This window comes from Scardinius erythrophthalmus, assembly GCF_964197995.2.
Source record: "Scardinius erythrophthalmus genome assembly, chromosome: 5".
NCBI classification, from domain to species: Eukaryota; Metazoa; Chordata; class Actinopteri; order Cypriniformes; family Leuciscidae; genus Scardinius; species Scardinius erythrophthalmus.
The window spans coordinates 25,566,033-25,626,980 of NC_138225.1; the positions used below are offsets into that span (position 1 = coordinate 25,566,033).

At 39.8% G+C, this 60,948-nt stretch overlaps 3 protein-coding genes across 5 annotated transcripts; 2 read left to right on the forward strand and 1 right to left on the reverse strand.

The window, feature by feature from the left end:
- The first annotated feature begins 12,255 nt into the window (after nucleotides 1-12,255).
- mark4a (MAP/microtubule affinity-regulating kinase 4a) lies at nucleotides 12,256-30,579 on the forward strand. Of its 2 annotated transcripts, XM_081366538.1 has the most exons (18): nucleotides 12,256-12,933; nucleotides 16,569-16,766; nucleotides 18,345-18,398; nucleotides 21,529-21,577; nucleotides 21,708-21,773; nucleotides 22,018-22,088; nucleotides 22,236-22,292; nucleotides 22,678-22,914; nucleotides 25,352-25,471; nucleotides 25,664-25,763; nucleotides 25,902-26,011; nucleotides 26,101-26,275; nucleotides 26,360-26,571; nucleotides 27,186-27,289; nucleotides 27,394-27,678; nucleotides 28,816-28,898; nucleotides 29,325-29,369; nucleotides 29,726-30,579. In XM_081366538.1, the coding sequence occupies exons 1-18, from the start codon at nucleotides 12,883-12,885 to the stop codon at nucleotides 29,788-29,790; spliced, it is 2,082 nt and encodes a 693-aa protein (XP_081222664.1). In that variant the 5' UTR covers nucleotides 12,256-12,882; the 3' UTR covers nucleotides 29,791-30,579. The 2 variants fall into 2 exon arrangements, with proteins under 2 accessions (XP_081222664.1, XP_081222663.1); XM_081366537.1 differs by lacking the exon at nucleotides 28,816-28,898 and having other exon boundaries at nucleotides 29,726-30,208.
- A 4,046-nt stretch (nucleotides 30,580-34,625) lies between these two features.
- Nucleotides 34,626-39,000, reverse strand: ckma (creatine kinase, muscle a). Of its 2 annotated transcripts, none has more exons than XM_081366539.1 (8): nucleotides 38,860-39,000; nucleotides 37,319-37,527; nucleotides 37,045-37,199; nucleotides 36,690-36,822; nucleotides 36,236-36,407; nucleotides 35,529-35,652; nucleotides 35,250-35,439; nucleotides 34,626-35,124 (listed from the first exon to the last, which is right to left on the reverse strand). In XM_081366539.1, exons 2-8 carry the CDS (start codon nucleotides 37,509-37,511, stop codon nucleotides 34,946-34,948), a joined length of 1,146 nt encoding a protein of 381 aa, XP_081222665.1. In that variant the 5' UTR covers nucleotides 37,512-37,527; nucleotides 38,860-39,000; the 3' UTR covers nucleotides 34,626-34,945. The 2 variants fall into 2 exon arrangements, with proteins under 2 accessions (XP_081222665.1, XP_081222666.1); XM_081366540.1 differs by lacking the exon at nucleotides 38,860-39,000 and adding an exon at nucleotides 38,752-38,771.
- An 18,127-nt stretch (nucleotides 39,001-57,127) lies between these two features.
- nccrp1 (P1, F-box associated domain containing) lies at nucleotides 57,128-60,386 on the forward strand. The gene is made up of 6 exons (XM_081366541.1): nucleotides 57,128-57,691; nucleotides 58,595-58,681; nucleotides 58,914-59,010; nucleotides 59,352-59,447; nucleotides 59,839-59,977; nucleotides 60,062-60,386. The coding sequence occupies exons 1-6, from the start codon at nucleotides 57,547-57,549 to the stop codon at nucleotides 60,209-60,211; spliced, it is 714 nt and encodes a 237-aa protein (XP_081222667.1). The 5' UTR covers nucleotides 57,128-57,546; the 3' UTR covers nucleotides 60,212-60,386.
- Nucleotides 60,387-60,948: the final 562 nt, after the last annotated feature.

The following is a 60,948-nucleotide window of genomic DNA, read 5'->3' on the forward strand; positions in this document are numbered from 1 at the left end:
CGCTTGAGCCTGACACCCACAACACTAAAGACATCCTGGTCATCACAGACCACTTTACAAAGTACGCAGTAGCCATACCTACTAAAGACCAAAAGGCTACTACTGTTGCAAAGTGCCTGTGGGAGCAATTCCTGGTGCATTATGGGTTTCCTGAACGCCTGCATAGTGATCAGGGCAGGGACTTTGAGTCTCATACTATTAAAGAGCTCTGTGCCATAGCTGGCATCAAGAAAGTGCGGACAAGTCCCTATCACCCGCGAGGAAATCCGGTTGAGCGGTTCAATCGCACCCTTCTTGGCATGTTGGGTACCCTAAAGGATAAGGAGAAGAGTCACTGGCGGGACTTTGTAAAACCACTCACACATGCCTACAACTGTACCAGAAATGAGGTTACAGGGTTTAGCCCCTATGAGCTGATGTTTGGGAGACAACCCAGGTTGCCTATAGATATTGCATTCAGTTTACCTGTCAGAGAGGGGAAACCAGCATCTCACTCACAATATGTGCGGAATCTCAGGTCTAGGCTAGAGGAGAGTTATCAAACAGCCATTGAAAACTCACAGAAAGTTGCTGACAGGAACAAACGCCGTTTTGATAAGAGGGTCCGAGAATCTACCCTTGAAGTGGGGGATAGAGTCCTGGTCAGGAACGTCCGGCTGCGGAACAAGCACAAACTTGCTGACAAATGGGAGTCTGCTGTGTACTGTGTCCTAAAACAGATGGGAGATTTACCTGTGTACATGGTTCAGTCAGTAAACCAAGATGGTCCAATCCGCACTCTGCACAGGGATCTTCTGTTACCATGTGGGCAGTTGTATGAAGCTGAAGAAGATGAACCAGATGAGCCAAGGGCCACACATCGTCCCAGGACACGACAAAATTCTCCTCAGCAGCAAGAAAAGGAAGATTGTGAGTCTGAAGATGACTACACCGTCTTTCCTGTGAAATCCTCAGTCTTTACCGAGGAAAGGTTCACAAATCTATACGACATCCAAAGAAAGCTGGATACATCGGCCCATTTTCCCGGAAAGAGTGATTTGAGAAAGACATTACCACCCCAGTCTCCAGGGGAGCTCTTGGCAGGTAATGAGATGGCATTGCCAGCAAAAGAAGCAGAGGCATGTCTTGAAGAGGCTGGAGAATTCCAGCCAGAGACTACTGTTGAACAACCTTCTACTGAGGATGTGGAGATCTTGCCTGAGCCAGGCAATGTGATGCCAGCTATCACTCTGGAAGATGATGATGTTCCCTTGTTGGATTTTGGTGATCCAGAAGATGGAAATAATAAAATAGGAGTACAGAAAACTGACATTGAAATCCCTGACGGTTGTGATCAACAAGATGAAGAAGTACTTGGAGAAGTTGTGGACGACACATCCGTACGTCGATCTGAAAGGTCAAGGCGAGCACCGGGCCGATTCCACTATCCACAGTTGGGAAAACCCCTCATCTCATTTGCTCAAAACCTTTTAGATAGTTTCAATCATACACTCAGTATATTTAGTGAATATGAAAATAAAGAACTTATAAGTGTTTGAGCCAGAATATTATAGCACATGAAGGGACTCATGCTGATTTAGGAGGGGAGTGTGTAACCCATATAGAATATGCTGTCACTAAAGGGTTAACTAGTCGAGTGTCAAATCACATGATGCCAGTAGAGGGCGCGCTAGCACTGTTTTTCACATTCGTCATTGGGAATTCTCTTTTGTATCAAGCTGCATTAGAAAGCTCGAGTTCACGTGGCGAAAATAGATCGAAAAACTGTAATATTTGGTCAATTCTAATCAGGAGTTGTGTGGATAAGATGATCTTTTACTAGTAACCCGAGGATTGCATTGTGAGAGACGGTTTTCTGTGTTCTTCATCGTGTTTTCTGCCGAAATCTCCGATTGGTTTTTATCCTGGATTCAGTTTGGTTCCAAACCATACCGACTTCGATGGCGAGCCTGTCCCAGTGAGTGACATTCTACAGAAGGACCGTTTGGACGCAGTGTGGCCAGCTGTGTCGGATTCTCTTCTGTGGAGTGACTGAACTGATTCGTATCCAAACCTCGGATATTGGATTCCATGGATTCCAGATAAGGAAACTTGAATGTGTTTTGGTTTACTACCCGGGTAGATTGACTTTCTATTTTCCCAAGGACAATTTATTTTGTTTTCCTATTTTTTTTTCTAAATGAAAGAGCTCTATTTTATTTGGGGTATTTTCTAAAATAATTATGTGAATAGTGTGTTGCACAGTGATTGTGTAATAAACCTGCCAGCTGTTCTGTTTAAAAAAAAAAGTTACTTCTCCTTGTGAGTCTTGTCAATTACTGCTCAGAGCCTAGGTAATAGATATATAGCTATCATTCTAATTCAGGTTAGAGGTGCTACACATACATGGTTGATCCATGGTCAAGTCAAGTCAAGTCAGCGCATTTATATAGTGCTTATAACAATATAGATTGTTTCAAAGCAGATTTACAGTGATAATAGGAAATTAAAGTAACAGAGATTGTTTTGGCTTTACAGCAGCTCTAGAATAAAGTTATTGTCCAGCTAAATTTAGTTTTGATTGATTCACTTCTGTTGCAAAGATCATTAGTTATTAACTAAGGGGCCGATTACACGACACCGTTCTAACAGAAAACCCTTAATGCGCTCGGCCAGCTCGGGCCTGCTCATTTGCACAACAACAGTGCCTGGTGGCTCGAGAACGCAAATCTTGAAATAAGTTCCAAGGTGCAAGCGGTGAAATTTTTTGAAAAACGTTATCATCTCCACGTAAACTTCAAAAACACAAATCTGTGAAAACGATGATGGCGTGCACATGCGTATTTCGTGTTTAGTCTATAGGTATGTGCGTTTTAATGTATATGTGCACAGGCATGTAGTCTTTCTTTACAAATTGGATGACCTCACCAAATTACTTGTCTGGCGTTAAAAATTCATAATATATATATATTTTTTTTCGATTCCGCATATCAATGTGAACTAGAATCATTTTGACAACATTTTATCTGTACAGAAGTAAAGGGAAGGGAAGGAGGCCTTCACAGGGGAGAAACTACTTGACACTTCAGGACTGCGTTGTCGTCGTAGGACGGCGCAGGTCCTTCATTAGATCTGGATACGGCCTGGATCCGGCGAACTGCAGTAATGATGCCATTCTTCTGATTTATGTGAAGTGTTCCCGGTTCCGGCTGATCTAATCTATGTAGCCTAACATTGAATTATAAAAATTGATAATGTGTTATGTGTATGCTAGGTCAAAGAGATGTGTTTTTAGTCTAGATTTAAACTGACAGAGTGTCTGCTTCCCAGACAATGTTAGGAAGACTGTTCCAAAGGTTAGGTGCTAAATAGGAAAAGGATCTACTGCCAGCAGTCCAGTGGCAGTGAATGGCCATTTCTGTTTTGAAGTCCATAAAAGTGCATCTATCTATCATAAAAGTGCTCCACACGGCTCTGGGTGGGGGGGGGGGGGGGGGGGGGGTTGTTAATACAGGCCTTCTGAAGTGAAGCGATGCGTTTGTGTAAGAAAAATATTAATATTTAACACGTTACAAAGTAAAATTCTAGCTATACACAGTCTACTTGCGTATAAAGCGCAACTTACGCAACTTATGACGTCAGAAGTAGCGTAGTGCGTCATGGCGTAGCAGAAATATCAGCAGTACGTCGCATTACTCGCATAAGTTGCGCTTAGACATATATTTTATACTTTATAGTCGAATATGTATGTTTGTTTGGCCGGAAGCTAGTTATTTTACTTCATAAAGTTTTAAATATGAATATTTTTCTTACACAAACTCATCGCTGTGCTTCAGAAGGCCTTTATTAACCCCCCCGGAGCCGTGTGGAGTTTGTTTATGATGGATGGATGCACTTTTATGGACTTCAAAACAGAAACGGCCATTTACTGCAATTATAAAGCTCGGAAGCATCAGGGTGTCATATACATCTAGGATGACTTGAGGGTGAGTAAATCATGGGCTAATTTTCATTTTTGGGTGAACTATCCCATGTATCCCATTAGCATAACAATACAATAAATAAATGCAATTTAAAAGCTAAGGAAACAGAATCATCATACAAATTATTCAAAGTTGCTCAGAATATTGTCAAAATGCCATATACAGTGTTAATGCACTAATAACCAACACAATTATTATCTTATAAGCGTATAAGAGCATGAATTTTTATTGCACGTATTGTTGACTGGTGAAGTCAAACATCATTAGTGCCGACATGAATAATTAGCATTAGCCAGCATTTTTAAAATTGCTTTGATGTCAGGCGCTCTGGTTCCCGGGCAAACATGTGACTATGGTGGCTGGTGTCTCTATGTACACGTTTCGTGTAATAAAATCACCAATAACTAGGGCACATTTAACAGGATTCTCAGTGGGTGTTTCATGGAGTGGGGAGAACCTGTTTGATATTGTAATCGGAACGGAAGAGTGGTGTTTTGTCCCACGACTATAGCGCCTCACGGTCACCCAATTGCCCTGCTGCATGGGCTCTACAGCCAGAACCGAACAATGTACAGAGATCACTAAGCTAGTCGCATACAAAGCAGTATCTAAACCCCTTGTATTCTTACTATCCTCAATTAAAGTTTGGATGCATGTCTCTAGTTCTTAAATCTTCTCCGTCAGCCTGACTATGTCCCTGCATTTATCACATGTGAAGCCCTCAGTGCTGACAGAAGTGCTATACTATACATGTGGCATGAAGTGCAAGTGACAAGTGACAGGAAGCTATAGGGACAAAAAGTTCCAAAGTTTTAAAAGGTTTTGTTTCATCACTCCACAGAATAGAATCCAAAAACTAATGTGGTTTATCTATATGATTTTGAGCAATTGGAGCCGACTTTTCTTGTGCTTTTGGGTCAGTAGTGGTGTACGTCTTGGAGTTCTGGCATGCATTTTTTACACACCTTACTGTGCAAGCTGAAACCTCATTGTGTGTTGCCAAGTCTTTCTGTAGGTCTTTTGCAGTCACTTGAGGGTTTTTCTGAACCTGCCTTCTCAGAAATCTGGTTGCAGCCATTATAGCTTCCTTTTTCTCCCCCGTCCCGGTAGTGTAACCACTGTTCCTTTAACTGTGAACTTGCAAACTATGCTTCCAACAGTGTCTCTAGGAACATTTGGTGCATTCACTATCTTTTTGTATCCTGTTCCTTGTTTGTGAAGGGCGATGATATCTTCTCTTAACTTTTTGGACCATTATTTTGACTTATATTTTGACCATATTTCTAACATGCAGTCAAACCTAGCCAGTTCAGATATTTCATGTGTTCTAGCTCAAGCACACCTGGTGCAACTAATGAAGGCCTTGATTAGTTGCATCAGGTGTACTTGAGACAAAACCTGTTTTGCAAATGTGTGCTGTTGTGAGGGATTCTCTTCAGGGGGGTGAATAATTCTGAGGCTGCAGAAGTCATTAAAAGTTGCATTTTCAGTTGAATTTGGGGAAACCACTTGAAACATTTGTTGTGTTGTTGAGTTATTTCAATTACTTTTGTTTGATTTGTTCATTGCAAACACCTGAAAGTGTGTATATATATATATATTTAAATATATAAAAATATATAAATAAATAATATAGGCTATATGTATGTGTGTGCGTGTGTAACATTTTCATATATGCACCATACTTGCCTCAAACAACTCTGTTGTTATTACTATTATTATTATTATTATTGTTGTTGTTGTTGTTGTTACATTGAATTTACTTCAATATGTGAATTATATTTTCAGAAACTGAACACATTTAGCGTTATCAGGCTTTTATTTGTGCTTAATAGATAAAACAACGGAGCTGCACTCGGGTTTATGGTTGCTATAAATTTGACATGCCAAAATATGGCACTGTTTTCAACACTTCTAATGCTTAGAAAATAAATCTTTTCCCGAAACAATGAGAGAAAAGATGCAAAGATCTAAGAGGCTTAATTCCTCCATCCCTACCTCGTGAAGTTCACTGGGCAGGACACTATCACTATTAGGACGCCCTTGACGTCTCCGTTCAGGTTCTACTGGTACACCTAAAAGAAAAAGGATCTCTGGGACCATCTGGTGGGGTAACTCTGTCTTCAGTGAAGAGAGAACAAGTTTCAAGAGTCTTTATCTCTGATTTATCTATGAACGTAAACCATGATGATACTTCCAAGGACAAAAATCACCTTGGTGGGATTCGGCTATAGTTTTAATAACATGATGTTAGGACTCCATCTAGTGGTGTTTTGATGGTCTAAACACCTACTATTAATACTAATGGAACATTCAGTTACATAACCTGTCATTTTTTTCCCTTCCTGGTGGTCTATAATATATTATATGAGCCATATCTCTAACTGGACCAAGCTAATAAAAAAAAAATCTTTGTATTCATGGCGATAGGTGTTAGTTTAAAAGACCACTGCCATATTGGTTTTTCAGTAAAACAATGTGAAAGTAAAAAGCATAAATGATAAGTGCAGCAGCACATCATGCAAAAACACGTGGTTCAATCTTTTTCCTCAGTTATTTTACTTATTTATGGTTATCTTTGTGTCATAACAACTTATTGTGGTTATTTAGGGAAAACTCAATATGTCAGTTGTAAACTGGGAAGGATTCGAGTGTCCGTCCTATGCAAGGCAAGTATAGTGCACATGCAGAACATTTTAGGGTTGAGAGTTCTCTTTATATTTCAATGGGGACAAGAAAGTGCAATTTAAAAAATTCAAATCATGTTGATTATCTCTGGTGTTAGGAACCAATTGAGAAGCTGAATTTTTTACAGATATAAATCCTCTACGGCTCCATTCTAATGTAAAAACTATGGTTACAGACACAGGGATAGTGGAAACCTGGGGAAAAGACTACTTAATTCATGCATTTTGAGAAATGTAAAGATATACAACTGTATTATGAACCTAACAAATAATAAAGATGAAGTGTATTTTATTGCAAGTTTATCAATTAGGTCTATTTTAGGTCTTTTTTTAGACGGATGGTTCCCAGACTAAACTGCATTATTGAGCTGTTTTTAACTGAAAACAACTTGCACTGACGTATCTTACAATATATCAGTGGCATTGTTTTGTCTCGAGATGCACACCAGTGTCCTTTTCTAAGGCACGTTTATAAAAGCTACTTAATTGAACTAAGGCCTCCTCCTGGCTCAATCTAAGAACCTGTGTCTGTGAAACCAGGCCATAATGTCTTAAAACTCTTGCAATGTAAGTAAGCTTTAAATGTCCCTAGACATAAATGTGCAAAAACTGCATGAATTAGCATTTAAATTTGTTAAGAAGATATTGTGTATTGTGTTAAATATATGAACACATTGGATTGTATATGTGCTTATATAGGGTAAATTTTGTTGCCATCAGATGATAGACAGTCCTTGAGCAGCATCCTCATTAAACTCCTGGGCCACTCTGAGTTGATTTACAGCTGCAATAGCATTTACCTGCGTGCAGCAGTGAAGAGAGACCATTGTTTGGATGGTTAGGGTCCTTAATGATTTTCCTGGACCTCTTGAATTAAATGTTCTGTAAGGTGGAGAGAGCATGATAATGCATTCAGCGGAGCGTTTCGATCTCTGCAGAGCCTTGCAGTCCAGAGATGTGCTCTTTCTAAATACTGTGTAAGAGAATGCTTGTGGTGTATGAATGAACTTAATATCTCACAGAGGTGGTCAGTAACAAAGTACATTTACTTGAGTACTGTACTTAAGTACACTTTCTGAGTATCTATACTTAACTTTTCTTTTTCATTTTTTTTTGGAAACTTTTTACTTTAACTTCACTACTTTTGAAAGACAAATATCGTACTTTTTACTTCACTACATTTCTGTCAAGGTCCTTGAGTAGAAGTAAGTAACGTCAGTCAGGGGATGATTTCGGTCGCAGGGGTTGCATTTTGGTTGGAAATGAAAGTCGGGTTGATGTCAACACCCAACATCGGACAGACGTTGGATTTTGGTTGGAAATGAAAGTCGTGTTGACGTCAGAACCCGACTGATGTTGGTTTCTGACGTCAACCCGATTTTCATTTTCAACCACAATACAACATTTGTCCATCGTTGGAGATTAACATCAATCTGACGTTGGATTCTGACATCAACCTGATTTTAATTTTCAACGTTGAGTTTGGTCTTCTAAATGTGAATATTGTCATTGTTTTGGAGCACACTAGCTTATAGATGGAACTGGATAAATATTCTGAATGTTCTGATCCAATCTGACTTCTGACCTATAATGCAGCCTGGATCATAATCATACACTGTTCGTTCATTGGTCAGAAGAGAACTGGCCCCCGACTGAGCCTGGGTTCTCCCAAGGGTTTTTTCTCCATTCTGTCACCTGATGGAGTTTTGGTTCCTTGCCACTGTTGCCTTGGCTTTTGGCTTGCTTAGTTGGGGACATTTAATATTCAACAATATTATTGATCTGCCTTACTTAAGGTGGAAGATAACACAATTTTATTCTAGAAACAAACTTTGTTGTATTATTTTCATGTTATCACTGTGAAGCTGCTTTGATGCAATCTGTATTGTAAAAAGTGCTATACTGTATAAATAAAGATGACTTGACTTGACTTGATAGATAACAGTAAGGCTATTCATACTAAAAGCCAAAAAAAAAAAAATTAAATAGGGCACTAAACAGCCATTTGGGTGTCCGAAACCATTGTGGATGTCATTGAGTGCACTTGACATCCACTACTGTTCCAGAGTCTACTACTGGAACTGTGTTCTAGAAATAAATTTGATCTTGATATGAGGGTAGGCAGGCATAAATTCAGAGGCATAAGGTACTGTAGGCTAAGTATTACATACAACAATGCAACAATAATAAAACAATGCATTGACATTTACTTTTTACTTTTGATATTAAGTACTTTTAAAAACGAGTACTTCTGTACTTTACAACTTTTACAGTACAAGTAAAATTTGACCAGTATCTGTACTTTCACTCAAGTAAGGAAGCTGTGTAGTTTGTCCACCTCTGGTATCTCAAGGGGAATCCTGAACTTCCTCAAAAGTCTGAGGTGTGGAGGTGGTGGATAAGATGCAGGGCTGTGATGTGAATAGTGGTCAGGATGGGGTGTGTGTCTTGAAGCCTTCAGGGTATGAAGGATAAGGCTTTTGGCAGCTGTGTAAACAGTGTCTTGAACTTAATTCTGGCAGAAATTGCAGCAAGTGGCCAAAACTGGAGCAATAAGAGATTGTATTTAAAAATCTTTAAAAAGGCTATTCTTCATAAGGAGGCTTTGCTCCTTCTGTGTTTGTTGTAATGCTCAAAATGTATGTTCTTGTCTGTCGTACCTTTGTTTGCCTTGTAATGGCTGTGGCCTGCTCTTTGCTCTCCATACTGTCCTGTAAAAATAAACAAACTATATGTTAAAAATAGACATTAGACATTATTAGCACATATTACTAGTCTTGAGGTGAACAATTCATCAGAATGTTTACCACCCAACCGCCAGTCTGCTGTGAGCTAGAGATGCTGAGGAGGTGCATTAAAATCAAGCTGCGCCCTCATAATACTCAAGTAAGGTAAGTCATAACTTTTGTTTAATATGGACATAATGGCTTAACAGGAAATATATTATTTCACGGAAAAAGACACTGGCTGTGTCCGAAATCGCATACTCTCTTGAGTAGGGACTTATTTTGAATAAGTAATTACTCCACGACCGCTAATAAAAAGTATGTTCTAGTATTAGTGTGTGTAGTATGAATTTAACTATAGAATTATCATGTGACCTATACCATAGTCAGTTATGTCGCTTCACTGCCATTAACAAATCCTCTCCCGTGGCCTCATGGGACAGTAAAGTGTCAATCGTTTGCTAACCTAAGATTCTAGCTGGAAATAGGTCATCCGGGTACTTTTTTGCCTATTTGAGTACTGTGAATTCAGACATACTATACTGTTCTTCGCCTACTATATAGAAGTATGCAATTTTGGATGCAGCCAAGGTGTCTTTCTGCCATTCCACCTCAGGATAGCTGATAAGATTTCAGACATAGTACCCACAAACCAGCTCACACAGTGTTTGGTGTATATTGCACACAAAAATGGCTTTTCTAAAAGTTTTCTAAATCACCAGGCCCTACAATATATGATTAGATTTACGCAATCTCCAGGTGCACAGGTTTTGTGCTGGGGAAAGTCATTGTTTAAGCTGCTACAGTGAGGGCTTCTGAAAAATTCATTGGACTTGACAAAAGTTGGCTATGATTGCATCATCGGATTTAAATGAAATCCATGCTTAATAGCAAGTTAATGTAATATCCTGTGCACAGCTGTGGATTCCTCTTTGTTATGTCTGTGACATAATCACTACTTTTAACTTTTGGATGGACTGTAATTCTGTCCACAAAATTTACAAACATTTTCTACTCATTTCTTTACTGTTTTTTTTTTTTTTTTTTTTTTTTTTTTTTGTAGTAGTAGTAGTTCCCTGGACCTGTTACATTATTTGAGTTATCACTGAAATTTTTGATATTACAGTAAATTAATTTTATACAGTTAGCCGGTAACACTTTATAATAACTTGAATTAATAAATCATTAACAAACATTATATAATGCTTATGTAACAGGTACAGAAAGTGTTCTGTTAAATGTATGTATTGTTTATTATAATTCACACATAATTGTTAATTTATATCTGGTATACCTGCCTGAAGAATGAGCGTTTTCCCCTTTAATTGTTGTGATGTCATAATGAGTCTACATAATTTCCTGTTTTGTCTCCTCCTTTTCCTCTTGGCATTGTTAATGCACTAAAGAGGTGAGGATTTTTCTGGCTCCTGATAATCTTAATTGTTATTATTTCTTTTATGCCAAATATTCACTGCAATTTGTGTGTATTGTGTTATTTTACTTATCTGTGTGGTTATTTTCGTCATTTTACCCTATTTAAGTTATATTTTTGTCTTTTGTCTATATGATGAATGCTCATGGTGATTAAATGTACATCACATTTGTTTATAGAAGCATTATAAGGGCGATTCACTCAGAGTCAGAGGCTGCTGTTATTTGTTTTATATATAAGGTATGTTATCTCTGTATTTTCCTCTTTTTAAACATTACATGATGATTAACAGATAATTTAATGTAAATTGAAATGCTTACAAATGGCATTTAACTTTCCATTTATATGATTAAGCACTTTAAAAAAATCTAAATGATTTCAACAAATGGTTTACAATGATTAAAAGCTTAATAAATTGCCCCCTGTTCACTGTTGACCCCTTGGCAAGCCTTAACCTACCCATACCACCAAACCCTTCCCTAACCTTATATCACACCTCAATGTTTGCTATAGAACATGAACACAATAATGTCAGGGAACACAAGGAAATGGTGAGTAACTTTAGTAGAAATGGTTAATTGACAACAGATGAATGAAATGGAGAAATGACTGAGAAGGATGACAACCTGTAATGGTACGTGGCACCACACACACCTTTAGATAGCAGATTTGCATTAGGTAATATATGAACTGAACTGAAGTTTAATGACATTTGTAAGCATTTTAATTGACATTAAATAATGATCTGTTAAGCATTATGATGTTTGTTAATAATTTATTAATGAAAGTTATGTTAAAGTGTTACTAGTTATCCTTAAAAGTTTGACAAAATAGCTAATTGTGCATGTACCCATACTGTTCAATAGTTTGGGCCAGTATGTTTTTTTTTTTTGTTTTTTTTTTTTTTTTAATAAAGTAATACTTTTATTCAGCGAGGACATTGGTGACAATAAAGACTTTTTGCAATGTTTTAGTTTCAAATGCTGTTCTTTTGAGCCTTCTATTCCTCGAAGAATCCTGAAAAAAATGATCACGATTTCCACAAAAATATTAAGTAGCACAACTGTTTTTAACATTGATAATAATAAAATGTCACATTGTTTACATTCAGTCAAATGCTCAGCTATACAGACACAGTCATCTGAAGTCAGTTGCACCCTTTAGTGTTTATAATCCTGTCCTTTGCCACTAGCCTGTAAATATAGTAAGTTCTACGGTTCTCTCGGTCATTCATTTTTATTACAATTTGACTGTTTATAAGAAGATTGACAGCTGCAACACCTTGAGCTATTCTCCTTGAGCTCAATATACACTTTTTAATAAGTAGCTATAAAATGAAAACGAACAACGATTGAGATTGAAAGACCTCTACAGTCACGGATAAGTTTTCTATCAGATTGTGTGGAGCTCTTTAAATTGTCCATCAGTGCGCGCGCGCGTGCGTCCGCGCGCTCGAGTCAGTACCGAGACGAGCGAGCGCTAGCGGAGGCAGCAGTGGCGCATCTCACATATCTGCCGCTGGATTATAACGGCTGCTTTAGGATGTGAACGGGTTTCGGCCTCGGCACCGGCCAAAGCTTCTGTTTTCCCATGACAAACAGATGCGACAAGAGAGCGAGCGAGCGCGCGAGTGAACGGTACAGGGGAGCGGAGAGATCATCAGTATTATTATGAGAAAAGAGGACGGGGTTTTCGGAGCCGTATTTGTTTTGCTCGCGGAGATGAGGCGGGGGGTAGTGAGTCGCTACAAAATCGTTGGGCTCCGGCCAAGCATTAATCTGTTTTAGCACACATATACCGCCGCGCTTGCGTTTACATCGTCAACAGACGCGTTTGATCGCTACGGTTTGCATCGCAGAAAAATAATGCAGCTGTCTCGAGGACATCTGTGAGATTTGCGGACTGCTGTTGCCGCTGCCATGACAGACGCAGGCTTTACCGAGCAGGCGGTGTGAGACGAGCACGGCCCCAGCTGCAGCAGCACGGCCGATGTGGGCTGCGTTTACCGGGGGAGATTAAATCTGTAAATACTGCTCGCGCTATTCCTCTTTAACCGTTTGCAATCTCAGGGAAAAATGTCCTCTCGGTCTGCTTTACCGTCTGCGAACGACCGGAGCACAGATCATGTAAGTATCATCATTTCAAATGAATTATTATTGTTGTATCATCTAGGCGCTCCGTTTCCACACAACGCCCAGTATTTAACGTCAGATGCACGGTCATTTTTACAACCGGGATTGAATATCAGGAATTCATTGCCTGGTATCGTTCATTCATGGGAGGATGGAGAGGCAGGATACAGTGGCCCATGTACGCGTAGCAGGTTCTTTGGAAAAACGGGCCGCATCCTTGAATGTGCAAAGCAGCAAAAGAGGCGCTGCGAAACGCGCAGGCAGTAGAGCGCCATCCGCATAGTGTACACATCAGCGCATCATCTGCGCACGAGCGCGCGCTCTTCTCCCAGAGAGGGGTTTTGCTTCATTGGCAGAATTTGCGGGAGAATAGCAAGAAGCTCTGAGCACCCTGTCTCTGCAAATTATAAAATGAATATGACCTTTTGGGGCTCCAGAGTCATATAGGGAGGATGAGCTTTTAGCGTTAGCTGTGATCTGCCGTCTCTACAGTTGCGTGCTCCGTACTCAGACGCACTGGCTGGTGTAGTGGCCTAGCAGTCATGCGCCAGCACATTACAGTGTGTTTTATGACCTGACCTAGACTTCTCTGTTGGTTAATGTATTTAGTGTTGCTCCAGTATCTTAGTAAACAATCTAAAACAACTATGGTTTTACTTAGCCTAATTCATTTAGGCCTACTTAATAAAAGAGAGTGCTGTTGATGCAAAATCAGTAGGGATTCAATTTACCTGATGTTTGACTGCTTGATTGAAACTGTCTGAAAGCTTATTAAAAAATTATAATACAACAAAATCTCAGCTGATGGTAACGCTTAATGAATATAATTAGACTTGCTGTATATTTTAAAGCAAGCACCAAGGTAAACGTTTTAAGTAATTCATTAAAGTGTGCACAACTAATTACATTTTATGTGAAGGATCAGGTTGTTGATGTCTTAGAAACGAAAAAAAAAACGTTTTGCATTTGGACTGTCTGCCTCTTTTTACACTACCATTCAAAAGTTTGGGATTTGTCAGATATTTTTCAATGTTTTTTTATATAGCCTAAGTCTCTGATGCTCACCAAGCCTGCATTTATTTCATCAAAAATACAGTAAAACAGTAATATTGTTACAATTTAAAAGAACTGTTTTCTATTTGAATGTATTTTTAAAATGTAATTTATTCCTGTGATGTCAAAGCTGGATTTTCAGCATCATTAGTCTTCAGTGTCACATGATCCTTCAGAAATCATTCTGTCGATTTGCTGCTTAAAACATGTCTTATTATTATCAATGTTGAAAACAGTTTTTCTGCTTAATATTTTTCAGTGCTACATTTTTTCAGGATTTTTTTATGAAAGTTCAACAACATTTATTTGAAATGGAAATCAAACATTATAAATGTCTTAAAGGTCACTGTTTGATCATCCTTTTGCTAAATTAATATTATTTTTTAAGAAGTCTTACTGACCCCAAATGTTTTGAACGGTAGTGAACGGTAAAAAATTACTCCTTTTCTTTCAAATTCAGCATTGTTATTCTTTAGACCAACTGCCGAAACATGCACAGGATTCTGGGATGTCATAGACAACAAATGATATATTTGTCATCAAAAAACAACCAGATGAAGACATCTTAATAAATAGTATGTGACACATATGGATGTTGACTTCTTACCTTTGTGTATAAACTGTGCAAAGGCAGCATTTTTCAGCTTTCAGACAGAACACTAATATGGTGGTTATTAAATGTAACTCTGTAGCACATGATGTTTCCTTATATGGGACAGAGACAGAGTTTTAGGATACAGAGGTAAGATAATGTGCATGGCACATTTTATTGAGCAAACATGTTCTGATCATAATATACCATATATTATGGAAAGTTGGGGCATTTAAAGGTCTTTGCACAGGATGCATAAGATAAAACAACCTGATCATTAATATAAAGAAAATGTGAGCCAGATCTGGACTAAGCTTACTTAACACCCACACATGCTCTCTCACATTTGGGATTCTCCCAATAAACCCTTTTCAAATAGGAGCAGTCTATGAAATATTCTTTATTTATTTGGTTATAATTTTTCAAAAATAAGAGTGAGACCTGGTTCACAGTGTGTGCAGTTTGGCATATTGTGTATGTAGCGTAGGATGCTGTGTGTGAGGTAGAGTCCAGTAAGAGTATGGCAGGGCATCGTTAGTAATTTATTCAATCCCTGAGCTGTAATCCCGTGGTCAGCGGTGCAGATGTGGACCTGCATGGGCATGTTTTGATTTCTGTGTGAGCTCCTTCCTCTCCCCTCTTAAGGGGGGCAGTTGGAGCCATTCAGTAAACTTCACCAGATGTTAGTTTGAGTGTTCGGGGTTTAGGTTTAAATGTGCTAATCTAAATAGTTTAGTTTTAGCAGCGACAGACTAAAACCTCCATGGCAAAGTAAATTAATCCTGTATTATAGGGCAGAATTACTCACACACCAGTGCTTACGCTCTCCTATACCATCATCACATCAGCCATCTAAATGATAATTCATATGATTTCAGTCACCATTTATAAAGGTTGTGCATGTGTTTGTGTTTCGCTGTGAGTTTTTAAAATTAGATTTCATGTTCATTACAAGAAAGCTGAATTATCTTAATTTACTTCCCCTCAGATGTGCATATTCCTAATAATTTTAGACCCTGAAAAACACACATAGGAAGGCACAGAAAGTTACGTATTTCTTTATTAAATTCTGTATTATATTATTGTAGCACAAACTGTTTGTTTCATCGTTTGTATAACCAAAGCTGAGGACTCATTTAAAAGCAGTTACAAACCCTTTGTAAATGCGTGAACTAGTGATGCACTGTTTTTACCAAAACATTGAAACCAAAATTAAAGTTTGATTTAGCCTAAAAACTACACCTGAAAATAAAGGTTGAGTAATTAAATTTAGCAAATTAGGCACAGTAATTTGTGCAGTTGTGTGCACGAAACAGACCCTGACATGGTTGAAACGCATCAATGGAGAAACACTAATTAAATGCCACTGTTTCAGTCAATGGTGTCGGCCCACCAAAACTATTTCGGACGAATATAGGTTGCCGAAATTCCGGTGCATCATTGCCTAATCCCAGATTTGAGCAACACAACTGTGACCTTGTTCTTTTTTTTTTGAATTGTTCACACTATAGTAGTTAAATTAAGTGATGCAGTGGCCAAAGATAGCAAAACATTGGTATAAATAAATAAAATACTAATTACTAGCCACTACAACAGTTGTGTGGCCCATCTGCATTAGTGTAGACTGATTTTTGTGTGTGTAGTAAGAGGCTTAATCATTAAATGAGGATTTAATTCAGAAATCTGGTGCAGTCAATCAGCGCTGTAGCATTAGTCTGTTTCACTAATGATTCCTTTCTTAAAACTTTCCTATTCCTCAATTAAATTCTGCTTTAATTAATTCAATTAATAAATCTATATGCAATTTCTGTGATCTAAGCTAACTACTTGTCTTTTTTACTGGCTAGACGCACAGGCAGGCCATTTTCTTATTTCTGTTTGCTTCAACAACAGCTCATGTTCCCCAGTTTAATCCAAACTATTTGTTAAAACTTTAATTAGAATAATCTTAATATATTTTCGATGTGTCTGTCTCTTCGTCCAGCATGCGTCTCTGGGAGCGAGTCGTTCAGAGAAGGGGACGAATGTGTCGAGTCGTTCACTGGGTGCCAGATGTCGTAACTCCATGGCCTCCAGCTCAGACGAGTTGCCCCACATCGGAAACTATCGGCTCCTTAAAACCATCGGCAAGGGCAACTTTGCTAAAGTCAAGCTAGCCCGCCACATCCTCACAGGCAAAGAGGTGAGAGAGAAAGAGAGAGTTTACATAGGTAAAACCAGAAGGGTGTGATAAGATGTAGCTACAGGAGCTTCTGTATTAGGTCTCATTCTCATTAGAACACTTGTGAGCATTAATTCTTTGGGTGGTATATTTTTAAAGTGGTCCAACTTAAGTGTGAAAATTTCCACGCCCACCCTTACTTTTTATAAACCAAAGCTGATATAGTGTGATTTAAGATAGACTTGTTAGTGGGCACCAGAGAGCTTTAATAATCTTGGACAATAATAGAATGTGATATTTAAAGAGTATTTTTTATTTTTTTTAGAAATGTACATATTTTAACACTGCATCAGTGTTAAAATATGTACATTTCTAAAAAAAAAAAAAATAAATAAAAAGTTTAAATACCATTATAGAAAGTCTGCATAATTAACAGTGAACTTATGTGTGGCAGTCTGGAGCCATGTATACACTTTTGGGAGTGACAGCCGCATTTAAATGCAGATGGGAATCCCTTAAATTATGGTTGTGTGTGTGCATGGAATACAATCGTCATTCCCAGACTTAAAATGGTTGATATAACCATAACACTATTGTAACTATAAATTTGGTAGCATGGATGCTAAAAGTTTTGTGCTCTTTTTGATCGAAGTAATGTTAGTGATCAGATACAAGTTTTAATAAAATACCCATCAATGTGCTTTGTTTATACGCCTTAAGTTGTTACTAACAGCATGTGCTCTGTCTGAAGTGTACAGTATGAGTTACTTCTAGACCACATGGCTGGTGGGAGCAGCTACAGGAGAGACTGACAGACTGGCATGAGTATTTGCGAATGAGTCAAGACACATGGCTCTGTCTCTGATTTGCGCCACGCGAGAAGAAAAGAGACATAGACACACTTCTAATTACATCACTGCATTAACAACTCGTTTTACAGTTGGGTGCTGTACACATTTAGCTCTACCTGCATTTTTTTATTTATTCAATATGGATGTCACTCCTGAAAATGACCAAAACTCTGAAGCAAGGAGCAGTTTTAAATATTGACACAGATTTCTCTTCATATACTATATTATTTTTTATATTTGATATTTTTCTTATCTATCTTCTGTAGTATTTTAATAATAGAGTCAAATATATACAGTACTGTTCAAAAGTTTGGGTGTAGTAAGATATTTCTTTAAAAGTAATTAATGCTTTTATTCAGCAAAGATGCATTCAGATGATCAAAGGTGGCAGTAAAGACATTTATAATGTTACAATACAAATAAATCAAATAAATGCTTTCTATTCATCAAAGAATTAAGAAAAAATGCATCACGGTTTCCACCAAAGAGACTTATTTTAAGTATAAAAAATTCTTACCAACCCCAAACTTTTGAACGGTAGTGTACATATTGTCATTTTTCATAACCAAGAATTGTTTAAACTGGTTTCCAGTTACTCTAGCAAGTTGCTTTTGATAAAAGTATCAACTAATGAAAATCAAATGACACTATAACGGTTTGATTGAGTTTTTCTGGAGGCTATCTACCTGGCTTAAGGAAAAATAAATGTTTTGGAGCTCAAATCACTAATTGTGAATTGTACATTTAGGTTGCAATAAAGATTATCGACAAGACTCAGTTGAACCCAACCAGCCTACAAAAGGTAAGACCAATAAGTATATATTTAGTATTTATGTTTTCAAGACATTTTCTTCTTTATTAAGACAAATGCCACACAATGATGTAATTTTAACACATTTAGTACAGAAACGGGAAAAAATATCCATGCACACTCTATATAAAGTGTCCAGAAAATCACATATTGAGTGCCACAAGTGAATAGTGCATATATAACTATAGATGCCTATCTAGAAAAGTGTGAAGCTCTTGGAAGTATTGCAGTAAAGTGTGTGTGTGTGTGTGTGTGTGTGTGTGTGTGTGTGTGTGTGTGTGTGTGTGTGTGTGTGTGTGTGTGTGTGTGTGGTGTTTAGTGTCTCTGTTGAGTCTGCGCTCTCGCCTGTATGCCAGTGACTCATCTGTCTCGTAATAGATTATCTCCGGCCTTCATTCCTCCTATTGAAGCCCAACACTCCACATTGCTCTGTGTTTGAGCATACATCAAGATTTGTTTTTTATTATTGACAAACCTATGGTTGATAGGCCTCTGTCTTTGAACACACTTGTGAAAACAGTAGTTTTCAGTAATCTGGATGGATGTTACATTAAATTTCAGCACAGACAACTGTGTTTAATTCAAGAGCTCCCCTTTGAAATGTAGTAACTTAAGCATCAGACATCAGTGATACTGTATGAACTGTCTTTTTTATGGGGAGAATTGGCGTGTGAGTACTGTAATTATTTTTCTGTAAATATCTACTGTATTTCCATGCACTGTTTAGTTATGTCCATTTTATACCAAAGTCTTCTGACTTATCTCTTTAAATCTGGCCATGGGCAGTCTTGTTTTCAAAATGCATCATTTGTTTGTGTGCTTAGTGTGTGTGTTGGAGAGGAGAGGTCGACAGCTGCGGTTCTCCACAGGCCCAGAATGCCCCACTGTGATTCAGTATTGGCTCTGTAACACACACACCGTTAACTGTACACAAACTGTAAACCACCCTTATTGAACATAAGTCACGTTTGGCTTTTTGATCACTCATATAGCTGATATAGGAATCACTGTTCAGTGGAGCATTTGCCAGTTGTCAGAGTAAGTGTTTGTCCCATCCCTCTTTTCTTGCCCTTTAGTGTTGCACATAAAGGAAAGCTTAGAGATTTGTCCTGTGTCATGTTGGGTCATGATTTGTCTGGTTTGCTAGATGATATCTCCTATTTGATCTAACATAAAATAAGTATAAAAAGTATGTTTACATGTGGCATGGCTCACTACAGCATTCATTCACAGTTTGTTGGTCTGTCAGCAATGCTTCTTTCTAATCTTCTTCTGGTCTTCTGATTTGCATATTTTTTTGCAGTTAATTCAAACATCTCTGAACTTTTATGTCAACAACACAGTTTTAAACATGTTTATTTTACTGTTACATGTTTATTAGGAGCATCTAAAAGAAAAAAAAAAATAGGGCTAGGACTTTGCTCTATCCTCTGGTTGTTGATTGGATGATTGGATTGAGGCAGATCTAATATGAGCTTGCAGTTGATTGTAAGAACGGGGTGGGTTTAAGTTGACCAAATGACTGGAGAAGTCCAGCATAAGACACTTGAGAGGAATCTGTCGTTTCAGTCGTTTTTGATTGAAAAAAAATTACTAGGTCAAAAAAAAAAAAAAAAACCTGCACAGACATTCAACTCAATTCAATTCACAGTTATTTGTATAGCGCTTTTCACAATACACATCATTTCAAAGCATCTTTACAGAAAATGCATGAGTCCACATTACAATTTAGAGTGATCTGTTATCAGAGGTTCTGTCTAAGTTATGTATTTCAGAAATGTACATATACAAAATCACAATACGCGAAAAAGGTATTAATTATTTAAACAATGTATTAATTTAATGCAGAAACAATGAGCTCATAGAAGTAATGAATAATTGTTTGTTAACAAGTGATTATGAAATTTAGAAAAATGTAGCATTGGTGCATGTTGATTGTTGAGTTTGCGTCTTCTGAAGTCTTCGCGGGAGTTGGTGCCGTCTCTTCATAGGTGTCGGGCATCTGAAGTCTTCATGATAGGCTGGATCCAAACTGGAACTGACAAACTCTCTAGTTACCTCAGGATGCGCATCCCAAGATAAAACAGAGAAGCAAATAGAAAATAATTAGCGTAGCTACTGTTCATAACATTAAGCAAGAATAATCATGTGCTTTTGATCTGATATAACTGTATGAGGTTAGGAGATGCATTATATGAATGCTTGGCTAAAGAGATGCTTCTTTAATCTAGTTTTAAACTGGGAAAGTGTGCCTGAGCCCCGGACATCATCAGGAAGGCTATTCCAGAGTTTAGGAGCCAAATGTGATAACGCTCTCCCTTCTTTAGTGGACTTAGATATTCTAGGTACTATCAAAAGCCCAGAGTTTTGTGACCTTAAAGAGCATGATGGATTGTAAGGCGATAGAAGATTAGTTAAATATACAGGAGCTAAATCATTTAGGGCCTTATAGGTCAGTAGCAATACTATTTAATTGATACAGAACTTAATAGGTAACCAGTGTAGAGATAATTGGTAATTATCGATAATTAAATAATTAGTTATATGATCTTATTTTCTTGACCTAGTAAGAACTCTAGCAGCTGCATTCTGGACTAAAGGTAGCTTGTTTATTGAAGATGCTGTAAGATCAATAACAAACATTAAGAAAATATTGGTGAATTTCCATTGCATGCCAACTTTAAACTGACAGTAACAGTTTTGAAATAGATTTAGTGGATTTTTGTTTTTGTTTAACACAATATTGCGCTTAGTCATAATGAAAGAATGAGGCCATGTGATAAAAAAGAGAAGAGTATTGGGATTGGCTACTAAGTCGACAACCCTCAGTAACCCACAGAGTTGAGGAAAACAGCTGATACAGAATGGTTCAGGTGCATCACAGTGTTTCCACAGCTACTGGAATGGTATATTGGTTACTCCCTTCAGACTGAGAGACAACAAAATACAGAAGTATATATTCTATCTGGATTTTATTGTCCTACCTTGAGGCTGACGTTGATGATAATAAGAATATCAGTATATTCTGGGAACATAATTTAAACGGCATTGTTTTTCTTGATAATCCCTGAAGAATCACACCACTCTTTCTTTCTTACTTTCTTTCTCTTTTCTCTTGCAGCTGTTCAGAGAAGTGCGGATCATGAAGACCCTCCATCACCCCAACATTGGTAAGATGCACTAAAATGCAACAAATGCATGCATGAATGCTGCTTTTATAATACTGACTATGCAAAATAATTAGCTAATGCTGTTTAAACTTTAACTTTCCAAAAATATTTGATCTCTTATATATTACAGTGCAACTTTTTGAGGTTATTGAAACAGAGAAGACGCTTTATCTTGTGATGGAATATGCAAGTGGAGGTGAGCTCTGAAGTTCATACTGAAGTATGGAGTATAAAACATTGTGTAACTGCATACTAGTACATACTTGTGTGTCCATGAAAGTACTTCATGAGCTGTGTGTTCACTATAGGGTATTTATTTGTGTAATGTGGTTTTTCCCCAGAGCTGAAACATAATGCAAAAAGACCTTTGATACTCATAACATTTATAGGTGCCTCTGTGATATTTTGGGACATTATACGTGTGGGATTTGGTTTTCCAGGTGAGGTGTTTGATTACCTGGTGTCTCATGGGAGAATGAAAGAAATAGAGGCTAGAGCCAAATTCAGACAGGTGAGACATTTACCTAATGAATACAGCACATACAGTTTAAGATCAAGGTGTTGTGTCACATTAAGCTTCTGGTTTACAGTTTCATCTCCAGTTACATGTGTACCCAGTTTTACCTGGGTCATATTAGTTTTTTCTATTTCGTTTCAGATTGTGTCAGCTGTTCATTACTGTCATCAGAAGAATATAGTTCACAGAGATCTGAAGGTACGAGTTTGAATCTTTACACTGCAAATCTGCATTTTTGTCTTGTTTTCACTTAAAATATCTGAAACATCTCTAACACTTTTCATTTTACTTGAGAAGCAAAATTGTGTGAGGATATATCTTGAATTATGCAGATTTTTCAAACCCCATTAAATCTTATTCAGGTTTGATAATAATTAATCATTTTAAAGATACAAAAATATTTTTTTTTAGCACTGTACAAGCACTATGCTGTAAAAGTATGATGTAGTATTACTGTGTGTAGTATGTGTTTGTATCACTTTCTGTCCTGTTTATTTCTCTTTGTTTTTCTCTCACAGTTAATCTGTACAACTTAATTATTTTTCTGCCTCCTTCACACGCTCATGACTTTCTGTATTTGTAGGCAGAGAATTTGCTGTTGGATGCAGATGCTAACATAAAGATAGCAGACTTTGGCTTTAGTAATGAGTTTACGTTGGGGAATAAGTTGGACACCTTCTGCGGTTCCCCGCCTTACGCAGCTCCAGAGTTGTTTCAAGGAAAAAAGTATGACGGGCCTGAGGTGGACATCTGGAGCCTGGGTGTCATCCTCTACACGCTGGTCAGCGGGTCTCTTCCTTTTGATGGACAGAACCTCAAGGTACAGTTATTTTGTTCCTACACTCACAATGATAATTTCCTGCCATTTTACACCCTGCAAGGAAAGAATTGATACAGTCTCTTATTGCAATATTCCATGATTTTGTGATATTGATAAACTGACACCAGTTATATTTCTATTTACAACAAAAAATGCACTACCATTCCTTAGTTTTAGTTTTGGTAAGATTCTTTGTTTTTTGAAAGACATCTCTTTTACTCACCAAGGCTGCATTTATTCGATCAAAAATACAGCAAACATTGTAATGTTGTGAAATATTGTTACAGTTTAAAATTATTTAATTCTTTGATCAATAGAAAGTAATAAAACCACATTTATTTAAAACATATTTTTGTAACAATGTAATTAATTATTTACTGTCGCTTTTTAATTAATTTAATGCACCCTTTCTGAAAAAAAGTATTAATTATAATAAAAAAAATTGGTAGAGTACATCAAGGGAAATGTTTTTTTTTTTTTACGGTACTTTGAATGTGTCTTAACTTTGGTTTTAAACATTTCTTTGAACAAGTTTTAAACAAGACACACCAAGCCGACGTCAAAGTCAGAGTCGCCATTGGGTAGTGCATTTTTTTATTTTACTCACCAGACTTTACATGGAATGCAAGAACAGAGCAAATAAAAAAATTCTACATAAATGTAATATAAAATTAGATACAGGTTAGGTAGATAGGTACAGAAAACTGAATAAAGTAATCAAATGTAAAATAACACGGCATAGTCTTCGCTGTATAAGTTAAATATAGATTAATCCTTATTAAAGTTACAAAAGTTATTCATTCAAGAGCAACAAGTGATTTTTTACAGTGATTCTTTTGTTGTTTGATTAACATTAAAACACTGACAGCAGCAGGAATATTAGGCTGCTGTCACTTTAAGACATAATGCACGGATCTGATACTGTTAAGGCCCGTACACACCGGGACGAATATCGGCGCGCGTTATTCGCCAGCGTTTTTCAACGCGTTTTTTGTGTTCACACCCAAGCTATTTTCGCTGACGATGAGCCGAGTGAACATGCAAATTCATTCCCTGACATTAGATGGCGCTTAATACCACTCCATAACAGTTCTCTTTTATCAAGATTTTTGTAGTCGCTGTCGCGTTTGTCATATAGTTCTTTATGTTCCGACTCCAACGAGACCAGCAGCTCTACATTCATCTTGCCTTGCATCTTCCTCGTCTTATTTCTTCCCTGCAGTGTTTAGACGCTACTCGGCATATATCTTCTTCGCCGTTACGTATGTGTGCTCGGCAAGAACGTTTTGTGTTTGAGCGCCCCCAAGTTGTGTTTTACTGTAACTTCAGAAGCTCCAGACACTGAGCAAAAGCGCCAATCTCATTGGTCGGATAGTTTTTGACGCGGTGCGTCAAACCAAAAAAACGAACCCGAGGCGTTTTTTAAAAAATGACGCTTTTACGCGTGGCGTTTTTCGCGTCGGTGTGCACACTCACATTGGCGCCCTTTGTTTAGTCACGAAATTCGTCCCAGTGTGAACAGGCCTTTACACATGCGTTTTCTTTCTCCGCTGTTTACATTCACTTAAGACATAACTGTATATGTTTAGGATACTCGCCAAGACTGTTTTTTTCACATCATTTTGTGTGAAATTGTCCATTCAAGCGCAAGAAGATATGAAAGAGAGCTCAAATTCAGTATTTGCATGCTGTCAGATGCAGCTTATTGGGCACACAGCTCATGCGAGTTGTTGTTCGCATCTTCTTGCGCTTGAATGTTTAAATTGGCAAGGCTTAAAAACACGTAAACTTTCATGACGATGCAGAGAGTTCTGTCAACTCTTGGCCATCGAGCATTTAGATCTAGCGCGTCAATTCTCTTTACGTGGCATGTGCAAGCCCCTCTTTTTCTCTCACGTTAAGTGCGCATGTGTGAGAGAAAGCGACAGAGGGTGCTCTCAGCCAAGTGACGGTACACAAAGCTCACCAGGCAATGGAATTATATCTGCGCTAAACTTATTTTTTTGCCTCTATCTCAATCACAAGCGACTGAAATCGTACAATTTAATAGCCATTAGCTAATTAAAGATGTTTTTTTAGTCGCCTAGCATGAAATTTTGCTCTTAATTCCATGTGGCTCATGTTATATGTTATGAAAATATTTGCACACTGGAATGCTCAGGTAAGATGATGTAAAATTAGAACAGCCTTTTATCTCTGCTGTCTAGACTCGCTTTCATCACTTTCACTTTTATTCTTGAGCACCGACACGTTCTCTAGACTGAACAGTCAATCAGAGCGATTTCTCTCACCAACGGCCACGATACAGATTCAATATGCTGAATGAGCCGAAAACTAGCCTGACAGAAGCTCACCGATGGCCATCCGTTGGCTTGGTGTGTCAAGACCACACTGATATCTGTTTGTCACTCTGTTTGCTGGTGCATGTGTTTTCCAGGAGCTGCGTGAGCGAGTGTTGAGGGGGAAGTACCGTGTACCCTTCTACATGTCCACAGACTGTGAGGGGATTCTGCGCAGGTTTCTTGTGCTCAATCCCAGCAAACGTTGCACTCTAGAGGTGCCTACTTGCACATTCATTGATACACACTACCATACCAGATACTAATGTGCCTATTTGTGTGATGTACAGCATGCATTTGCTGAAATTCGCTAAATGCTATTATTAGTATAATTCGTGTTAAGTCAAAGCAGATAAATGACTGAGCTAAGAAGTTTCTGTGTAGTCAGGATGCTGGTATTTCCTCCACAGCAAGTGATGAAGGATAAGTGGATGAATTCAGGGTTTGAGGGCGACGAGCTGAAGCCCCACATTGAGCCAGCAGAGGACTACAGTGACGCCAACCGCATTGGTGAGGGTGTAGACCAGTAAGAAACTGGTTAAAGTATTTTACTACTGTTACTAATTGTTCTGTGATGCATAGAATAAAGAGAATGATTGTGTCTGGAAATATTTCTTTCTGTTCTCACTTATTTCTTTGTCTTTTCAGAGATTATGGTCGGGATGGGATTTACTACTGAAGAAATTAAGGACTCTTTACTCACTCAGAAATATAATGAAGTCACGGCTACATATCTACTGTTGGGCCTGAAGACTGAGGTAATACATAATACATGAGATAAACAAAGACCTGAAATCTGAGTTTATTTTTCATTTTTACATTTTTTTTCATTGCTTTTTGGTCATAGGATGGCGCTGAGTCACGAGTTAGCGGCAGTATGACGTTGCCACGTGTGCGTCCAAGCCCAATGACCAATGGAACCAACAAACAGTCCTCTTCTTCATCATCTTCCTCATCCTCACACAGCAAGACTCAGCGCAGCGCCTCTACCTACCACCGCCAGCGACGGCACAGTGACTTCTGTATGAGACACTTGAGCTTCAACTCTAAACACAAACGTACTTCTAATTGTTTATGATTATAATCATTATCAGTTTGTTCTGCAGGTGGTCCTAGCATGCCTGTGATGCACCCTAAGCGTAGCCCGACCAGCGGTGGAGATCGTGAGCTGCGTGAGAGCCGCATGCCGCCGAGGAAGGCCAGCTGTAGTGTAATGGGCAGTCGAACCTTACCACCATCTAGTCCAATGGTCAGCACCGCCAACAACCCCAACAAGGCAGAGATACCTGATCGTCGCAAGGAGATGACCGCCACCACAGTGAGAGAAATTTCTCTAATTGAATCATTATTTTATTATATAAACACTATTGTTGAAATGGTTGGGGTCAGAAGGTTTTTTTTAAAGAAATTAATACTTTTATTCAGAAATGACGCATTAAATTGATCAAAAGTGAGGGTAAACATTTATAATGTTACAAAAGCTTTCTATTTCAAATAAATGCTGTTTCTATTCATTAAAGAATCCTGAAAAAATGTGTCATGGTTTCCAGAAAAATATTAAGCAGCACAACTGTTTTCGACATTGATAAAGATAAGAAATGTTTCTTGAGCACCAATAATAATAATATAGTAAAATTTTAAATTGTAATAATATTTCACAATTTTGTATTGTATTTTTGAGCAAATAAATGGCACCTTGATGAGCATAAGTGACTGAATTCTAAATATTAAAAATAATAATTATTTTTTCATTTTAATTTTTAATACTAAAACTTTCTGTTTATTTTAATTACATTTTGAATCCTAGGTTTTCAATATGGTCTCAGAATGTTGGATCCCATTTTATGAGTGTACGTGTAGCGTTGCGTTTTGTAATGATATTCTTTATTTTGTGGGAGGTTAATGAAATGTTGTCTGCCATCTTCCTTGCAGAACAATATCCCAGGAAGTACTATGACCCGTAGAAACACGTACGTATGTACAGATCGTTCCAGCACTGACCGACACTCGCTGCTGCAGAACGGCAAAGACAACAGGTGACAAACACACATTCACAAACACAGTTACACTCTGTCACCGTGCTGCATATTGCAGTGCCCTGTCGGCTTCTCATTCACTATTTGTGTCTATCTCTCCTCAGCTCTCTGGCTCACCGCCTCCCTCCCACCTCTCCCTCCACTCTCAGTATTGTTGGAGCGGGAGCATCCTCCTCTTCTTCCTCAGGTGAGCGCTGTCGGTTAACACGTGGATCCACCATCCGGAGCACCTTCCATGGGGGTCAGCTCCGTGACCGTGTTCCGCCCACCTATGGACCTCCGCCCACATCGCCCACCCTCAGTCATGACGCTGGAGCCCTGCCGGCCAATGCCCGCAGCCGGGCCACCTCTAACCTGTTCAGCAAACTCACCTCCAAACTCACACGCAGGTAAGAGGAGAAGTTCTATATGCATAGTTATGCATTAAAAAGTATCGCACATCACATGACAGAAAACAGGTTTAAGCATCATTTAGAATGGAAAGCTGTCTCTCTCTTTTTGCTGGAGGTTTGTTGGTCACTGTACTTTTAGTCACTACCTGGCATTTGTGCTGCTGGATGCAGTAGTGTATAATCCATTATATCATATGGGCTTCACATTAAAACCATCCAAGGTGTGGGTGGATTTCAGCAGTGGCGTGTAACGCATTCATGCATGAATTTTATATATAATATATACATTTTTCTATAGTAGTCTTTTAAAAATACATCTGAAATAAACTAAGTGCAATCTAGTGTTGTCAAAAATATAGATTTTTTTTATACATATCGATACTTCCAATACTCATTTTCCGCAGAAAAGATACACGATACCAGCTTCACTTTCTCGCTTTCTCATCTCTCCGACAGCGAGTTGACACACTAACCCGCCTCCGATCACTCACTCGTTTAATTTGCTCCGGATGAATGTTGTTGTTACAGGGCTTGAATTTTGACGTGGGATTGCGCTTTTTGCACAAAATTTTATTCATTCCCATGTATTTTGTGCTCAGACACAAAGTATGTGCACATAAAGCCGCCTCTCAGTACTTTTGAGTTATTTTCGCTGCTTATTGCACTTAAACATTCAAATACACACAAAATAATGTTAAAATGCCAGGCTTGGTGAGTATTCATGTAAACAGTCAGTTTCGTTTTAAGTGAATGGTGAAAAGAGTGAACAGTATAATGGATCCGTGCATCAGGTCTTAAAAGTCACCTGTATTATTATCTCATAATTTGGCTGCAGGTATATTAGGGATTCCTTTTTTTGTTTTAAAGAGCTAGAGTACGACCTGTCGAATAACACTGGGTAATTCTTTCAGATTAAAAATGAGTTGTACACTCATGCTTCACACCTTCATCATTCCTTGGCGTATTGCCTCTCTTTTTCAGGCTTTCCAAGCTTACAAATGTGTACCTTTCGTAATCTTTCCCTCTTTGTTCTTATTTCTGTTACCTTTCTTTCTCTCCATTTTCTCTCGCTATCACTCAATCCTTCTGTCTTTGTCTTTCTCTCGCTCTCCTCATTTTGTTTCTCTCTCCTAGGGTCAATCTTGACCCCTCTAAACGCCAGGGCTCTAATAAATCAGTGTCGGGTTGCACTCTTCCACAGGGATCCAAAACAGTTAGTAAGTTCCCCTGTCTGCCTCTGCTTGCCTGTCTGTTGCCGCTGCACGTCCGTCTGTCTCTGCACATGGCACGCCTATCTGCATGCAATGTCCTTTGCAGAATTGTGCAAGTCTGACAAATAGGTTGTGAGGGTGAGGAAAGTCTGGATGATGGTGCATGGAGGTTTTGTCTCTAATCGGTTTGCATGCATCCAGGAACATGCAACGTTTTTATTCGTTATGACTGTTGTACTTTGCTCAGATCAACATCAGGATAGTTAGTTACATTGACCAAATTGCAGATTAAATTGCTGGGTCGTCTCCATACAGGACTGAGAGATCCAGATACGCATGTTTGTCTTTTTGTTAGTTATGTTGGAGTTGTGTGAATGGATGGGTCACTGTTGGGATAATGCAGATCATCTCAAGATGTGTGCTTTTTTGCAGGATCACAAATGAATCTGAGGGAGTCAGCAGATCTTCGGTCACAGGGTGAGTCCTCATGTGATACTACATGTTATGATCAAGAAATATCCAATTCAATTTTCATGTCATGCCGACTTTAAGAACAGACTTTGCCAACAGATTGCAATGAATAGACTAATATAAACTTCAGCTGTGGATAATTTATAGCATAATTGTTGTACATTTAAATAACACTAAAGCATCAATACACACACCAATAATTAACATACAAATATTATTAATAAGTAGTAATAGTAATGCGTAAATTGCATAAAACAAGGGTGATGAAAGCAGTGACTTCTTTCTGAAGATGTGAATCTCAAATATGATTTACTCAGTATGGTCTGTCTCGTTCTCATGCTCTCTTTCTCTCTATTCTCCAGTGGCCATTTATCTGGGGATCAGAAAGCGTCCCAGTCCTGGGGCAGGGGAGGGGGGTGGGATGTAAGGGGTCGTTTCCCCCGTCCCCCCCGGGCCCCTGCAGAAGTGGTACTGGCCTTGCGTGAGGCAGCGAGGGGATGCGGCTGCCAGGTCCGGCACGCTGGCCCGTTTCTGCTGTGCTGCAGTCATGGGTCGGCAGGATCAAAAGTCGCATTCCAAGCTGAGGTGTGCCAACTGAGTGTGGGTCCCGCAGAGGCAAACGGAGTACGCTACACACGCCTGTGGGGGGCTCCCCTCGCCTTCAGGCACATCGCATCGCAGATCTCTAAAGAGGTGGAGCTCTGAGGGGACGGGGGAGAAGACTTGACTCGTAGATGTCCCCTCACTATATCCGTTGTTATAGAGATCTGACTTATGTGTTATAGACAAAATCTGATCCCTCCAACAACACTCAGCACACACCTGAACACACATACACGTAAACAAACACAGTCACCTTAAAAGCACCGGACACTCAATCCTGACGATATGGAAATCTAAAGTACAAAAACAAGCACACCCCTTCCATGCACAACATAAACCTGAGCGCTTCTTAACACGGATACACACACACACACACACACACACACACACACACACACACACACACACACACACACACACACACACACACACACACACACTCACTCACTCTCTGAACAGCCTCATTCACTGGGTCTGGATTGAATCCAGTTTAGTATTTTTATTCTCATTCTAGTCATGAAATTCTTACTTCAATAATTGATGTCATTCTTTTTTTTAACCACTTTTGTATGTTTTCAACAAGTCTTGACATTTTAAACGGGTCATCATTTTTATGTTTTTGTGATTTAATGTGTCTTACATTTTCTTAATACGTCAAGTCAAAGCATTGAATCATTGACAATGTAGGACTGTAGCTGCCAATGAACTATATGCACAAATGTGAAGTTGGCAAATGTATCCTAACTTCATCATAGCTCACGATGCCCACCCAAATCCACATCACATTCGCTGGCGACCACAAATTTGATTAGGCTGCAAGCCAACCATCTACACTTTGTTTTTGAGATTGTCCAAGCTAAATTTTGTTCCCTAGAAAATCTGTTTTTCTGATGTATAGTGCCAGTTTACTTACTTTCTACCATGTTTAATTTAGAAGAGACATTTAATGCCAAATTACTTTCCCTGACCCTTCTCGGACAGGCACGTTGATTGGTTGGTTGTTGATGAAACTTTGCAAATAGTCACCTCTCCTTTTACCCAGTCTGAGTGGAGTTGAGGTTATCACATGAGTGATTTTACTAAGACAGATGGTTTTAGTGTTCAGTGTCATAAAAAAGACACACTTCCTGCATTGTAGATATCTGATTAAAATCATGTCTAGGAAAAAAACACCTTTCCTATTCAATACTATTTAATTGTCAATAGATTCTCTCCCACCTCCAGTATTAAAAAGAAATAGAAAAGTAAATATCCAATACAGAAATGGTGTTTGCATTGCAAAGTATGTTGTGGTTTAGCTTTTGCAGACATTAACTCATAATCACATTCATTAGCACATACATGTCGGCTTTTTTCATTAAAATTCCTAGGCTTTCTATGACTAAATTGGTATTGAAAAATCTTTTGATCCCTTACCCAATCATTTTGGCACCAGATATCTAAAATGCAGGATGTTTTAATGCAGGAGTACAGGAAGAGGTTCAGTGCTCTCACTACTGTAATATGTTTTTGGGGCAAATGCACCAACAGGGCTTTGAAAAACGTGATTTTTTATTTATTGTAAAATCAGTTGCACTTGCAATCTTGTAATAATATGGCATATATATGGCTCTGTTTCCATTGCAAATTCTTAACAATGCTGTGTAACTAACAGAATGACCATGGACATTGTGTCATGGACTGGTCATCTTTTCGCTGTAGCTCGTGTTGGTTTTTTAGCCATACGCAATTTCGTCTCTTTAACAGATTTGTAATCATGCTATTATCAATTTAACAGGGGTTTCATTTGCAGGTTTGAGACCTGAATAGAATATATATGCTGCTTCAGATTTTTTTGTCATGGGTAGAATTAGGTTTATTTGGAGCTTATTTGTTGTTTTTTTAAATAATACTCTTGGCTTACTTTTTGATCGAACCAGTTCTGGTTTTTGATGTGTAACAAGGCCTAGTTTTGCAATAGTTGTCAATTTGCCAAGCATAAGCAATTCACAACCGATGGTGATCAAAATGTAATTGTGAATGGTGATAATTGTGCAATAGCATTAGATGTTACTGTCATGTCTAGAAGTTGTTTCTATCTTAATGCAAAGCCATGCTTTGACCCTGTTGGTGCTGCCAGCCCGTATTGATCAAGTACATGGTTTGAGCAATGAGGGCATAGTGTATAGGACCTTTCTTGCTAGTTCAGTTTGGATAAACAGGTTGATTTAATATGGTTGGTCTGTTATTTTTTGATTGGGGGGTCATTGTGCTGTCATGTGTGAAATATATTCTAGATACTAAAGGATTATATGCCACTTTCTCCATGTTTGCGATGGCATCTCGCTCTGTTCATGAGAGGGTATTGGATTGTGGTACAGAAAACAAGCTTAGTTCTTGATTTTGGTTTTGTCTGCTATGTATGTCAAATGCTTTGAGATGCTTGAAAGTTCACTTGTGATGACTGACTCCACAGGTATCACTGTGGTGCTTCACCGTTGACCTTTAGCCAGACAGTGAGCCTCCTAGCCCACCTTGCAAGTCTGACATCTCATCATTCATCCACTTTTTGTTGTTCACTTTATTCTCTGCTTTTGTGCCGCACATTCGCAAAGACACCTAGTTTCTCCTCGTCCAATTGCTGAATCACTGGAAATCCTCGTGTCATTGTTCTGTCTGCTCTGTGACTGGACTCCTGTTGTGGAGACGCTTCCTGTTTCAAACTGAACAGGGTAAAGACTGCACGTCCTGGACCAGTCTGACCCGGTCTCCGCATCAGACCGGCTCTGTCTGGTTTGGACTGCTAAGATCTGTATCTGTCGACGTCCATTAAGACCTCTGTGCACTCATGTTGACTTGAATCAGCTGCATCCTACGGCTCTGTGGGTTTGTACCCATGTTTGGCCACTGGAAGGCGCCAATGTCTTAAATGTGAACACTTCGAATTGTGTATATTTGCACAGGTACTTAATTTATTTTCTAGAATAATTATCTTGGGAGAAAAAAATTATTGGTTTATATCAGTCAGATTCTGGCTGTATATAAAGATTATGATACTGATGATAATATTGTGAGTATAGTATATACAGTATTTTAGAATTCCAGGTTAATTCATAGCTAGAGCAGAGACCCTCTGCTAGCTCTCCAGACGTTTCTATGTGTGCTGAAGTGAAACACTAACCTGCAATCCTGCATGATTCAGAGAAAGGATGGAGAAAGAGAGACTACATATGTGAAATAACAGAACGGGCAAAAGCAAAAGAATTCGAGGGAGAGAGAGAGCGTGTATGCGTGTGCATGTATGTGTGAATGTGTGCGTCTGTGTATTGCGCTACTCTGTTGCCCTGCCTCCCTTTCTCTCTCTCTCTCTCACTCTCTGCTGGTAGGAAATGTTTGTGTGAGAGGATTATGGCAGCCATACTTGACCTGGAGTGAAAGTGTGTCCGTATGAATGAGCTTTTCGTAATGTCATTTAAAGGCATTAAAAAGAGTATTAGGGAGAATTGTGAGTTGGTGTGTTGGGCGTGACACGTCTGAATGACAAATCCCTCCAGTTCAGTGTTGTGCTGTCTGTGATGTAACCTGTCTGCTATGATATTGGGTTTCTCATGATGCATTTAGCTAATATGCAATATGACAAGAGAGATGTCAGGTGGACAAACTATATATATATATATATATATATATATATATATATATATATATATGAGAGAGAGAGCAAGAGAGAGACAGAGAGATTAAAACCTTGATGCTGTTTGCAGAAAGTAATTTTTTTCCCCCCCAGAGGTGTTTGCACCTCTGGCCAAATATTAAAATGGAAACAAAAAATCTTGAGAGAAAATAAACTTCACTGATGTTGGCATCTTTGCTTGTGTTCAATTATTGTTTGGTGTATTTGTGTTTTATCCGGATTTATGGCAAAGTCTGTCCCTCTTGTTTATGGGGACTTTATTTGGTGTCTGATTAGAAGAGATAGAATATCACTTATGTGTTTATTTATCATGAATTTATATTATCATGAATATGTTAAAGTCCCCCTGTAGTCAATCATTTTATCCCTTAAAACTCATCTCACCAAAATGTCGGACACATAATGGTAATTAATATGATTAGTCTTTTGCCTGACTATGTTATCAAACAGCTAATAATGTGTTGCTAATGTTACACAAACTATGTTCCCGTTCACCATCTCAGTCTGCCTTCTAACAATCATCAGAAACGCTTTGAACAACTCAGAACGTCAGTGGAGAAAGGCATATAGTTAATCATAACATTGTAATACACCGCTATATTGCTAAATCAACCCAATTTTTATATCAACAGAAAAATATACCAGGATAACCTGGCATCTCTCGAGACTCCCCTACTAGTTTGCCGTTAATGATATGCTAAAGCCCACCGGAACATTGATGTATTGGTTACAAGGTAGTTTGTGACGTCAAAAACACCAGCAATTTCAAACCGTGTTTTCGAGACTTGTCTTTTTTTCAATGCAGTTTTAAGGAGAAAATGAATTTATGAATTTGCACATGGTTTAACTTGAAACACATTAAAAAAACACCACGTAAACTTATAAACAACATTTTCACCACATGGGGAATTTAAATTAAATTATTTTTAACTTTCATCTAAACTGAAATATATATATGCTCACAAATATGCTAAAATACAAGATGTGTATGTGTTTTATGGGGTATGTTTATTCAAATACAACTTGATTGATTCACTTTTTACAACCAAGGCTGAAATTGAGGTGAAGCCTCGACGTTAGGCGCTGACACCTGCGCCGACAATCTGATCCCAAGATGTTACCAACTGAAAAAAGATGGCGAAATGACATGGGAAATAAAGAAGAAAGGAAAAAGGAAAGGAAGACAGATGCAAAGGCTAGACTGTCTATGTGTTTTCGAGCAGCAGTTTCCTCTGCGTTGATGTAAGATTTCTTGATGGACTGTAAAAAAAATACAAAGACGAGGAAAAAAAATAGAAGGGCTCCCGCTTTACTTCTGGGCAGGGATCATGCTGTCGATTGACTCGCCCTTCTCCAGCTTCTTCTCCATCTCGACCATCAGCTTGACGCCATCAACCACACACTGCACCTGTTCAACCTCTGAAGAGCCTAAACGGTCAGCATTGGAAATGTCAAACACTCCACCAACGGAAGCAGTGTCCACACCACCTGAGAGAAATAAATGAAGATGGAACAAGTGGAGGTCAACAAATGGAGATGTTAACTACACGTCTTCATTAACATCAATAAACATTTCTATGCTTTTTGCATATGTATGTTCAGTGTTTGTATACCTGTGCCACGCTTTTGCAGGCGCAGTCTGGTCAGGATCTCCTCAAACTTGGCATGTGTGCTCAGCTTGGGCAGCTTGACGTGGACACCACCACGCAGTCCTGTGCCCAGGTTTGAGGGGCAGGTCAGAACGAAACCAAGATGCTCGTTCCACATGAATCCATGGTTGTGCTTCTTGAAAATTTCCTCAATCTGTCAAAGCAGAACACACACATGCTCACATGCTCCAGGTGACAACAGTCAGTTATGTGTGTGCATTTATTTGTGCATGTTCTCCATACCCTCTTAAGACCAACGCAGAAGCGCCTGAACACTTCCTTCATGTTGCCACCCGGCTGCATGGAAATAACACGCAGATGATCCTCCTCATTCACCCAGACCAGGAAGGTCTTGTTCTCATTGTGCCTGTAATTGAAGCATAGGCATCCATTTACAATACAAAACCTAATTTATATTACTCAGCTAATATAAATTGTCTTCTATTGAAGACACCAAACAAGGAGTTGTTCAGAACTATTTTCATTGATGTAGAAAAAAACAAAGTAACTGGGAATATATTGTCTAAAATGTTACTCAATATTAACTTCTTGCTAATATAATGTCGATGTTGCACTTGCAATCATGCAGTTGGTGTGGCTATCATTGTGGATATTCTGAAAAACTGCTTTCTTGCTTGTGTGATATTGATTAATTAAATAATAAATTACCTTTGTCCAGTCATTTAACTCATGTGATGCGTCTCATTTCGAAGGTCGCATTTGTTGGCCTCATATGTCATTGAGGCTGCATTTAAGAAAAGTAACCATTACTCTGGGATGTAAAGGTTGCATTTCTGAAATGAGGGAGTCTCAAAGTAAGAAAGAAATATGTCAGTTTTATAATGGTTACTTTTCTGAAATGAGACAACCTAAACGACGAATACGGCCGACAATGCAGAGCGCAACCTTTGAAATGAGACACAGCAGTAGATAACTATGATTCGACTTACCAAATGCCTCTGGCATCGGGCCAGTCACGGGCCATACCAGCAGCCAGCAGCAGGGGGGAGACGGGTTTGTCAAACAGGAAGTGATCAGTGATCAGCTGCTCCTGCTCGGCATCAGTCATGGACTTCAGGGGGTAATACTTGCCCTTGAACTCTCCGTCCAAGCTGTTAAGAGCTGGAGGAATAAAGATATCCCAAACTTATACAGATTCCACACTCTCGTTCTTCAGTTATATTCTTATGCTATTCACCCTTACAATTCTGAACTGTTGTTGGGGTTTGTAAGGTGTGAAATAAAATAAGCTATAAATATTACATGAAAAACAATTAAAAAAGTACTAAAACTTAAATTAAAATTAAAACTGAAAATGTAAAAACAATTCAAAGCGTATTGAAAATATGAATCAATACAATAATCATATGTAATAATACTGAAATAACGCTGATGTGTGCACACCTTCAACAGACAGCTTCTCCACAGCTCTGCGCTCTCCACGGGTGTTGTGGGGGGGCAGGGCGTATCCCTTGATGCTGCGGCCTGTACGCACACGGCTGCTCAGAACGTAGTTGGGGTCCAGGTCATCACCGCCCTACAAATAGAGATTTAATTCATTTCAGTCCCAGTTATTTTTAAACAATAGATTCTGATTAATTTAGCATTACCATGTGGTTTGGGACAAGCTCACATTTCAAATTATTCAAGTAAATTAACATTTGAGGTCAAGGAGTTTACTGTTGTCTCCTCTCAAGGATCAATTAAGAGCATCTATAGCCTTTATAAAGGCTTTATATTTATTATTTCTGTTTTGCACCTTCAGGTTCTCAAAGTTGAGATCGGTCTTGTGCTTGGCAGATGCCTTGTATCCACCATGGCGGTCGGAAATGATAGGGTCGAGGAGATCCTTGAAAACTTCGTAGGACTCCTCATCACCAGCAACGCAGCCGACGGTCATGATGAAGGGGTGACCTGGAGAAAAGTGTTATCTCATCAGTATATAGACAGAAGGAAACTTCCTGAACAAATCCAGGTTTGATTGGGGTAAATACTGTATGTGGTAAGGATGTAAAACTGATGTCTTTACTCACCTGGGTTGTCAACACCGGTCTGGATGACATCATCCAGGGTGTACCCAGTGGGGGTCTGCTTGTCCCTAAGCTTGGCATAGATTTCCTTAGTCAGCGCCTTGGCCATGTGGTTGTTGTGCTTGGTAAGGTCTGGATACTCATCATCAACTGAAAAGTTCAGCTTGAAGTTGTTGTGGGTGTTTCCGAAAGGCATGGTTGCGTTTCTAACACTGCGGATTGGACAAAGAGAAAGTGAGAAAGATTATTTGCATTTGATTCCTTGAATTTTCGTCTCACTTGTCTCTGACCTCAACTGTTTGAACTTAATTTTATTAATTCTGCTTAGTCAGTTAGGCTGGAAAGAGTTACTTCAACCAAACGTCTAAAAGCTTGCCACATGACTGTGTCGCCAACTGCTGCAAACACTATAGCTTCAAGTTTATATGTATAAAAAGGTAGTAAGAAATGTACCATTTACCAAATAGTTTCAAAATGTGTTTACAGCATGCTGACTGAAATCAATGAAACCGTATTCAGTGCAGAACCACAACTACATCAGCTTCCATTGAATTGAGAAGAATGATACACATGTGAAACACAGCTGCACACATTAAAACAGGGTATACTAGCAAGTTCCACTTGAGGTCCTCACTTGTTATTTGATATGTCTGATTGTACCAGGAATAGGAGAGACGCTCCCCAGTCTAAATCTAGACAGATCTATTTTTACTATGGTGTTCACTCCCTCCCATTACTTGCACATAATCTCGAACGTCTCCAAAAAACATTGCACTGTTGTCCACATAAATAGTCACATAGCTTTGTATATGTTATTAAAGTATTCCCACATGTTCTGACCAGTTTCCTCAGACTCACATGTTAATCATGTCATGGTTGTGTAATGATATCGTTTGGATGAAATCAAGTTTTATGTAACATACAAAACATAACGTTGTCATTTGAATTATTTTGTAATAATTTCTGTTCTGTGGAATACACTCATCAGATTTTATTTTAAGAAAAGCCAGCAGAGGGAACCTGTCCCATATGTGTCAGTATGAGAAACATAAGCACATCTCAGGATTTTTTATGGCTGTATCCGATTATGCTCTCAGAACTGCTGTATATCACATGTTTGACATCTGGTCCCACATTTAAGAACAGGTCAACCAAACCAAGAGTCCCTCATCACAAAATATTTAAACATGCACAAAATTAAAACATATATTAACATTTTCATAGTAAATCCAGATGCCTTTAATAAACACTCCAGTATTTTTTTCATGAAAAAGATTGTGCATCTGCTATCATGTTGGAGTGTATCATTATCATAATACATTTTAATCAAATAGCATCTGACTATAAAGATTTTCAAATTGTAAAATGTATGCAGCCCAGTTAATCACTTCTATTTTGCTTTTCTATTTTAAGGAGCATTACACTACAATACTTACATTTTTCTCTCAATTATTTTATCTAATTTAATCAAATAATTGCTTTTTTTTTTTTTAAGGCTCTCCTTGCTGTGAATGATGGTTATTCAAGAATGTTGATGTCTTTACCTGCAAAAAAGACAACAAAAGTGGTAACAGTCCTTGGGATCAGATCCTGTTCACCAAAGCCGAAATAGGGGTCACCCAAGCTAGAACAGTCCGATTTGGGTTTATATACCTCCAACCCCTTCAAGCCATTGGCTGGCCCATTTTAGAGTTCGCTGAAATCTGATTGGCTGGCCCCAGTCTCTTATGCCCTGTTTAGTGTAAGAAAAGCTTCAGTTTAGATCCCGGGCATCTTAAATGAGGTGGCAGCTGTGGGTTGTGTCCCCCTCCACTCGAATATCCATTTACACTTCCCACCCCATACATAGCTTTCCAGTAGGGTTTAGGTTGGAGGAGGGGTGATGGGACATGGAGGGTCTGCCATGCTAAAAAGGCTGAGCAGCACTTTTGCCAAACATACCATGGATATCAGAAGTGCTCACGTCAGGCCGATGGCTTTGGAAAAAAATCACCTGGTAGGCTCCGGCCATCTCATAATTCTTGGTGCAAATTCACTTAGCAGTTTTGCAGATTAAGTTTGCTAGGGTGTCACATTTAATTTATTTATCTGTTCATGTTGGACGCCATATTTATGCTTTGGGGGTAAAAGGTCATCATCTTTTATCATGTGAAAGTTAATTGGACATACAGCCCAGACCTAAACATAACCGTAAAGCCCAACCCCTAACCCTAACCATGATTGTAAATTAAAAAAACCTATAAAATTGTTTGTATGATCCAATTCAGATGATATCATACGATTTTGACATCTTGCAAAATCATTACAGATCTAATTATGTTGCCATGTGAGTGTTTATATGAAAACCATCAATATCACAAAATATCTTGAACTCTTAGTGTTTGTTTTATTCAGACACTGTTGTGTCTTTTTGTAATTCAAAGAGAGGTATTTCCCTCTCTCAAGTTTCTGTCACGCGCACACATACATGTTCTCACTCAGGGAGGCACCGTTAGTGTCCCCACTAATAGAGTCTCACTGGATATTATGGGTAACCCCCTCCCCCAAAGTATCTGTCTAGTAATCCATTCAGGCGCAACTTGCGTAATACATACATTTTAAGTAATGCATTGTAAAGATTTAAACGTAACAGCATTATTTCATTTTATCTTTGTACCATGGCTACAGGTTACATAGGACTCTAAAGCTATAGTCCAAGTGTCTCCAACATGGCACCAGTTGTGAATAACAGGCATGTCATGGCTCACATGCTCCCCAGCAGCTGTCAAGCATACAACACACACCAGCACAGCTTATTATACAGAGATGAAAGTTTAAAGTTTTTCATTTGCTTCTCATGCTCAATTCATTACTTTGATTTTAAGATATAAAGTCAGCATGAAACAGAAGTTGAGATGGTCTTTTTCCCCCCCGTATATAAGAGTGAAACGGCTTCTCGAACAAGAAAAAATGTTGTGTGGGACTTGATTTTGTCCACTGGTAATCGATTGCATTTGTTGGATTGTTATGTTTTGCTATTGCTGTGATCTCATGTGAGTGGCGGGTTGTCCCGCCCTCATGCCACCAGTAAACATGTCATCAGAGAAGAGATGTCGCTGCAAGAGGGAGAGAAATTTATTTTGATTAAAGATTGAGGGCACATGAATAAAATAAAATAAAAAAAGAATTATTGATTTTGATTTCACGGTGACTTTAATGTGGCGCCAGACATATATATTTTTAAAAATATTCAAGGGATATTTATATTTTAAGATTGGTTGGTTGGGAAGGGTCATTCACTGTGGCCTTGCCCTCTGGTGTCACCCCATGTCCCCAGCTGTCTTCTGTTTGTCCTATCTATCTATCTATCTATCTATCTATCTATCTATCTATCTATCTATCTATCTATCTATCTATCTATCTATCTATCTATCTATCTATCTATCTATCTATCTATCTATCTATCTATCTATCTATCTATCTATCTATCTATCTATCTATCTATCTATCTATCTATCTATCTATCTATCTATCTATCTATCTATCTATCTATCAACTTTTGAACTATTAAGAAGTATTTTAGAGGTACACTGACATTCAAAAGTCTGAGGTCAGTAAGAATTTTTTTAATGTTTTTGAAAGAAGTCACTTGTTCCTTCAAAATCATTCTAATATGCTGATTTGTTGCTCAAGAAACATTTATCATGTTGTGCTGCTTAATATTTTTGTGGAAATGTCTATACTTTTTTGCGATGCTGTCTTTGATCAATAGAAGGTTCAAAAGAACAGCATTTATTTGAAATATCCTTTGTAACATAAAAGTCTATACTTTCACTTTTGATCAATGTAATGCATACTTGCTAAATAAAAGTATTATTTCTTTAAAAATAAATCTTACTGACCCCAAACTTTTGAATGGTATGTGATGATACCTTCCAATATTTCTTTGAGTTGGGTGTGTATAGTTATGTCTAATCTTTCTAGGTCTGTGAGGTGGTGTCAGAATGGTGTGCATGTGGGAGAGAGGGTAGGTTGTGTAACATTAGTGTGCTTACATATAGTCTAGAGTGAAAGAACAGACCCTCATTACAGCTTCAGTTACTACAGGACAGTTACACAACACAGTGAGGATAGAGAGAGAGTTTTCAAAAAGTCTTCTTTCTCATTTGCAGTTCTTGGTGCTATTTTTGAACATGATATAAAATCATAGTGTGCAATAACATGGTATACATTTTTCTAAAGTGGACATGGAACATGTAAACATGGAACTACACTTAAGCCTCAAAATATCTGTGTCAAATGGCTGTTAAAAAAACAGTCATCAAGTGGTGTAAGATGCATGGTTGGGTAACTGCTAACGAACTAGAATGTTGTTTAGGACACATTATTACACATACAGAATGTGGAAGTGGAAGTGAGACTTTGACTTGAGAATGTCTTTCATGGAGTCTCTATGAAGAATTATATGTTGCGTGTGTCTGTGGGTCCGGGGAGGCCATGTCATCATCATGTTCTGTAGTCTTGGTGAGAGTAGCAAGTTAACAAGCAGTGGCGGCTAAGAATATACTTGGCCTTTGGAAGGGCAGCAGGTAATCTGAGTCTAAACACTCCATATGACCTTCAGCCAAGGCTTGATTTTAAGGTAGAGCATGTATGCATGTCTGTTCTAGCTTGTACTTTTTTGCACAATTTTGTTTTGTCTCCTTGGAATGAATCACTTCCTGCATACTTCATTTGTCAATAATTATAATGAATATGTGTAAATATGCATCTGCTTGCATGCCTGTACAGGCGGTTGGGTGCAGTGGAATGAGCTGAAGGTCTCACGGGTCACCTGGAACGATGTTAAATTTTATTTTCAATTTTATTTTGGTAGGAATGAAATATGCACAACAGTATGCACTAAAAGTGTATAATTGCATTAAGTAAATTAATTTACTTCAATTTTTATTTCTATTAAATGTTTGGATAGTTTGTTCAGTTGAGTCTGAGATGTGAGAGAAGATATAAATATGAGCTAATCAACCAATACTAACCTGTTATGCTAACCAGGAGCAAGTTGCACAAACACAGCCACTATGTTGAAACTGAGTCTTAAGAACTGGTTCGACCAACTAGCAATAAGCCTTTTTCAGATCAAATTAGACCAATATACATTTTTATGCAACTTACTTTAAAAATTAATGATCAATTAAAAAGAAATAGATGACTAATTTAAAACCAGTCTAAGCTACTGTCAGGGTTTGGGTAGGTGGACGTAGCGAGGACTCAAGTGCAGAACAATGGGTCTTTATTAAGCATAACATTAAAACAAAAACTACACCAAGGGGGAAACCATGGGTGCTTATCAATATCCCTCCTCGTCTCCTCGCTCCTCCATCCTATGACCCGGAAACCGATCGAGCTCAGCCATCTTGAAGGACATCTCAATTCTCTAATTGCACCGACCACGAGGAGGCGAGGATCGAGGAGTGAGGAGGCTTCCTGGGGAGTCAAGAGCGAGGATACACGGGTGTATCCTTTGCAGAAGTGTTTTAATCGACTAAACGTGACACACGTAAATTCTCCTCCCTCTTCACATCAGTCACAATAATTTTAATTTGTGCTTTACCTTTGCAGTCTATATAAACCACGCATCTCACATACACTCTGAATAGTCTCAGGGGGGTCCCCATCATTAAAAAAAAGTCGTTGTTTCTCACAATGTACAATTTATACAATATATTTGATCATAATATGCATAAATATATACTATTTATTAAAGAACGTTGATAAAGAATAATATATATATATATATATATATATATATATATACACACATATATATATATACATACATACATACATACATACATACATACATATTCAGTCCAATGTTATATAACAAAGAGAGATAAACTACTATTCTTATTTTAAATTACTTACTAAAGTAATACTGGATTTAGAGGGTGACAAAGCAACAGACCCAAAAGGTCAACTATGGCAAATATACCAGGGCACTATACATATAAGGCACTTGAAGACCCGTAAAAGCATGTGGAGGTCCTCTTTACCTGCACACTAGACAATGCCATGTTTTGGTTTCACTTTTAAATAAATATAATAAAATGAAATGTACACTATGTTCAGAAGTTGAGATCGATAAGATTTTTTAAATGTTTTTAAAAGAAGTCTCCTCTGATCAAAGCTGCATTGATTTGATAAAAAACACTGTAATATTGTGACTGCATGTTTTCTATGTGAACATATAGTAAAATGTAATGTTTTATTCAAATACATTAAAATGTAATTTATTCCTGTGATCAAAGCTGAATTCTCAGCATCATTACTCCAGTCTTCAGTGTCACATGATCCTTCAGAAATCAGTCTAATATGATGATTTGTTTGATTGCTGAATGTTGGAAACAGTTCATATTTGTGTGGAAATCGTCATACATTTTATTTTTCAGGATTCTTTGATGAATAGAAAGTTCAAAAGAACAGCATTTATTTGAAATAGAATATTTTGTTACATTATAAATGTCTTTACTGTCACTTTTGATCAATTTAATGCACCCTTACTGAATAAAACTATTAATTTCTTTCCCAACATTTTTTTTTTTATAAATTCTTACTAACTGCAAGCTTTTGAATGGTATGTATAATGCTACAAAAGTTTCTATTTAACATAAATTTAGTTTTTTTTTTCTTTCTATTCATCAAAGTAAAAAAATTCAACACTGATAATAATCATAAATGTTTGTTGAGCATCAAATCATATTAGAATGATTTCTGAAGGATCATGTGATGAAGACTGGAGTAATGATGGTGAAAATTCAGCTTTAATCACAGAAATAAATGATATTTTATTGTATTATGATTTTAAATTGTAATAATATTTCATAATATTACTGTTTTTACTGTATTTTGGATCAAATCAATGCAGGCTTGGTGAGCAAAGATACTTTTGAACAGTAGTGTAAGTCCAACAGAATGATTCTAGCTTTATTTACCAAAGTAGTATTTACCCTAAAAACAACTGGATGATTGATGTGACACTGTGATAACAATGTTTGTTCCAAAAGACTTGATTAAGTGCATAAAACAAGTTTATTAGATATTAAACATATAAATTGTGGCAAAACAGGCTGTCAGTCTGTGTGTTGGTGGGGATTTTTCAACGATTTCAGTACATACGATTTTTACGTAGTTACATCTAGTAGGTGGCGGCAAAGGACTGTTACGAATGAATAAGTCAGTTAGCAGACTATTCAACCATTTCAGTGAAAAAGGCTGTTTTATTCAGGAACAAACAATGCTATGGCTATCAATGTCAATCATTGCTATTTCAAGAGTGAAATGCGGATGTAATTCCCAAAACTTTGCAGCATGTACGTAGCCATTGGTCCTAGCAGCATGAAAAACAAGTTTTATACAAATTATGAATGGATATTAGAAAGCACAGAAAGCGTACAACGAGCACTCCCTTATTATTACTAAAAAGCTGTTACTCGTCTTCGTTGAGATCTCTAGCAATCCCGCAGAACCAGGACTATTAATAATGAAAAATTAGTAACTTGAGCCTAAATGTTTCCAATTTATGCAAGAAATACAAAAGCCCCGACATGGAGCGGATATAGATGTAGTAGATATATATATATATATATATATATATATATATATATATATATATATATATATATATATATATATATATATATATATATATATATATATATATATATATATATATATATATTCAGGGGTTAAATTGGGTTCTCTTACGAGAGTTTTCTCGTACTGCGTTTGAATAAACGCTGCGGGAAAAGTCTCTTTTCACGAAATACTGAAGCAAAATTATCCTTAATTTTCATATTTGTAAAACGCATTGCAGCAGTGCACAGCCATGGCGAGACGGCTCGCTCACTCATTGGCTGTTCTGCGGCAACTGCATGAGCCTATCGAGCGAGGGCTGATGCAATATCAGACCAATGAGAGCGCTTCGCGCGCTCCTCGTCACATCCCGCCGAAACGGGTGTGGCCATCCCCTATAAAAGGAGCTCGAGTAGGCTGATTCAACTGATTTTCATCTCTTCAGCGAAGCTCACGCATCGCTGGATCACGGAGAAGCAAGCGTCGTCGAGGCAAGCTTTTCAGCGGGACGAGCCCTTGAAGCCGCTGGCCTTCGCCGCCTCTACTGCCGTACCTGCTGCGCTTTCCGGCGCTTCATATCCTTTACCTGCTCTGTTCTGTGTGTGTGTGTGCAGTGTTCCCCGAACACTCACCCCTAAAAGAGCCGCGTCTTTATCAAGATGCCATCCTGTGGCTCGTGCCGAGCCCCGCTCACCGAGGGAGACCGCCACGTTATTTGCGTCTCCTGCCTGGGCGAAGATCACGCAGCGCTCGCGCTCGCTGACGGCGGCTGCCCTCACTGCGAGCTTTTGCCGATGGTGACTCTGCGGACTCGCCTGGCACATTTCTCCGAGCCTGCGCCCCCCGCCGCGGTGCCGCGCCGCAAGAAGCGCCGCTCGCAGCGGGCCCCGGAACCCACCTCTTCCCGACAAAGCTCGCCGGCTCGCCCGCCAGCTTCGCCGGCTTCCCCCGAAGCACTTCCCGATGCTCAGCGCCCGCAGTCTGCCGCCGCTTCATCTGAGGAAGTTGTTTCTGAAGCCGAGTCGGTCGATAAGGATTCCTGCTCTCTGCTAGCTTCAGGCAGTGAGGACTGGGCGAGCTCTGCGGATCTCACGCCTCCTGCCCGAAAGCCGTCGGCTAGAGCTAGCATCGAGAGGGAGCTCATGCGAGTACTCGCGTTGGCCGCGGCGAGCCTCGGCCTCGAGTGGTCTGCACCGGAACTCCCCTCGCGCACCCGGCTTGATGGTAGCTTCCTCCCTGGTGAGCGTTCTTCTCCTGTGTCTAAGCCCGCTCCGTTTCTTCCTGAGCTTCATGAAGAAGTGGCGAAGGCCTGGAACGCTCCCTTTTCTGCACGAACACGTTCGTCTGTATCCCCAGCATTTTCCTCCCTGGATAATGCTCAGGATCGAGGCTACCTCACTCTGCCGCCGGTGGAACAGGCGATAGCAGCCCACCTTTGCCCGCCCTCTGCTGGACGGCGGACTAAGCCAGTGCTGCCGTCGAAAGCCTGCCGCATGACGTCGTCGCTGCTCGCGCGGATCTTCTCCGCCGCTGGGCAGGCGGCATCGGCCCTGCACACCATGGCCACGCTTCAGGTGTTCCAAGGCGATCTCCTCCGCAAACTGGACGAGATAGGACCTGAAGCTATCTGCATCACGGACCTGAGAAGCGCGTCGGATCTTTCCCTCCGCGCTACCAAGGCTGCAGCACAAGCCATGGGACGCTGTATGGCTTCCGCTACCGTAGCCGAGAGGCATTTGTGGCTGACGCTCACGGAGATGGCTGATGCAGAGCGCAACGCGTTCCTCGACGCCCCGCTATCCTCCGCTGGCCTCTTTGGATCTTCTCTCTCCGAGTTCGTGGAGAGATTTTCCGAAGCCCAGAAAGCGTCACAGGCATTCAAGCACTTCCTGCCGAAGCGCTCCAGTTCCGCAGCGGGCCGTGAGAAACAGGCCCCTCGGAGCTCACAGCCTCAGCCTCCGGCCGCCCCCTCTCAGCGACAGCAGCGCAGCTCACGCCCTCGCTCTCGCTCTACCAGCCGCCGCCCCACTCACCGCGGGCCGCGACCAAGGGTTGTGTTGAAGCCGGAAGCCCCAAAGAAGTCCTAGCACGCCTAGGAAAGCGCAGGTGTGTAAGCCCCGTTGCGACCGGGCCCTCACCAAAGCGCACCGCTGTCTCAGTCCCAGGAATTGCGACTGCTTCAGCGTTCTCAGCAGAGCACAAGCCCGCACAGCTGCCCGCTTGCCTGCACACAAAAGCCGTTTTTACGGCTACCCAGATAAATCCCGAAAAGAGTGTATTTTCTGGTGTCCCGGCCAAGGCCGATGGTGCTATAAATGTAGTGTTGATGCCCACTTCCCTGTGCCCATCCCTACACACAAGCACAGCCCTGCACACAGGGCCCGTACTCATAAGATCGACGCAGTTCGATCGCGCCACAAACATAGTCAAAGTGCCCACTTCCCAGTGCCCACAAACGCTATGTCTGGCAAGCCACAGGCTCCCTGTAAAAACGGGACCTGTGAGCACCCGCTCTGTTCAAGCAGACAGCGCGGCCAAAGCAGTAAACGTGCCCGGTCCCCGCCCACGTTCACTTGTAGGCTGCATGAGTCCCATGAGACCTTCTCAGACCTCCCTCGTTCAGATAAACACTGTAGCGGGGTCGAGGATGAGCGTGTTGCCCGCTGTATTACGCGCGCTCCCCGCCTCAAATGTCACAGGCGTAACGCCTATGCTAGCGCGCCCCGAAGCGCCGCCGTCGCACAGCGAACAGAGCGCGCTTCGCATCCAACCCCTAGCCGGCCATGCAGACGCATGGGCCGCGCTTCCAGGGGTTTCGGACTGGGTGCTAGACATTATAAAGAGAGGCTTCTCGCTACAGTTTTGTCGGCGCCCTCCACGCTTCACAGCGCGCGTCGAAACTACGGTGAATTCAGAAGTAGCACACCTACTTCGCGCCGAAATATCAAAACTGTTGAGCAAAGGGGCGATACAACATGTATCCCAAGCTCAAAGCGAAGGGGGGCTATACAGCAGATACTTCCTAGTCCCCAAAAAGGACGGTGGTATCAGACCCATACTAGATCTAAGACGACTAAACAGAGCTTTAGTGAAACGCAGTTTCAAAATGCTCACAACCAGCAAAATCCTCGCGCACATTCGCCGAGAAGACTGGTTTATGTCGATAGATCTAAAGGACGCGTATTTCCAAATACAGATAGCGTCACGCCACAGGCGATTCTTGAGATTCGCCTTCGAGGGTCGGGCATACCAGTATACAGTCCTGCCATTCGGCTTGTCCCTGGCACCCCGTACATTTACGAAGTGCATGGACGCAGCGCTCGCCCCCCTCAGACTCAGGGGCATGCGAGTGCTGAACTATTTGGACGACTGGCTGATCATAGCTCAATCACGATCTCAGCTCGTGGAGCACAGAACCATGTTACTCGATCACCTCGAGAATCTTGGTATCACGATCAATTGGACGAAGAGCTCCTTGAACCCCAGCCAAACTATTTCGTTTCTGGGCATCGTTCTGGACTCTCGTTCTATGACGGCGCGGCTGTCGCAACAGCGCGCGCTGCGCATACAGCACGCAGCGAGGTCCTTCCGCTGCGGTGCGATTATCCCGCTCAAACGTTTTCAGAGGATGCTGGGCCTCATGGCCTCAGCATCATCAGTTCTCCAGCTGGGCCTGCTTCGCATGCGCCCTCTGCAGTTCTGGTTGAAAGCGTGAGTGCCACGCGGAGCGTGGGCACTCAGCCGATTGCGCCTCAAAGTCGATCAAGACTGCGCAGCAGCCCTGAGACCATGGGCGGCGGGCGATTGGTACCGTTCAGGTGTAAGCCTGGGGACTTCCTCGAGAGTGAAAGTGGTGTCTACGGACGCATCCACCTCGGGATGGGGAGCGCTGCTCGAGGGCAGGCCGTTCTTTGGCCTCTGGTCAGAACGAGAAAAGCTCCATCATATCAACTGCCTGGAAATGCTAGCAGTTCACAACGCGCTGACGCGCTTTTGTCCCCACATCAAGGACCAACACGTCGTAGTCCGCTCGGACAACACGGCCGTGGTGTCCTACATAAATCGCCAAGGCGGTCTCGGTTCCAGTTCCCTTTACAGGCTGGCCGAGCGCCTCCTAATATGGGCTCAGCGCAACCTGAGCTCGCTGAGAGCGGTGCATGTGCCCGGGACACTCAACCTGGGTCCAGACAGGCTGTCCAGGAACAATGTTCCCACGGGTGAATGGTCTCTACACCCACAAACAGTCCGGCTGTTGTGGCAGAGATTCGGCAGAGCGGAGGTGGACCTATTCGCGTCCCCAGAAAACGCTCATTGCCCCGTGTTCTTTTCAAAGAACGACAGCGCGCTGTCCCACAAGTGGCCGCACTGCCCGCTATACGCGTTTCCCCCAGTCTCCCTCCTACCTCAGGTGCTGGAGCGAGTCAGGGAAGTGAAATGCCCAGTACTGCTTATAGCACCGTTCTGGGACAACCAAGCCTGGTTTCCAGTCCTGATGCAGTTAGCAGACTCCGCTCCATGGCCAGTGCCATTGAGGAGAGATCTCCTCTCGCAGGCCAGGGGCTCGATTTGGCACCCACACCCAGAGCTGTGGTCCCTTCATGCGTGGACGTTCAACGGTTACCCGTTAGCCTCACGGATGGAGTGCTGAACACCATCACTCAGGCTAGAGCGCCTTCCACCAGGCGGCTTTATGCCTCGAAGTGGTCGGTTTTCTCCAGCTGGTGTACAGCTCGGGGCCTGTCACCCCTCGATTGTGAGGTGACGGAGGTTCTCTCCTTCCTACAAGAGCTGTTGGATAAGGGCAGATCCCCTTCCACGCTCAAAGTCTATGTGGCGGCTATCGCAGCGTGCTCGACAGCAACGCCAGGCCAGTCACTGGGAAGGAACGATTTAGTCATCCGCTTCCTCAGGGGAGCTAGGAGGCTGAATCCCCCCAGACCTCCCTCAGTCCCGGTGTGGGACCTTTCTACGGTCTTGGCAGCCATGAAAGGCCCCCCCTTTGAGCCTATCCAATCTGTTAGCCTCAAACATCTGTCTTTCAAAACGGTGTTTTTGATGGCCCTCGCTTCGGTGAAGCGCATAGGCGATCTGCACGCGCTCTCTGTGAGTCCAACGTGCTTGGAGTTTGGGCCCAATGACTCCAAAGTCATACTCAAACCTAAGCACGGCTACGTGCCGAAATCCCTCAACACTCCGTTTAGGGCTCAGGTTATTTCCCTGTCTGCCCTGCCGGGGTCAAACGAGGAAGGGGACTCGAGCTGTCTTTGCCCCGTTAGGGCGTTAAGAGCTTATGTGTCCCGCTCCGCTGCCTTCAGACAGACGGAGCAGCTCTTTGTCTCGTTCAGTGGACGTTCCAAGGGAACGGCTGTTTCGAAACAGAGCCTGTCCAGATGGGTGGTTGACGCCATAACAATGGCTTATACTACCAAGGGCCTTCAGTGCCCGTTGGGCATTAGAGCGCATTCCACGAGAGGCGTTGCCTCATCGTGGGCCTGGTCTAGCGGGATTTCCTTACAGGAAATATGTACGGCGGCGGGCTGGGCCTCGCCGTCTACATTCATAAGGTTCTACAACCTAGAAGTTCCCGCCTTGCAGGCCAGGTTGTTTTCGGTTTAGCCGTATCAGCTGTCTACCACGACACTGATTTCGCAGGCGCACAACGCCACCGAATACTTCACCGCACTTGCAAGCCAAGTGTTTTCGGCGTATTCGAGTCAGCTGTCTAAACACGGCACTGATATCGCAGACGCACAGCGCCGCCGAAGTTCTCTGGGCAGAATTGTGTAAGACCCATGTTTTCCCACATTAGCCAGGCTCCCTCCTGCCTATGTGATGTTATATCGCGTCTAGAACGCACCTATTTGGGCGAAAGTGTGTAAGTCCCACATTTCCCACATTAGCCAGGCTCTCCCTGCCTATGTGACGTTGTATCGCGCTTAAGGGCGCATCCATTGGGCGAAATTACGTAAGACCCACATCTCCCACATCAGCCAGGTTTTTCCCCTGCCTATGTGGCGCTGTTTCGCGCCTAAGGGCGCATATATCTGGGCAAATTTGCGTAAGACCCACATTTCCCACATTAGCCAGGCCTTCCCCTGCCTATGTGATGTCATACCGCGTCTTAGGACGCAGCTATCTGAGGGTGGTTGTCCCCCCCCCCCCTCCAGACTCTCCGAGTCTACCGGGTGATTATGCACTGTATACCTGGACTAGCTTCCAGTGGTCGGTGTTTTCTCATCCCAGCACGCACGGCGTCTTACAAGTGGTTCCCGCAGCGTTTATTCAAACGCAGTACGAGAGAACTCTCGTAAGAGAACGTACTCGGTTACTAACGTAACCTCGGTTCTCTCTAGAAGAGGGAACGAGTACTGCGTTCCCTGCCGTGCGCGCGGTTCGCTCTGGTTCGCTTCGGCGATGAAAACCAGTTGAATCAGCCTACTCGAGCTCCTTTTATAGGGGATGGCCACACCCGTTTCGGCGGGATGTGACGAGGAGCGCGCGAAGCGCTCTCATTGGTCTGATATTGCATCAGCCCTCGCTCGATAGGCTCATGCAGTTGCCGCAGAACAGCCAATGAGTGAGCGAGCCGTCTCGCCATGGCTGTGCACTGCTGCAATGCGTTTTACAAATATGAAAATTAAGGATAATTTTGCTTCAGTATTTCGTGAAAAGAGACTTTTCCCGCAGCGTTTATTCAAACGCAGTACTCGTTCCCTCTTCTAGAGAGAACCGAGGTTACGTTAGTAACCGAGTACGATTTATTATGTGGGGGGCGGGGCTCTCTCTAAGGGGGTCCGGGGGTATGCCCCCCCGGGAATGTTTTTTTTTTAAATAAACCATTAAATGGCATTTTCTGGAGAGTTTTGTGCAAAGAAATGGAGAAATTGAGTTTACTTTACTTAAGTAGGCTACATTTTTCACGTAGTTGTAGTTTTACCTATCTGTACTTTACTTAAGTAGAATCAATAGTGCATAGGCCTACTTTTGACTTTTACTTCATTACATTTTGCAGCAATTATTATACTTTCTACTCCACAACATTTCTACAACGTTTCGTTACATTTTCTGATCAGTTTTTCCCCTGCCAAAACAGGGATTGAAAAAAATCTCCAGTTTTTGGGTGCTGATGCGGTGGTGACGCGTTCATGTAACATGTAAGGGTGGCACTGCCAATAAAGCACATAAAAGCTGTCACTAAGAACCCTCAAAATAATGATTATGAATATGTAAAATACAGCAACGAGACATTTTAATTGTTTATTAATAAACAAGTGTTTTCTGTGTCAGTGCCCTGCATAGATGAAGTTGACGATGCTGACTCGCGATCTTCGCAGTAGTGAACGCACCAGAGAGAAATGCACATTTCATACGGATTACACAAGCAGCAGTCTGTTTTCTTTCGTTTTGAATTGTTCTGTTTAAAAGAAGACATTTCAAGCTTTCTATAGATATTTCTCAGGTCTGTCAGGCAAGTAGGCTACCTTACGCTGAGTTTCGGTTCATTTATGAGATGAGCTCCAGTTCACGCGCCGGCGCCTCAGTGTCGTGTTTATCTATTGTCTGCTATATTTACTTCTTAATTATTAAATCCTGGCAATTGGTTGATGAAACATTGATTAAAATTAAGATATCATTAATACAAAACGAAATTCATTTTTAAAAAAGGCTTTGTGCTTTCTGTTTGAGGTCTCAGTGAAAGTTTTAAACAGTCTTTTAGTGCCGCTTTCAGAGCGGTCATGTCCGTAACGGAGAACTGTCCCATCCGTAACATTGTTTTTTAAAACGCATATAAATATAAAACGCATGTGTAGACTGATATTTATCTAATGTCTGGACTCCTTTATTAAGGGTGAATATATAAACAGTTTCAATATTAAATGCATTTTCTGAGAATTTATATTTCAAGCTTTTACTGCAAATATTATATAGGCCTACATTATATGATGCGCTTTTATTCTTGCTAATGCTTTTAAACCATTCAAGCCATATCTTACTTATTTTATAAAACTTTAAAAGCGGAAAGCGCATCACTCATTCCTGGGAATACATTTGACATCATAGTCTGCCCTTGACGGAAATAAATATCCTACGCCAAAAGTACCAGAGAAAAAGTCTCAGCTGTGCTCAGATTTGTAAACCTTACAGTTGCTTTGGTTTTTCAATCCGTACCCGTTTCACCCCGTGGCTCAAAAGTGACACAACAAAAATAGGGACACACGAGAAAGCCTAAATAGAATGCAAAATTTATTAAAAAAAATAAAAACTACGTACAAGGTAACAGTGAACAAATTCATAATTCACAATCGTTGTTTTGTAAATCGTTCCTTCGCAATAGTTGTTTGTAATAGGCTATTCAGTTCCTGTGAAAAATTGTGAAATACTGTTCCATAGGTGAAGTTACACAACAGTGAAATTTTAGTGATTGATTAGGCTACATAACAATATTTGGACGTAATATTCAGTTCCAGTGAAAATCTGTTCCAGTTAATGGAGTATACACAGGTGATGTGTAATATTCAGTACCAGTAAACTCCACCCGCTGGAACAGTTTCTTACAGTAACTGAATATTACACAACATCACCTGTTCAGTTTTGCAAACTGTACTCACAGATTTGTGGCCTATACCTTAGTTTAGAAATCTGTTTTTCTGTAGGCTACATGGTTTGTTGTGTATTGTTAAGATGAAGACAACTGTCTTAACTGAATTTTTCTATGATTTGGCGATGGGGTATGTAGATTACATGAAACCGCGTGGTAACTGAAACCTCCCCAGGTCTCCCGTGTTTTGGTTGATTATTCTGGAAATGGTTTATGTTTCAAGCATGTGACGTCAGAAGGGAAGATCTGTTTTTGTGTCTTTCTTTCTTTCTTTCTTTCTTTCTTTCTTTCTTTCTTTCTTTCTTTCTTTCTTTCTTTCTTTCTTTCTTTCTTTCTTTCTTTCTTATTTTTATTCCTTCCTTCCTTTCTTTCTTCTCTCTCTCTCTCTCTCTCTCTCTCTCTCTCTCTCTCTCTCTCTCTCTCTCTCTCTCTCTCTCTCTCTCTCTCTCTCTCTCTCTCTCTCTTCAACCCCCTTCCATCTCATCCTCCGTCTCTCTCTGTCTCTGGGTTGTATTGCATTGACTCAGCAAAGAACTCAATCAGTGAAATTGATATAAATTACAATCTGATGCTTATGATTAATGGCAGAACTTAGTATACATATGAATACAGTTTAAGTAAACTACTATTTTTTATATGCAAATTGATTGCACACTATTCAACTGAGTTTCAAATAACTGTAGTACATTATATTTTGAGTGTAGATTTCTTTAAACACATGTACAGGTGATGTGAAAATAAGTTCATAAACTTGCAAACAGCAAAGCCAAGCTAAAAATGCCTCATACGTTACAATATTATTGCCTCATACGTTACAATAGAATATTTTCACACACATACAGAGAGTGAGATATTCCCCTTTCATAGTAGTGCGAGTCTGCTAATGGACCCACAGATAATTATTCTAACACCATGGTTCATACAGATTCACATCTTGTGTGACTGTCTAGCCACTTACATAAGTATGAGTGTATCATGTGTACATTTGCCATGTGTTGTATGAAATGCAATATGACTGAGTATATTAATTTGCAACTCAGTGAGGCCACTAGTAGACAGTGTGCCTGACTAACTCAACATATTATTTACATAATTACGCAGGATTTCACTCTCTAAATAATTTAAGTGTATATGAAATACTATAATATTTTTTGTAGATTTTGAAACAAAATCACAGCTTTATTTGTGTATTTATAAAGCTTAGTTAAAAATTTACTTTAAAAGATTTGTTGTGTATATTGCTTGGTGAAAATATTGAAATCATAATTATTTTAAGCTATATCCCAAATTGAAAATGTCTGAAAAGTGTATTACAAAGAATTTTACAAACATTTTATTTTAAATTAATTTGTTTGAAGTATATGCTTATTTTCCTTTCATTTCTTTTGTAAACATCATTTTTCTCACTGGCTGTATAGTGTAGCTGGTGGACTTTCCTCATGAAATGAGTTAATGACTGGACAGCGATTGCTGGTTTACCACATCCATGTGATTTTACTGATGTTTCTGTGGCTTCAGTTGCATGTGGAATGCTGTTCTGAGCTCAGACCGCAGATGAGTGTAAATTAAACCACATAAAGTGATGAGTTCTTATTGTTTGTGTTTCAGATCCTGTAGATAGACAATTCTATAGCTGCCAAACCTCAAAGACAGAACAACCAACAACTCACCCTGATGGCCACCTCCTGCCACTGCCATCTGAAAACAAGAAAGGGGAGAGATGTGAGGATTATGAGAATGTAACATAATCAATAAGATGAAAGAGTGCATCATTAATCATTTATTAATCAATAAATAACTGCTGATTTAAGAATTACATTTTTTGTTTTTGTTCAAACTCGAGACATTTAAAAGCACTGACAATGCATTCATATTATCCAGAACTTTTCTCAGTACATAGTTTGCTTTTAGATAACTGTTTATGTATTTTACAGCGGGGGAAATAAGTATTGAACACATCATCATTTTTCTCAGTAAATAAATTTCCAAAGGTGCTATTGACATGACATTTTCACCAGATGTTGGTAACAACCCAAGTAAGCCATACATACAAAGAAACAAACAAAAATAAGTTCAGAAATTAAGTTATGTGTAATAATGTGAAATGACACAGGGAAAAAGTATTGAACACATGAAGAAAGGGAGGCACAAAAAGGCATGGAAAGCCAAGACAACTGCTGAAAACTTACAGTAATTAAAAAGCAATCCAGCCCCCTGTCAGTGGAAATTAATAACAGCTGGTTCAGTCCCAAATGATGGCCTACAAAAAGGTCTCATTGCCAAGGTGTCGCACAAGACACATCTCATGATGGGTAAAAGCGAAGAGCTGTCTCAAGACCTTCGCAACCTAATTGTTCCAACACATAATGATGGCATTGGTTATAGGCGCCATTCTAAGCTTCTGAATGGTCCAGTGAGCACTTTTGGGGCCATAATATGGAAGTGGAAAGACAATAATTTCACCATAAATTTGCCTCGACCAGTGCTCCTCGCAAGATTTCTGATAGAGGAGTGAAAATAATAATCAGAAGAGTTGTCCAAGAGCCAACACCAAGTTGTATGGTGTTTTTAGTATAATTGGCTTTTGTGTCAGTAACTGCTCAGAGAGCAGTATTATTTTGTTTCCTGTTGTGTTCTGAGTTGGCTATCACAACAAAACCTGTCTGTGGTTCATATGATTTTGCTCTCTATAGAATCTCTCTTATAAGCTTTAGCTCTAGAAAATGCACCAACACATTTCATCAAATACAGCCTGCAGAACTAACCTCGACTCTGCTGAGTGAGTTGTGAAATCAGTGAGCAACAGTAAACTGACTTAACACTGTAACAATGGAGATGTGACAATGTTCAATTTTCTGGATTGCTTGTTTAATAGATGATTTAATAGGTACTGGGTGGATGTCTGTGGGAGAAGCTGGTTTTGTGTTTTTCTTCAGATTATTTAAAAAGTCCCAGGCCTTTGTTTGTTTGGCAGGGCTCAGGATTTCCGCTGACAAGGAGTTAGATGTTAAGTTGTGTAATCCATTTGAAACAAACCACAGCAACTGACATGGTTGTGGTTGAGAGGGTCATCCAAAAGTGTTTCCGATGTTAGCTATAAGGTTAAGTGAGGAAGAAAATACATCAGATTTGAGAAGATTCATTGTGGCTCATTCATACCACACACACAGAAGAGATTTCTTTGTAAATTGTTGATAAAATACATACATTGCATCAGATTGAATGTTTTACGAAATGCATTCCATTCCCATGGGGATAATTGGTAATTTTATGGAGAAAGTAACTATACTTTCACAATAAGTTATTTCAAAGTGCTGTATATAATCACTGAATCTGAATCAGGGTAATACCATTAAATTATCTTCTTACATTTATATAGGCTTGTACACCCTTACTTATTTAGTAAACTACTGCTGCAAAAGAGTTTTTTTTTTAAAAATCCAGAGTTTATGCATGTGCATTTCCAAGACACTGGTTACATTTATTTTAAAGATTTACTGATGGATTTGGCTGATGCATTGAACCCTGCTTGTTCAGGCAGCCTTGGACTGAACTTTAAATCTTTGCTGACATGATAAGCTCTTGGTGTTGTCTTTATGGGTGTGGTAGGTCTGCTATATAGTTCACCACCTGTGTGCTGCTCATTAACTATAGCACTCCAACCTATTAGTCTTTGAGTAAAACAAGGCCATCAATAACGAATGAAGTGATTGAAATATAGGCTACTCTTAACTCATAAATAATTGCGTTCTATCTTAGTCAACTCATAGCATGGCATTTGTCCTGCTCTTAATTGGTAAAAATGATCAAATATCAAGTCTCAAGTATCTTGACACACTATTCATGTTGTGAAACAGAGGTGGTCTGTCGTTGGTGTGACTCACTTCTGAGTGTGCACTGTGCAGTAAAGTACGCTCTTGCACAAGGCTCTTCTGAACCAGTTTTCTGGGTGGGGCAGACCATAATAAAACACTTCCCGTGTTTTGCAGTGCGTGGCTGACTGCGAGGGAGACAGTCTGAAATGGCGACGGACTGGAAAAAGAAGTGCGATTCGCAGTGGCAGCTGGGGGCTCACGGTGTCCCCATGCCCGCCAGCGTGGACTGGAAATCGGTGTACGAGAAGAAGCCGTTTCAGCGCAACCTACTGAAGAACCCCTCGCCTTACGGTAATGACGTCACACAGACGTGTAACGGTGGCGCTGCTATAGTAGGCTACACAGTGTTGATGAAATCTCTACTACTACTGGAGATCTCTGCTTAAACTTTGTTGTAACTTTAGAATGTAACACTGTTATGTTGAGATGGAGTGGAGGGGAACGATGATGTTGGTCTAGTTAGTTAAACTATAGTGGCGACATACACACTGCTGTGTCTCGTTGCGCAGGTTGCGCCCTGAAAAGTCACAACATTCCAAAGTAGCCTAAGGAAAGAAATTATAGGCTAGTAATTTACCCCAGACAACGAATAATAACATGCAATTTTACAATGGATACTTTTCTAAAATGAGATATCCTCGATGTTTTGTATTAGCCTATGTAACGTTAGGCCTATTTAAGTTGTTATCAATAATTTTATGTAGGCCTACTTAATTTTTCCAAATGGATTGCTGTTTTAGAATAAAATGTTCCCTATATTTTTAAAGATACAGAGAAGATATACAATTAAATGTATTTATGAATAAAATTCACAGGGCTAGTTGGTATAGAGTGGCATTATATTTGTACTAACAAAGTCATGTTTCATGAAGAAGGCAATACATTTTATTTAAATCTAGATGGGGATGATTGATAGTTGTGTATGTAAAAGAGAAAGAAGCTGCTTTCAAAATATTGAATCTGTGCAGCGATGAAACAATTTGCCTCCCATACTTTTACATGTAGTACTGCAAATGTTGCCCTTAAATTATAGCCTATGGATTATTATATATGGATTTATATTATTTGCCTACAAGGATATTTTACATATACATTTGAAAGACAGTATTTGCAATTACATTTTACTGTAATAGAAATGTAATATTTTCATGCAAATCTTTTGAACTCATCTTTTTTTTCTTGCTCAACAACTAGGTGTAAACCACACCGTGCCACCACCTGAACCCCATCGGTCGGGAATGCCTCCTCCTCCAGACCGGCCACCTCAGTTAGAGCCCGATGGTGAGTCAGCAATCAACACAGTAATATATTTGCTGCCTAAAAAGCTTACCACTGCTGAATATTACATCCAATGCAATGGAAATTTGTTATGTTATGTCTGACATTTGACTAGAACATTAATTGTTAATTGGTTGAACTTTACACCCAAAACATTTGCCATTCTTAATATCTTTGGTTTTTAATAAAAAAAGATGATGGAGAATTTAATCTTGTACCTCGATGTTAATTGTAGGCAATTTCTCTGGCTGGAAAACTAGTACAGAAGTTTTGCCATACGACACTAGTGGAATACCCGCCGGGGTTGTGGTCTGCCAGCTGCCTCAGTACAGGTGAAGCCCAGATTTGTGAGAAAAATGACCTTGTCTCAAAAACTTATAAAAACATTTGTCATGTTCCAGTACAATAGAGGTGATTTTATTTAGTCACTTGTCATTTAGCAAAAACTTTCAAGAAAATCAAAACAAAACAATATAATTGTTCCAATAACTTTTTTGGAACTTAAGTAGTTTAAATGCAGTAGGACCCCATAATTGCAATACATAATAAGTGTTGCTATATATGTCTTTGTATTTGAATCATATATTAGAAAGACATTGGCTTGTCAGTTCGTCAGGGTAAGCAGAAGGTCATATATTCTGTCTGATATGGCCTTTGTGTATCTTTACCTCAGGTGGTTTTCTCTAGAGCAGCATGTGGACCTGAAGGCAGAGGGTCTGTGGGACAAACTTCTGGATGAGTTTCAGCCTGAGATAGTCATTGAGGACTGGTGAGTTATGAACTAGTTATATTTGTAGTTTACAGTAATTGCAAACTGAGCTGCAAAGAAGAGTTAAAAAATTATACTGGATATCAGTTAAGCTGTTTTAACAAAGTTAGCTGTTATGCAATCTATCCGTGTCCACACATTCAAATGTTTTACAGCTAAAGAAAAATGGACAAAAAGCACAAATGAATTTGAATGGATTTCTGACTTATCTGAAAATTGAATCTCTGACATAACTATATTTTGTATTTTAGAAACAGTTGCACTGTTGCAATTGCTACATATGTCATGTCTGTAGTGGTCATAGTGCTTTAGACATTGTCGTTTCAGCCTAAATGGCAGCTTTAATATGCCCTTTCACTTTTAATGTCTGGGTGTTTCCCTTCATGTGTAGGTATGAGGAAAGCCAGCTTCATAAATCTATCTATCAGCTCGATGTGAAGCTCTTGGGTGCTGATGCTAAGACAGTCATCAAGCAGCATTCATTTAACCCTAAAGAGAACCTGGAGAACTACTCACACACCTGGAAAAAGGTAGCAAACACGCGCATATTCATACATTTATATTCATTAATTTTTTTATATACATGTGTCCACATAACATTTTAATGTGTATAGGTCTCCCATGTATTCTCCAAGTATGGGCCCGGGGTGAGGTACATTCACTTCCTCCACAGACTGAAGAACCAGTTCATGGTTGAATTCTTTAATACCAAAGTCACTGGCAGCTCGATTATTGTCAAGACCAGCAAATCCAGTGCGAAATAATGCAACACATTAAAATAAACAGGTAGGAGTTGATGCATCCCTGCCAGTTGATGTAGACTTTGAGATGTAGACTATTTAGAACAAAGCACTATAGTCTCAAATGCTTTATAAATTGACTGCACTTTCATAAGATGTATCCAGCTGCTTAATAATGTAATAAAACATTCCTCATTCATTTTGTGACACTGTTTCTTTCATGTATTCAAAATAACACTAGTTCCACAGATAGTGCTATTATATTTTAGTATTTCAGGCCAGCAGATGGCGCTCACTCATTGCAAATAACACACTGTGAAATTGATGATTGATAAGGAATTTCTGTGAAAATACAATAGTTACTACAGTTATTTTTACTACTGTAAAATCATAAATTAATATGGAATCATCTCTCTAATTTAGAATCTCGTGTTTCTGTTTTTCATGACAGTGGCTGTATTTATTTTTTAGTGACAGTAGAAACTGGTAATTTATTGTAAGGGGAGTTAACAAACAATATGTAACTATTTTTAATAACTATAAATATATTAGTATGCAGGCTATTATATAACTTATATAATAACTACTAACATTTGAATAACTTTTACCTTTTTTTAACAATTACTGTAAGAATTGCTAACCCTTTTATTGAATACATTTCTATTATAAATAGCTTTATAAAGCTTTATATTTGCTTCGGATTTGGGTGATTCTACCTTCAGGCAAAGGCCAGTGTTCAGGTATTTTGAGAGGGAAACGCG

Excerpts from the sequence above, each read along its gene's own strand:
- mark4a (XM_081366537.1), top strand. The coding sequence starts at position 12,883 with ATGTCCTCTCGGTCTGCTTTACCGTCTGCGAACGACCGGAGCACAGAT. Across the intron at positions 18,399-21,528 it reads ACCCAACCAGCCTACAAAAG|CTGTTCAGAGAAGTGCGGAT; the intron begins GTAAGACCAATA and ends TTTCTCTTGCAG. Across the intron at positions 21,578-21,707 it reads CCTCCATCACCCCAACATTG|TGCAACTTTTTGAGGTTATT; the intron begins GTAAGATGCACT and ends TATATATTACAG.
- ckma (XM_081366539.1), bottom strand. The coding sequence starts at position 37,511 with ATGCCTTTCGGAAACACCCACAACAACTTCAAGCTGAACTTTTCAGTT. Across the intron at positions 36,823-37,044 it reads TCAACTTTGAGAACCTGAAG|GGCGGTGATGACCTGGACCC; the intron begins GTGCAAAACAGA and ends CTCTATTTGTAG. Across the intron at positions 36,408-36,689 it reads GGAGAAGCTGTCTGTTGAAG|CTCTTAACAGCTTGGACGGA; the intron begins GTGTGCACACAT and ends TTATTCCTCCAG.
- nccrp1 (XM_081366541.1), top strand. The coding sequence starts at position 57,547 with ATGGCGACGGACTGGAAAAAGAAGTGCGATTCGCAGTGGCAGCTGGGG. Across the intron at positions 59,448-59,838 it reads GAGATAGTCATTGAGGACTG|GTATGAGGAAAGCCAGCTTC; the intron begins GTGAGTTATGAA and ends CTTCATGTGTAG. Across the intron at positions 59,978-60,061 it reads ACTCACACACCTGGAAAAAG|GTCTCCCATGTATTCTCCAA; the intron begins GTAGCAAACACG and ends TAATGTGTATAG.